General features: G+C 44.4%; 1 protein-coding gene across 1 annotated transcript; it reads left to right on the top strand.

Moving 5' to 3' along the window:
- The first annotated feature begins 33,959 nt into the window (after window positions 1-33,959).
- On the top strand, window positions 33,960-56,425 carry SAT2 (spermidine/spermine N1-acetyltransferase family member 2). The gene is made up of 6 exons (XM_063930677.1): window positions 33,960-34,290; window positions 40,040-40,091; window positions 41,935-42,021; window positions 43,116-43,217; window positions 51,296-51,336; window positions 55,971-56,425. The coding sequence occupies exons 1-6, from the start codon at window positions 34,225-34,227 to the stop codon at window positions 56,151-56,153; spliced, it is 531 nt and encodes a 176-aa protein (XP_063786747.1). The 5' UTR covers window positions 33,960-34,224; the 3' UTR covers window positions 56,154-56,425.
- The last annotated feature ends 15,664 nt before the right edge of the window (window positions 56,426-72,089 follow it).

Below are 72,089 nucleotides of genomic sequence, written 5' to 3'. Positions count from 1 at the left end.
ATGTTATTACTGTTACAGTGTTATTTATTGTTGCACTTCTTCCAGTACATTTCCTGTATAAAGCATTAATGTTATTACTGTTACAGTGTTATTTATTGTTGCACTTCTACCAGTACATTTCCTGTACAAAGCATTAATGTTATTACTGTTACAGTGTTATTAATTGTTGCACTTCCAGTACATTTCCTGTATAAAGCGTTAATGTTATTACTGTTACAGTGTTATTTATTGTTGCACTTCTTCCAGTACATTTCCTGTATAAAGCGTTAATGTTATTACTGTTACAGTGTTATTTATTGTTGCACTTCTTCCAGTACATGCCCTGTACAAAATGTTAATGTTATTACTGTTACAGTGTTATTTATTGTTGCACTTCTTCCAGTACATTTCCTGCATAAAATGTTAATGTTATTACTGTTACAGTGTTATTTATTGTTGCACTTCTTCCAGTACATGCCCTGTACAAAATGTTAATGTTATTACTGTTACAGTGTTATTTATTTTTGCACTTATTCCAGTACATGCCCTGTACAAAATGTTAATGTTATTACTGTTACAGTGTTATTTATTGTTGCACTTCTTCCAGTACATTTCCTGCATAAAATGTTAATGTTATTACTGTTACAGTGTTATTTATTGTTGCACTTCTTCCAGTACATTTCCTGTACAAAGCATTAATGTTATTACTGTTACAGTGTTATTTATTGTTGCACTTCCTCCAGTACATTTCCTGTATAAAGCGTTAATGTTATTACTGTTACAGTGTTATTTATTGTTGCACTTCTTCCAGTACATTTCCTGTATAAAGTGTTAATGTTATTACTGTTACAGTGTTATTTATTGTTGCACTTCTTCCAGTACATTTCCTGTACAAAGCGTTAATGTTACTACTGTTACAGTGTTATTTATTGTTGCACTTCTTCCAGTACATTTCCTGTACAAAGCGTTAATGTTACTACTGTTACAGTGTTATTTATTGTTGCACTTCTTCCAGTACATTTCCTGTATAAAGCGTTAATGTTATTACTGTTACAGTGTTATTTATTGTTGCACTTCTTCCAGTACATTTCCTGTATAAAGCGTTAATGTTATTACTGTTACAGTGTTATTTATTGTTGCACTTCTTCCAGTACATTTCCTGTATAAAGCGTTAATGTTATTACTGTTACAGTGTTATTTATTGTTGCACTTCTTCCAGTACATTTCCTGCATAAAATGTTAATGTTATTACTGTTACTGTGTTATTTATTGTTGCACTTCTTCCAGTACATTTCCTGTACAAAATGTTAATGTTATTACTGTTACAGTGTTATTTATTGTTGCACTTCTTCCAGTACATTTCCTGTACAAAGCGTTAATGTTATTACTGTTACAGTGTTATTTATTGTTGCACTTCTTCCAGTACATTTCCTGTATAAAATGTTAATGTTATTACTGTTACAGTGTTATTTATTGTTGCACTTCTTCCAGTACATTTCCTGTATAAAATGTTAATGTTATTACTGTTACAGTGTTATTTATTGTTGCATTTCTTCCAGTACATTTCCTGTACAAAATGTTAATGTTATTACTGTTACAGTGTTATTTATTGTTGCACTTCTTCCAGTACATGCCCTGTAAAAAGTGCCAATGTTATTACTGTTACAGTGTTATTTATTGTTGCACTTCTTCCAGTACATTTCCTGTAAAAAGTGCCAATGTTATTACTGTTACAGTGTTATTTATTGTTGCACTTCTTCCAGTACATTTCCTGTACAAAATGTTAATGTTATTACTGTTACCGTGTTATTTATTGTTGCACTTCTTCCAGTACATTTCCTGTACAAAATGTTAATGTTATTACTGTTACAGTGTTATTTATTGTTGCACTTCTTCCAGTACATTTCCTGTACAAAGTGTTAATGTTATTACTGTTACAGTGTTATTTATTGTTGCACTTCTTCCAGTACATTTCCTGTATAAAGCGTTAATGTTATTACCGTTAGTGTTATTTATTGTTGCAATTCTTCCAGTACATTTCCTGTACAAAATGTTAATGTTATTACTCTTACAGTGTTATTTATTGTTGCACTTCTTCCAGTACATTTCCTGTACAAAGCGTTAATGTTATTACTGTTACAGTGTTATTTATTGTTGCACTTCTTCCAGTACATTTCCTGTACAAAGCATTAAAGTTATTACTGTTACAGTGTTATTTATTGTTGCACTTCTTCCAGTACATTTCCTGTATAAAGCGTTAATGTTATTACTGTTACAGTGTTATTTATTGTTGCACTTCTTCCAGTACATTTCCTGTACAAAATGTTAATGTTATTACTCTTACAGTGTTATTTATTGTTGCACTTCTTCCAGTACATTTCCTGTACAAAGCGTTAATGTTACTACTGTTACAGTGTTATTTATTGTTGCACTTCTTCCAGTACATGCCCTGTAAAAAGTGCCAATGTTATTACTGTTACAGTGTTATTTATTGTTGCACTTCTTCCAGTACATTTCCTGTACAAAATGTTAATGTTATTACTGTTACAGTGTTATTTATTGTTGCACTTCTTCCAGTACATTTCCTGTACAAAGTGTTAATGTTATTACTGTTACAGTGTTATTTATTGTTGCACTTCTTCCAGTACATTTCCTGTATAAAGCGTTAATGTTATTACTGTTACAGTGTTATTTATTGTTGCACTTCTTCCAGTACATTTCCTGTATAAAATGTTAATGTTATTACTGTTTCAGTGTTATTTATTGTTGCACTTCTTCCAGTACATTTCCTGTACAAAATGTTAATGTTATTACTGTTACAGTGTTATTTATTGTTGCATTTCTTCCAGTACATTTCCTGTACAAAGTGTTAATGTTATTACTGTTACAGTGTTATTTATTGTTGCACTTCTTCCAGTACATTTCCTGTATAAAATGTTAATGTTATTACTGTTACAGTGTTATTTATTGTTGCATTTCTTCCAGTACATTTCCTGTACAAAATGTTAATGTTATTACTGTTACAGTGTTATTTATTGTTGCACTTCTTCCAGTACATTTCCTGTACAAAGCGTTAATGTTACTACTGTTACAGTGTTATTTATTGTTGTACTTCTTCCAGTACATTTCCTGTATAAAGCGTTAATGTTATTACTCTTACAGTGTTATTTATTGTTGCACTTCTTCCAGTACATGCCCTGTAAAAAGTGCCAATGTTATTACTGTTACAGTGTTATTTATTGTTGCACTTCTTCCAGTACATTTCCTGTACAAAATGTTAATGTTATTACTGTTACAGTGTTATTTATTGTTGCACTTCTTCCAGTACATTTCCTGTACAAAGTGTTAATGTTATTACTGTTACAGTGTTATTTATTGTTGCACTTCTTCCAGTACATTTCCTGTATAAAGCGTTAATGTTATTACTGTTACAGTGTTATTTATTGTTGCACTTCTTCAGGTACATTTCCTGTACAAAATGTTAATGTTATTACTCTTACAGTGTTATTTATTGTTGCACTTCTTCCAGTACATTTCCTGTATAAAGCGTTAATGTTATTACTGTTACAGTGTTATTTATTGTTGCACTTCTTCCAGTACATTTCCTGTACAAAGCATTAATGTTATTACTGTTACAGTGTTATTTATTGTTGCACTTCTTCCAGTACATTTCCTGTATAAAGCATTAATGTTATTACTGTTACAGTGTTATTTATTGTTGCACTTCTTCCAGTACATTTCCTGTATAAAGCATTAATGTTATTACTGTTACAGTGTTATTTATTGTTGCACTTCTTCCAGTACATGCCCTGTACAAAATGTTAATGTTATTACTGTTACAGTGTTATTTATTTTTGCACTTATTCCAGTACATGCCCTGTACAAAATGTTAATGTTATTACTGTTACAGTGTTATTTATTGTTGCACTTCTTCCAGTACATTTCCTGCATAAAATGTTAATGTTATTACTGTTACAGTGTTATTTATTGTTGCACTTCTTCCAGTACATTTCCTGTACAAAGCATTAATGTTATTACTGTTACAGTGTTATTTATTGTTGCACTTCTTCCAGTACATTACCTGTATAAAGCGTTAATGTTATTACTGTTACAGTGTTATTTATTGTTGCACTTCTTCCAGTACATTTCCTGTATAAAGTGTTAATGTTATTACTGTTACAGTGTTATTTATTGTTGCACTTCTTCCAGTACATTTCCTGTACAAAGCGTTAATGTTACTACTGTTACAGTGTTATTTATTGTTGCACTTCTTCCAGTACATTTCCTGTACAAAGCGTTAATGTTACTACTGTTACAGTGTTATTTATTGTTGCACTTCTTCCAGTACATTTCCTGTATAAAGCGTTAATGTTATTACTGTTACAGTGTTATTTATTGTTGCACTTCTTCCAGTACATTTCCTGTATAAAGCGTTAATGTTATTACTGTTACAGTGTTATTTATTGTTGCACTTCTTCCAGTACATTTCCTGTATAAAGCGTTAATGTTATTACTGTTACAGTGTTATTTATTGTTGCACTTCTTCCAGTACATTTCCTGCATAAAATGTTAATGTTATTACTGTTACTGTGTTATTTATTGTTGCACTTCTTCCAGTACATTTCCTGTACAAAATGTTAATGTTATTACTGTTTTAGTGTTATTTATTGTTGCACTTCTTCCAGTACATTTCCTGTACAAAGCGTTAATGTTATTACTGTTACAGTGTTATTTATTGTTGCACTTCTTCCAGTACATTTCCTGTATAAAATGTTAATGTTATTACTGTTACAGTGTTATTTATTGTTGCACTTCTTCCAGTACATTTCCTGTATAAAGTGTTAATGTTATTACTGTTACAGTGTTATTTATTGTTGCACTTCTTCCAGTACATTTCCTGTAAAAAGTGCCAATGTTATTACTGTTACAGTGTTATTTATTGTTGCACTTCTTCCAGTACATTTCCTGTACAAAATGTTAATGTTATTACTGTTACCGTGTTATTTATTGTTGCACTTCTTCCAGTACATTTCCTGTACAAAATGTTAATGTTATTACTGTTACAGTGTTATTTATTGTTGCACTTCTTCCAGTACATTTCCTGTACAAAGTGTTAATGTTATTACTGTTACAGTGTTATTTATTGTTGCACTTCTTCCAGTACATTTCCTGTATAAAGCGTTAATGTTATTACTGTTACAGTGTTATTTATTGTTGCACTTCTTCAGGTACATTTCCTGTACAAAATGTTAATGTTATTACTCTTACAGTGTTATTTATTGTTGCACTTCTTCCAGTACATTTCCTGTATAAAGCGTTAATGTTATTACTGTTACAGTGTTATTTATTGTTGCACTTCTTCCAGTACATTTCCTGTACAAAGCATTAATGTTATTACTGTTACAGTGTTATTTATTGTTGCACTTCTTCCAGTACATTTCCTGTATAAAGCATTAATGTTATTACTGTTACAGTGTTATTTATTGTTGCACTTCTTCCAGTACATTTCCTGTATAAAGCATTAATGTTATTACTGTTACAGTGTTATTTATTGTTGCACTTCTTCCAGTACATGCCCTGTACAAAATGTTAATGTTATTACTGTTACAGTGTTATTTATTTTTGCACTTATTCCAGTACATGCCCTGTACAAAATGTTAATGTTATTACTGTTACAGTGTTATTTATTGTTGCACTTCTTCCAGTACATTTCCTGCATAAAATGTTAATGTTATTACTGTTACAGTGTTATTTATTGTTGCACTTCTTCCAGTACATTTCCTGTACAAAGCATTAATGTTATTACTGTTACAGTGTTATTTATTGTTGCACTTCTTCCAGTACATTACCTGTATAAAGCGTTAATGTTATTACTGTTACAGTGTTATTTATTGTTGCACTTCTTCCAGTACATTTCCTGTATAAAGTGTTAATGTTATTACTGTTACAGTGTTATTTATTGTTGCACTTCTTCCAGTACATTTCCTGTACAAAGCGTTAATGTTACTACTGTTACAGTGTTATTTATTGTTGCACTTCTTCCAGTACATTTCCTGTACAAAGCGTTAATGTTACTACTGTTACAGTGTTATTTATTGTTGCACTTCTTCCAGTACATTTCCTGTATAAAGCGTTAATGTTATTACTGTTACAGTGTTATTTATTGTTGCACTTCTTCCAGTACATTTCCTGTATAAAGCGTTAATGTTATTACTGTTACAGTGTTATTTATTGTTGCACTTCTTCCAGTACATTTCCTGTATAAAGCGTTAATGTTATTACTGTTACAGTGTTATTTATTGTTGCACTTCTTCCAGTACATTTCCTGCATAAAATGTTAATGTTATTACTGTTACTGTGTTATTTATTGTTGCACTTCTTCCAGTACATTTCCTGTACAAAATGTTAATGTTATTACTGTTTTAGTGTTATTTATTGTTGCACTTCTTCCAGTACATTTCCTGTACAAAGCGTTAATGTTATTACTGTTACAGTGTTATTTATTGTTGCACTTCTTCCAGTACATTTCCTGTATAAAATGTTAATGTTATTACTGTTACAGTGTTATTTATTGTTGCACTTCTTCCAGTACATTTCCTGTATAAAATGTTAATGTTATTACTGTTACAGTGTTATTTATTGTTGCATTTCTTCCAGTACATTTCCTGTACAAAATGTTAATGTTATTACTGTTACAGTGTTATTTATTGTTGCACTTCTTCCAGTACATGCCCTGTAAAAAGTGCCAATGTTATTACTGTTACAGTGTTATTTATTGTTGCACTTCTTCCAGTACATTTCCTGTAAAAAGTGCCAATGTTATTACTGTTACAGTGTTATTTATTGTTGCACTTCTTCCAGTACATTTCCTGTACAAAATGTTAATGTTATTACTGTTACCGTGTTATTTATTGTTGCACTTCTTCCAGTACATTTCCTGTACAAAATGTTAATGTTATTACTGTTACAGTGTTATTTATTGTTGCACTTCTTCCAGTACATTTCCTGTACAAAGTGTTAATGTTATTACTGTTACAGTGTTATTTATTGTTGCACTTCTTCCAGTACATTTCCTGTATAAAGCGTTAATGTTATTACTGTTACAGTGTTATTTATTGTTGCACTTCTTCCAGTACATTTCCTGTATAAAATGTTAATGTTATTACTGTTACAGTGTTATTTATTGTTGCACTTCTTCCAGTACATTTCCTGTACAAAATGTTAATGTTATTACTGTTACAGTGTTATTTATTGTTGCATTTCTTCCAGTACATTTCCTGTACAAAGTGTTAATGTTATTACTGTTACAGTGTTATTTATTGTTGCACTTCTTCCAGTACATTTCCTGTATAAAATGTTAATGTTATTACTGTTACAGTGTTATTTATTGTTGCATTTCTTCCAGTACATTTCCTGTACAAAATGTTAATGTTATTACTGTTACAGTGTTATTTATTGTTGCACTTCTTCCAGTACATTTCCTGTACAAAGCGTTAATGTTACTACTGTTACAGTGTTATTTATTGTTGTACTTCTTCCAGTACATTTCCTGTATAAAGCGTTAATGTTATTACTCTTACAGTGTTATTTATTGTTGCACTTCTTCCAGTACATGCCCTGTAAAAAGTGCCAATGTTATTACTGTTACAGTGTTATTTATTGTTGCACTTCTTCCAGTACATTTCCTGTACAAAATGTTAATGTTATTACTGTTACAGTGTTATTTATTGTTGCACTTCTTCCAGTACATTTCCTGTACAAAGTGTTAATGTTATTACTGTTACAGTGTTATTTATTTTTGCACTTATTCCAGTACATTTCCTGTATAAAGCGTTAATGTTATTACTGTTACAGTGTTATTTATTGTTGCACTTCTTCAGGTACATTTCCTGTACAAAATGTTAATGTTATTACTCTTACAGTGTTATTTATTGTTGCACTTCTTCCAGTACATTTCCTGTATAAAGCGTTAATGTTATTACTGTTACAGTGTTATTTATTGTTGCACTTCTTCCAGTACATTTCCTGTACAAAGCATTAATGTTATTACTGTTACAGTGTTATTTATTGTTGCACTTCTTCCAGTACATTTCCTGTATAAAGCATTAATGTTATTACTGTTACAGTGTTATTTATTGTTGCACTTCTTCCAGTACATTTCCTGTATAAAGCATTAATGTTATTACTGTTACAGTGTTATTTATTGTTGCACTTCTACCAGTACATTTCCTGTACAAAGCATTAATGTTATTACTGTTACAGTGTTATTAATTGTTGCACTTCCAGTACATTTCCTGTATAAAGCGTTAATGTTATTACTGTTACAGTGTTATTTATTGTTGCACTTCTTCCAGTACATTTCCTGTATAAAGCGTTAATGTTATTACTGTTACAGTGTTATTTATTGTTGCACTTCTTCCAGTACATGCCCTGTACAAAATGTTAATGTTATTACTGTTACAGTGTTATTTATTGTTGCACTTCTTCCAGTACATTTCCTGCATAAAATGTTAATGTTATTACTGTTACAGTGTTATTTATTGTTGCACTTCTTCCAGTACATGCCCTGTACAAAATGTTAATGTTATTACTGTTACAGTGTTATTTATTTTTGCACTTATTCCAGTACATGCCCTGTACAAAATGTTAATGTTATTACTGTTACAGTGTTATTTATTGTTGCACTTCTTCCAGTACATTTCCTGCATAAAATGTTAATGTTATTACTGTTACAGTGTTATTTATTGTTGCACTTCTTCCAGTACATTTCCTGTACAAAGCATTAATGTTATTACTGTTACAGTGTTATTTATTGTTGCACTTCCTCCAGTACATTTCCTGTATAAAGCGTTAATGTTATTACTGTTACAGTGTTATTTATTGTTGCACTTCTTCCAGTACATTTCCTGTATAAAGTGTTAATGTTATTACTGTTACAGTGTTATTTATTGTTGCACTTCTTCCAGTACATTTCCTGTACAAAGCGTTAATGTTACTACTGTTACAGTGTTATTTATTGTTGCACTTCTTCCAGTACATTTCCTGTACAAAGCGTTAATGTTACTACTGTTACAGTGTTATTTATTGTTGCACTTCTTCCAGTACATTTCCTGTATAAAGCGTTAATGTTATTACTGTTACAGTGTTATTTATTGTTGCACTTCTTCCAGTACATTTCCTGTATAAAGCGTTAATGTTATTACTGTTACAGTGTTATTTATTGTTGCACTTCTTCCAGTACATTTCCTGTATAAAGCGTTAATGTTATTACTGTTACAGTGTTATTTATTGTTGCACTTCTTCCAGTACATTTCCTGCATAAAATGTTAATGTTATTACTGTTACTGTGTTATTTATTGTTGCACTTCTTCCAGTACATTTCCTGTACAAAATGTTAATGTTATTACTGTTACAGTGTTATTTATTGTTGCACTTCTTCCAGTACATTTCCTGTACAAAGCGTTAATGTTATTACTGTTACAGTGTTATTTATTGTTGCACTTCTTCCAGTACATTTCCTGTATAAAATGTTAATGTTATTACTGTTACAGTGTTATTTATTGTTGCACTTCTTCCAGTACATTTCCTGTATAAAATGTTAATGTTATTACTGTTACAGTGTTATTTATTGTTGCATTTCTTCCAGTACATTTCCTGTACAAAATGTTAATGTTATTACTGTTACAGTGTTATTTATTGTTGCACTTCTTCCAGTACATGCCCTGTAAAAAGTGCCAATGTTATTACTGTTACAGTGTTATTTATTGTTGCACTTCTTCCAGTACATTTCCTGTAAAAAGTGCCAATGTTATTACTGTTACAGTGTTATTTATTGTTGCACTTCTTCCAGTACATTTCCTGTACAAAATGTTAATGTTATTACTGTTACCGTGTTATTTATTGTTGCACTTCTTCCAGTACATTTCCTGTACAAAATGTTAATGTTATTACTGTTACAGTGTTATTTATTGTTGCACTTCTTCCAGTACATTTCCTGTACAAAGTGTTAATGTTATTACTGTTACAGTGTTATTTATTGTTGCACTTCTTCCAGTACATTTCCTGTATAAAGCGTTAATGTTATTACCGTTAGTGTTATTTATTGTTGCAATTCTTCCAGTACATTTCCTGTACAAAATGTTAATGTTATTACTCTTACAGTGTTATTTATTGTTGCACTTCTTCCAGTACATTTCCTGTACAAAGCGTTAATGTTATTACTGTTACAGTGTTATTTATTGTTGCACTTCTTCCAGTACATTTCCTGTACAAAGCATTAAAGTTATTACTGTTACAGTGTTATTTATTGTTGCACTTCTTCCAGTACATTTCCTGTATAAAGCGTTAATGTTATTACTGTTACAGTGTTATTTATTGTTGCACTTCTTCCAGTACATTTCCTGTACAAAATGTTAATGTTATTACTCTTACAGTGTTATTTATTGTTGCACTTCTTCCAGTACATTTCCTGTACAAAGCGTTAATGTTACTACTGTTACAGTGTTATTTATTGTTGCACTTCTTCCAGTACATGCCCTGTAAAAAGTGCCAATGTTATTACTGTTACAGTGTTATTTATTGTTGCACTTCTTCCAGTACATTTCCTGTACAAAATGTTAATGTTATTACTGTTACAGTGTTATTTATTGTTGCACTTCTTCCAGTACATTTCCTGTACAAAGTGTTAATGTTATTACTGTTACAGTGTTATTTATTGTTGCACTTCTTCCAGTACATTTCCTGTATAAAGCGTTAATGTTATTACTGTTACAGTGTTATTTATTGTTGCACTTCTTCCAGTACATTTCCTGTATAAAATGTTAATGTTATTACTGTTTCAGTGTTATTTATTGTTGCACTTCTTCCAGTACATTTCCTGTACAAAATGTTAATGTTATTACTGTTACAGTGTTATTTATTGTTGCATTTCTTCCAGTACATTTCCTGTACAAAGTGTTAATGTTATTACTGTTACAGTGTTATTTATTGTTGCACTTCTTCCAGTACATTTCCTGTATAAAATGTTAATGTTATTACTGTTACAGTGTTATTTATTGTTGCATTTCTTCCAGTACATTTCCTGTACAAAATGTTAATGTTATTACTGTTACAGTGTTATTTATTGTTGCACTTCTTCCAGTACATTTCCTGTACAAAGCGTTAATGTTACTACTGTTACAGTGTTATTTATTGTTGTACTTCTTCCAGTACATTTCCTGTATAAAGCGTTAATGTTATTACTCTTACAGTGTTATTTATTGTTGCACTTCTTCCAGTACATGCCCTGTAAAAAGTGCCAATGTTATTACTGTTACAGTGTTATTTATTGTTGCACTTCTTCCAGTACATTTCCTGTACAAAATGTTAATGTTATTACTGTTACAGTGTTATTTATTGTTGCACTTCTTCCAGTACATTTCCTGTACAAAGTGTTAATGTTATTACTGTTACAGTGTTATTTATTGTTGCACTTCTTCCAGTACATTTCCTGTATAAAGCGTTAATGTTATTACTGTTACAGTGTTATTTATTGTTGCACTTCTTCAGGTACATTTCCTGTACAAAATGTTAATGTTATTACTCTTACAGTGTTATTTATTGTTGCACTTCTTCCAGTACATTTCCTGTATAAAGCGTTAATGTTATTACTGTTACAGTGTTATTTATTGTTGCACTTCTTCCAGTACATTTCCTGTACAAAGCATTAATGTTATTACTGTTACAGTGTTATTTATTGTTGCACTTCTTCCAGTACATTTCCTGTATAAAGCATTAATGTTATTACTGTTACAGTGTTATTTATTGTTGCACTTCTTCCAGTACATTTCCTGTATAAAGCATTAATGTTATTACTGTTACAGTGTTATTTATTGTTGCACTTCTTCCAGTACATGCCCTGTACAAAATGTTAATGTTATTACTGTTACAGTGTTATTTATTTTTGCACTTATTCCAGTACATGCCCTGTACAAAATGTTAATGTTATTACTGTTACAGTGTTATTTATTGTTGCACTTCTTCCAGTACATTTCCTGCATAAAATGTTAATGTTATTACTGTTACAGTGTTATTTATTGTTGCACTTCTTCCAGTACATTTCCTGTACAAAGCATTAATGTTATTACTGTTACAGTGTTATTTATTGTTGCACTTCTTCCAGTACATTACCTGTATAAAGCGTTAATGTTATTACTGTTACAGTGTTATTTATTGTTGCACTTCTTCCAGTACATTTCCTGTATAAAGTGTTAATGTTATTACTGTTACAGTGTTATTTATTGTTGCACTTCTTCCAGTACATTTCCTGTACAAAGCGTTAATGTTACTACTGTTACAGTGTTATTTATTGTTGCACTTCTTCCAGTACATTTCCTGTACAAAGCGTTAATGTTACTACTGTTACAGTGTTATTTATTGTTGCACTTCTTCCAGTACATTTCCTGTATAAAGCGTTAATGTTATTACTGTTACAGTGTTATTTATTGTTGCACTTCTTCCAGTACATTTCCTGTATAAAGCGTTAATGTTATTACTGTTACAGTGTTATTTATTGTTGCACTTCTTCCAGTACATTTCCTGTATAAAGCGTTAATGTTATTACTGTTACAGTGTTATTTATTGTTGCACTTCTTCCAGTACATTTCCTGCATAAAATGTTAATGTTATTACTGTTACTGTGTTATTTATTGTTGCACTTCTTCCAGTACATTTCCTGTACAAAATGTTAATGTTATTACTGTTTTAGTGTTATTTATTGTTGCACTTCTTCCAGTACATTTCCTGTACAAAGCGTTAATGTTATTACTGTTACAGTGTTATTTATTGTTGCACTTCTTCCAGTACATTTCCTGTATAAAATGTTAATGTTATTACTGTTACAGTGTTATTTATTGTTGCACTTCTTCCAGTACATTTCCTGTATAAAGTGTTAATGTTATTACTGTTACAGTGTTATTTATTGTTGCACTTCTTCCAGTACATTTCCTGTAAAAAGTGCCAATGTTATTACTGTTACAGTGTTATTTATTGTTGCACTTCTTCCAGTACATTTCCTGTACAAAATGTTAATGTTATTACTGTTACCGTGTTATTTATTGTTGCACTTCTTCCAGTACATTTCCTGTACAAAATGTTAATGTTATTACTGTTACAGTGTTATTTATTGTTGCACTTCTTCCAGTACATTTCCTGTACAAAGTGTTAATGTTATTACTGTTACAGTGTTATTTATTGTTGCACTTCTTCCAGTACATTTCCTGTATAAAGCGTTAATGTTATTACCGTTAGTGTTATTTATTGTTGCAATTCTTCCAGTACATTTCCTGTACAAAATGTTAATGTTATTACTCTTACAGTGTTATTTATTGTTGCACTTCTTCCAGTACATTTCCTGTACAAAGCGTTAATGTTATTACTGTTACAGTGTTATTTATTGTTGCACTTCTTCCAGTACATTTCCTGTACAAAGCATTAAAGTTATTACTGTTACAGTGTTATTTATTGTTGCACTTCTTCCAGTACATTTCCTGTATAAAGCGTTAATGTTATTACTGTTACAGTGTTATTTATTGTTGCACTTCTTCCAGTACATTTCCTGTACAAAATGTTAATGTTATTACTCTTACAGTGTTATTTATTGTTGCACTTCTTCCAGTACATTTCCTGTACAAAGCGTTAATGTTACTACTGTTACAGTGTTATTTATTGTTGCACTTCTTCCAGTACATGCCCTGTAAAAAGTGCCAATGTTATTACTGTTACAGTGTTATTTATTGTTGCACTTCTTCCAGTACATTTCCTGTACAAGATGTTAATGTTATTACTGTTACAGTGTTATTTATTGTTGCACTTCTTCCAGTACATTTCCTGTACAAAGTGTTAATGTTATTACTGTTACAGTGTTATTTATTGTTGCACTTCTTCCAGTACATTTCCTGTATAAAGCGTTAATGTTATTACTGTTACAGTGTTATTTATTGTTGCACTTCTTCCAGTACATTTCCTGTATAAAATGTTAATGTTATTACTGTTACAGTGTTATTTATTGTTGCACTTCTTCCAGTACATTTCCTGTACAAAATGTTAATGTTATTACTGTTACAGTGTTATTTATTGTTGCATTTCTTCCAGTACATTTCCTGTACAAAGTGTTAATGTTATTACTGTTACAGTGTTATTTATTGTTGCACTTCTTCCAGTACATTTCCTGTATAAAATGTTAATGTTATTACTGTTACAGTGTTATTTATTGTTGCATTTCTTCCAGTACATTTCCTGTACAAAATGTTAATGTTATTACTGTTACAGTGTTATTTATTGTTGCACTTCTTCCAGTACATTTCCTGTGCAAAGCGTTAATGTTACTACTGTTACAGTGTTATTTATTGTTGTACTTCTTCCAGTACATTTCCTGTATAAAGCGTTAATGTTATTACTCTTACAGTGTTATTTATTGTTGCACTTCTTCCAGTACATGCCCTGTAAAAAGTGCCAATGTTATTACTGTTACAGTGTTATTTATTGTTGCACTTCTTCCAGTACATTTCCTGTACAAAATGTTAATGTTATTACTGTTACAGTGTTATTTATTGTTGCACTTCTTCCAGTACATTTCCTGTACAAAGTGTTAATGTTATTACTGTTACAGTGTTATTTATTGTTGCACTTCTTCCAGTACATTTCCTGTATAAAGCGTTAATGTTATTACTGTTACAGTGTTATTTATTGTTGCACTTCTTCCAGTACATTTCCTGTACAAAATGTTAATGTTATTACTCTTACAGTGTTATTTATTGTTGCACTTCTTCCAGTACATTTCCTGTATAAAGCGTTAATGTTATTACTGTTACAGTGTTATTTATTGTTGCACTTCTTCCAGTACATTTCCTGTACAAAGCATTAATGTTATTACTGTTACAGTGTTATTTATTGTTGCACTTCTTCCAGTACATTTCCTGTATAAAATGTTAATGTTATTACTGTTACAGTGTTATTTATTGTTGCACTTCTTCCAGTACATTTCCTGTACAAAGCGTTAATGTTATTACTGTTACAGTGTTATTTATTGTTGCACTTCTTCCATTACATTTCCTGTATAAAATGTTAATGTTATTACTGTTACAGTGTTTTTTATTGTTGCACTTCTTCCAGTACATTTCCTGTATAAAATGTTAATGTTATTACTGTTACAGTGTTATTTATTGTTGCACTTCTTCCAGTACATTTCCTGTATAAAATGTTAATGTTATTACTGTTACAGTGTTTTTTATTGTTGCTATAATTTATGTTGTTAATCTAAAAATAAATCTAATAATAATGTGAAAAGTAAAGTGTGTATGTGAGCAGCTGGGGGGAGGGTATCGGGGAAGGCAGGGGCGGTATTGTATAGCTTTGCCTAGGGCGCCTATAAACCTTGCACCGGCCCTGTTCATGGGAAATGGGTGTGGCCACAGAATAGTTTCAATTCAGATTGCACCTTACACTATTGTCCGTTATTCACATTACACTAAAATAGTGTCCGTTAGTCACTTTATGCCATACAGTAAAGCCCCTTATACACGTTACACATCGCAGTAGAGTCCCTTATACATGTTACTCGCTACACCCCTGATGGTATATAAAGCCTGGCGTCATCAAGTCGTCAGCGGCAGGGCTTAGCTGACTCCAGAAGCAGCCAATTAGAAGAGTCGGGGAAGTGGCTGGATGGCAGCGCAGGGAGATAGGGAGCTGAGAAACAGATGGTTGGTGGGTGAGCTTGTGAGCTGTGTCCAGGAGGGGTGAGCTTGATGCTAAGCAGCGCATTCCACTACAGCCAATCATGGGCAGGAAATTAGCATAGACACAGACGATTGGCCATTACTGAAGACAAGCTTTATGCTAATAGATTAGATACAGAGACTAGCAGTAGAGACTCAGTAATTGCGTATGAAAGTGCTGCTGTATTAAGAACCTCTGTATAGGAATACAGGAATACAGAAATAGACTCACATCTAGATCATACTTGCCTACTCTCCCGTATTCTGCGGGAGACAACCGGTTTCTCAAGTAGTCCCCCGCAGCCCCGGAAGAGTGGGCACCCCTCCCACATTCTGCCCACTTCTTATGTAAGTGGGCAGAATGGGGAGCTAAATAGTGACAAATCATGGACCCGGCGGAGGGGGTGGGGCTTGATGACGCGATTATATGCTAATCGCGTCATCGAAGCTCGGCTCATATGCAAATACCGTTCAATCGCGGTATTTGCGTGTGTAGTGGGCGGGGCCTAATGACGTCATTGACTCGGCCCCGCCTCCATCACCGCCCACCTGCTTCTCCTCTCCGAGTATCTCCCGGAGAGGAGAAAGTAAATGTAGGTAAGTGTGATCTTCTAGATGAAAGTTGGGGAAACAAGTGACCCATTAATCGGTATTACAGCAGATGGATATAAAAGGTGATGGTATATTATATAGACTGCAATATATATAAACATATATACCGTGTTGTCTAATTTAAAAATCCAAGGACACAGACGGGGCTGCACTTAACTAAACTGCTGTAGCATTGGCCTTTATTATATGATATCTACTTGAGGAAAGGAAAGGCCATTATAGAAAAACTACAGCAACTGTCGTATATAATGGAGATTATAATTTTATATATATATATATATATATATATATATATATATATATATATATATATACACTGCTCAAAAAAATAAAGGGAACACTAAAATAACACATCTTAGATCTGAATGAATGAAATATTCTTATTAAATACTTTGTTCTTTACATAGTTGAATGTCATACCCTCCAACTGTACCTTTTTAATAGGTACAGTACCTTTTTTTCATGGTCTGTACCGAATTTTGCCTCTCCAAACTTCCATTGAAAGTATAGGAAAAGGGGCGTGGCCACGCCCCCCTTTACACGCGACCACGCCCCTTTTCCGGATTTGTACCGATTTTTCTGTGTAAAATGTTGGAGGGTATGGAATGTGCTGACAACAAAATCACACAAAAATTATCAATGGGAATCACATTTATTAACCCATGGAGATCTGGATTTGGAGTCACACTCAAAATTAAAGTGGAAAAACACACTACAGGCTGATCCAACTTTGATGTAATGTCCTTAAAACAAGTAAATATTAGGCTCAGTAGTGTGTGTGGCCTCCTCGTGCCTGTATGACCTCCCTACAACCCACACAAGTGGCTCAGGTAGTGCAGCTCATCCAGGATGGCACATCAATGCGAGCTGTGGCAAGAAGGTTTGCTGTGTCTGTCAGCGTAGTGTCCAGTGCATGGAGGCGCTACCAGGAGACAGGCCAGTACATCAGGAGACGTGGAGGAGGCCGTAGGAGGACAACAACCCAGCAGCAGGACCGCTACCTCCGCCTTTGTGCAAGGAGGAACAGGAGGAGCACTGCCAGAGCCCTGCAAAATGACTTGAGGGTGAAACTCTGTGTGTGTGTGTGTGTGTGTGTGTGTGTGTGTGTGTGTGTGTGTGTGTGTGTGTGGGTGTGTGTGTGGGTGGAGTGTCTGAGGTCTCCATTAAGCTATGTCAAGGGACTCTGTGTCATATGCTGCAGAGGATTTATCTTCCCAGGATGATTCCATTCCATGTAATCAGGTTAGCACTGGTTTAGCACAGATTCCAGCAAGGGAGCCTGAGTGGTTATCCTCTATCAGATTTCTACTAGGGTTGCACAGAATGAATCTGCAACTCAGGCTTTACAGAGCTCTATGGCAGTCTGGCCCAGTTCTGGTACCTCAGGGCCCCCCTCTGTATATTCACATAAACGTGCTCTTGCGCAGATCATGCAGGATGACACGGATACCGATTCTGACACTGAGGACGGTGACGGGGATGTGTTGAGGGGGGCAGTATCTCTTGCTAAAGGGGTGCAGTTGATGATAGAGGCTATTAGGGATGTGTTGAATATTACTGATACCACACCTGAGCAGGTTGAGGAGGCTTACTTCACTGACAATAAGAAAGCCTCGCTAACCTTCCCTGCGTCCAAAGAATTAAATGTTATTTTGAAAAAGCGTGGGAAAACCCGGAGAAAAAAATCCAGATCCCTAAAAGGGTCCTGGTGGCGTTTCCTTTCCCTGTGGAGGATAGAAAAAAATGGGAAAACCCGCCCATAGTGGACGCGTCTGTATCCAGACTCTCAAAAAAGGTGGTGTGGCCGGAGAGACTAGCCAGCCACACGTGTAATGGCGTCTGCGGCACTGAAGGGGTTAACCCTCGTGCCCGGCACCATGTTACGGACTGTTTAAAAGTTTGTTTAATTATGTGTTTTACTTTTAACATGTCATATGTAGTGCTCTGTGCACCATTGCAGGAAGACATGTTTAACTGTATCTATTTTATATTCAAGACAGGCTTGGTGTATATTTAAAGGAAAAATGCAGTTACTATAGCTGTCTGAATACGCATCTCTTATCCTCTGGAAATAGGAAGGGGCATGCTAAGGGCCCTGTACTAGCAGTGAGGTGTGAAGGACAATACCTTTTGATGTGTAAGTTCCTTAGAGAGAGATGCTAATCATTGGGTTTATGGGCTTGGATTTGATGGCCCTCATTCCGAGTTGTTCGCTCGGTGTTTTTCATCGCATCGCAGTGAGATTCCGCTTAGTGCGCATGCGCAATGTTCGCACTGCGACTGCGCCAAGTAACTTTACAATGAAGAAAGTAAGTTTACTCACGTCTTTTTCATCGCTCCGACGTTCGCATTGTGATTGACAGGAAATGGGTGTTACTGGGCGGAAACACGGCGTTTTAGGGGCGTGTGACTGAAAACGCTACCGTTTCCGGAAAAAACGCAGGAGTGGCCGGAGAAACGGTGGGAGTGCCTGGGCGAACGCTGGGTGTGTTTGTGACGTCAGCCAGGTACGAAAAGCACTGAACTGATCGCACAGGCAGAGTAAGTCTGAAGCTACTCAGAAACTGCTAAGTCGTTTGTGATCGCAATATTGCGAAAACATCGGTCGCACATTTAAGAAGCTAAGATACACTCCCAGTAGGCGTAGGCTTAGCGTGTGTAACTCTGCTACATTCGCCTTGCGAGCGAACAACTCGGAATGAGGGCCGATATACGATCCCTGAATGGAAGTTAAAGGAAGGAAGACCGTTTGTTTGTATTGTAGCCATTCCTGTTGTAATCTTAAACACTGAGATTGCCTGCAGATGGGAATGACCAGACACATTTGTATTTTGAAGATATGTGATAAATTTATCAATAGTGAATGTTAATCTGATACCAAACGTTGTCTGGGTGACAGGAAGGAGGATATTGTTTTATTGCACTTATATCCTTGTAAAATGTAATTTATTGGTATTTTGTAAAATAACCTGATTGGTTGGAGAAGACAGGGAGGGCTTACCCCCCTGTGGTACTGTGTGGAAAACTGACATAAAATGGAGACCTGCGTGCCTCCAGAGGTGTAGTTGTACCATCTTTATTCTGCTGAAACATCTAATTGTATGCTGTTGCCCCTAGCAATAGGGAAGGGTTCTCTTTAGAACTATTGAGCAAATAAACATCTTTGCCTCAAGAAGACTGCTTCATCTTGTGACCAACAGGGTTAGGCCAAACCTAGCCCCGTCCTCCGGCTGTCCAGGGAAGTACCTAGCGTCTCCAAGCTCCGCCTTCCGCCAGCTACCGGTAGAGGCCTAGCAAGTGGCTAGTGGGGATTCGTCAGCACCACACAGCTGTGGTAAGGCAGTGCGTCGGCACATACAGAGCAGAACCGTGGTTCCAAACGCCACGGCAGGTTAGGAGTTTGGTGGTGGCAGCGAGAACCCGCCCACAGCGCAGTGGGTGGAGTCAGTAACAGGCGGTTACTGACGGTAAGCGGGAATCCCCTATGTGGTCAGGCCTCGTGCGGCTTGACCTTCCAATCTGTGCGCAGGCCACGGGACGCGGCAAGCGGTGAGTGCTTCCGTACGGTACCGTCCTGTCACAGAAATTGGTGGCATAGTGGTGGGATAATCCCAGGCGGCTTTTCATCACCTGATTGGAGAAGCCGAGTTACTCAGGAGAGGAGTAACTGCAGCGCAGGAGGACGCACAAGATGGCGGAATTCAGCGGAATGTCCAAGGAGGATCTGGAGATCGTATGCCAGGGGAAGGGTGTGGATATCCCTTCCAACGCGTCCAGAAGCGTCATGAAGGCGGCGCTCAGGAGCTGGGAGGAGTCTCATCGGGCGGAGGTGGAAAGCACTGACGGCGTCAGCATCGCAGAGGACGGCCCAACAGTGGACCTTCGTAAGGAACCGGTGAGAACCACAAGCCCCGCCCTCTCTCACAACAGCCATGTTTCCCAGCAATCCCTAGCAGGGCCAGGATCCCAACGTCCAAGGGGGGGCGATCCGGATACCCTAGCAGATCGGCTAGCGGAATTGGGGGAAAGGGCAACGGAGCAAGAACGCATGCTTGTCATTCGGATGTGGCATGCGGAGCGGACATCACAAGCCGTGGTACCCCGGGAGCCGTTGTCAGCTGTTGTACACAGATCAGGACGAGTTCAGTTTGCCAAGTTTGCAGACAGTGATGGGGACATTGATGGACATTTGCAAGTCTTTGAGAGGACTTGTAAACTACATGATCTACCCAAGTCAGAGTGGGTGAGACACCTTGTGCCCACTCTGCATGGAGAGGCCTTGGAGGCCTATCGAGGAGTGGCGACGGAGGACTGTGGGAACTACGACGAAGTCAAGAAGGCCCTCCTCCAGCGATTCTTCATCACTCCCGAGTCTTACAGGAAGAAATTCAGAGACTTGCCCAAGAATCCTAGCAGCACCCATGAGCATTTCGCCACCCAGCTGCGGCAGTACGTGGTGAAGTGGGTGAATGATTCGGAAGCCACTACATGGGACGCACTGATCGACCTGATCTGCAGGGAGCAGTTCTACCGTAGGTGCGCCCAAGAAGTGAAGGAGTGGGTGCTAGATCGGGAGCCACCCAGCTTAAAGATGGCTGCCCAGTTAGCAGACAAGTATGTGGCAATTCGGCCACGGGGGCAGAAGCGCCCCGCCAGCAGCCAGCTCCAAAAGACAGCACCACCAAGGGGACCCCCCTCTTCAGCTCATCACCCCCAAAGACAAGCATCTTCCAACCTGGGTGCTCTTAGCCAGCAACCGCACCGCAGAGTCCCTGCAACTGATCAGAGATCATCGGTGCCACGACTGGAGAAGAAGTGCTACGGCTGTGGGAAAATCGGACATCTGAGGATGAACTGTCCTGCATCCCAAGCACCCCAGACTCGTGCCCCAAATCCGAGTGCTGGAGCCCGGATCGCTTGTTTGACGAGAGGAGATGAGCCTACAGAGACTTTTCCCCCTCCAGTCAGTCTGATGGAGTGTGGCGAGAGACAGGTGCACTCTGCGGAGAGAGTCACCTGCATGGCCAAACAGCCCCTACACAACATGTGGAGGCACCTGCAGCCAGTCCACGTGGGACCCCTGCAGGTAGAAGGCCTAAGAGACTCTGGGGCCTCAATCACTGTGGTGAGCCCCCACCTTATAGATCCTGCTGCAGTATTGCAGGGTCGCACTGCCACGGTCACCCTGGCAGATGGAACAGAGAAAGAGGTTCCCATGGCAAGAGTCTACCTGACCTGGGGAGCTGGACCAGAGTTGCGAGAAGTTGCCATCATGGATGGTCTCCCAACTGATGTGGTCCTAGGAAATGATCTGGGTGGTGGGATCGTCACTACGTTTGTTGGCGCCATTCCCCGGAGTCAAGTTCCACAACCACTGTTGACATCAGCTACTCCAGCACAGCCCAGCCCAGAGGAAAAGACTACAGCTGCTAGACAACTGCCAGCACAGCCAACCACAGCATCAACCAGCCCAGAGGATAAGATCACAGCGGCTAGATCAGTACATCGACCCCGCATGCTTTTTGCATCTGGTATGCCCACGTCCACTAGCAACGCAGAGGATGTCGGTTCCAGCTCGTGTGATCCTGTGGGGGTGCCTAATGATGCTCCTGACCCAAGTGGTTTGCCAACTCCGGCGGTGAGTATGAGAAACCACACTGATTTTTCCATGACTGACCCCTACCAGACTGACCCTAATAGTCCCCACCTAGATCCCCCTGTAGAGTGTCCCAATTTAGGAGAGATTGAGGGCCACAGGCAGGAGTTTAGGGAGGCTCAACCCTCTAACCTATCCCTGAAAGGCATGAGGCGCCACTCTGGCAGCGGCCTTGACAGGGTTGGGTCAGGAAGTTTGACCTGGCGGGAAGGGTTAAGGTACAGAGTAGCCAGGAAAGTGGGAGGGGATAGACCAGATAGGGAATGTGTCCAACTGGTCCCCCCAGGGAACGTTCCTGCGCAACCGGTGTCGTTTGCCAGCGTAACCCCTTTGGACAGTAACCCGGAGACAGACCGTACCCTGAAGTGCCTGACACAGAGCTTACCCTGGTCTGGAATGTCGGATGACGCCCAGACCAACTGTAAGGCTGGTGCCATGCGTTGGCAGCCGGGGCACTCCAGCGGTTGTGTTGTCTCTGGGCCTCTGCCCATAGGAGAAACCTTGCAGCTAGTTGCTGTGGACATAGCAGGTCCCTTGCCTGTGCACAGTAGATCGGGGAAGACACGCAGCCTCCCTGTAGTGGATGCCACACAGGATCCAGAGGCTGGTGGTCTGGCCGCCATCACTGTGGCACAGGTAGCGGACGAGGAGGAAGGAGTAGGCCTAGGTGACAGGGTAGGTTTCCCGAGTCATAGGTCGACGGAGGAGGATTGGAGGGCAGGTCTGACAGTTAGGGCAGACAGTTGCCAGATAGGTATGACGGAGGTGCAGTGCCTGGGGCACCATGTGGGAGGAGACAGGGGTAGGCCTGACCCGAGGGGGTGGAGGCAACCAGAGGCTGTCCCCGACCCACATCACCCAGACCGGTACTGACCTTAGAATCTGTAAGGCCCTACGGACATGTTGTCATTGACTTTAGTCCTGTAGTGAACCCCTTGACAGAGGTGGCAAGGAAGGGCATTCCCAAGTCAGTGGACTTTGCACCCGCTTGCGAGTTGGCATTCCAGTCATTGAAGGAGGCTCGGGTACCCGCTCCAGTGCTGATGGCGCACATTCTTGACCAGGACTGTGTGTTACGAACTATTGCGCCACTGCATGGACTGGGAGCTGTACCGAGCCAGAAAGAGCCATATGGGCAGGAGCACCGTGTGGTCTGTTTGAGCAGGAAACTGCTATTGTGGGAGGTGGGGTATGCCACAGTTGGGACACCGTGGGTGGCACTTGTTTGTAACCGGCCCCCCACCGTGGTGACTTACCACCCACCTGTTAGGTGGCGGCAACCTACCTTGGGGGAATTGGACAGACTTTTGTGGTGGAGCCTTGAACTTGGACTTCAGGTGGACTATTTGAACATTGTGCACCCACGAAGAGCGGCCCACTGCACTATGGATGAACTGTCTAGGCCAGAGCCTACACCCCCCAGGTAGCGTCCCCTTCACCCCAACGGACTGCGGGACCAGGACCCAAATCGTTGGGACATGGGTCCCTGGTTGACCCGCTTGAATGGGGGGGGGGAGGAATGTGGCCGGAGAGACTAGCCAGCCACACGTGTAATGGCGTCTGCGGCACTGAAGGGGTTAACCCTCGTGCCCGGCGCCATGTTACGGACTGTTTAAAAGTTTGTTTAATTATGTGTTTTACTTTTAACATGTCATATGTAGTGCTCTGTGCACCATTGCAGGAAGACATGTTTAACTGTATCTATTTTATATTCAAGACAGGCTTGGTGTATATTTAAAGGAAAAATGCAGTTACTATAGCTGTCTGAATACGCATCTCTTATCCTCTGGAAATAGGAAGGGGCATGCTAAGGGCCCTGTACTAGCAGTGAGGTGTGAAGGACAATACCTTTTGATGTGTAAGTTCCTTAGAGAGAGATGCTAATCATTGGGTTTATGGGCTTGGATTTGATATACGATCCCTGAATGGAAGTTAAAGGAAGGAAGACCGTTTGTTTGTATTGTAGCCATTCCTGTTGTAATCTTAAACACTGGGATTGCCTGGAGATGGGAATGACCAGACACATTTGTATTTTGAAGATATGTGATAAATTTATCAATAGTGAATGTTAATCTGATACCAAACGTTGTCTGGGTGACAGGAAGGAGGATATTGTTTTATTGCACTTATATCCTTGTAAAATGTAATTTATTGGTATTTTGTAAAATAACCTGATTGGTTGGAGAAGACAGGGAGGGCTTACCCCCCTGTGGTACTGTGTGGAAAACTGACATAAAAAGGAGACCTGCGTGCCTCCAGAGGTGTAGTTGTACCATCTTTATTCTGCTGAAACATCTAATTGTATGCTGTTGCCCCTAGCAATAGGGAAGGGTTCTCTTTAGAACTATTGAGCAAATAAACATCTTTGCCTCAAGAAGACTGCTTCATCTTGTGACCAACAGGGTTAGGCCAAACCTAGCCCCGTCCTCCGGCTGTCCAGGGAAGTACCTAGCGTCTCCAAGCTCCGCCTTCCGCCAGCTACCGGTAGAGGCCTAGCAAGTGGCTAGTGGGGATTCGTCAGCACCACACAGCTGTGGTAAGGCAGTGCGTCGGCACATACAGAGCAGAACCGTGGTTCCAAACACCACGGCAGGTTAGGAGTTTGGTGGTGGCAGCGAGAACCCGCCCTCAGCGCAGTGGGTGGAGTCAGTAACAGGCGGTTACTGACGGTAAGCGGGAATCCCCTATGTGGTCAGGCCTCGTGCGGCTTGACCTTCCATTCTGTGCGCAGTCGACGGGACGCGGCAAGCGGCGAGTGCTTCCGTACGGTATCGTCCTGTCACAGGTGGTTTTACCTGTTCCAGGATATACTGCATTAAAAGAGCCGGCTGATCGTAAAATTGATAATACGCTCAAATCCATGTACACGGCTTCAGGGGAGATACTACGTCCTACTATTACCAGTGCTTGGATTGCCAAAGCTACATTAAAGTGGTCAGGCACGTTACTTGAGGATTTGGATACTATGGATGAATCTGATGTTGAATTGTTTTTGCGTAACATTCAGGATTCGGCAGGATTTCTGGTAGAGAAAGACCTGGGTTCCATGGCTGCAGGAATTTCTTCCATGTCTGTCTCGGCTCGTCAGGGACTGTGGCTGCGCCAGTGGTCTGCCGACGCAGAATCCAGGAAACGTGTGGAGACCCTACCCTGCACAGGTCATGTTCTCTTTGGGGAAGCGTTAGTTGAGTGGATCTCCACGGCTACGGCGGGTAAGTCTCCTTTTCTTCCCTCAGCTGCACCTGCTATGAAGAAACACTTTTCTTCAACTGCATCACAGCCCTTTCGGGCTGCCAAGCCACGAAAGGCCAGACCGTCCAAAACCTTCTTTAGGGGAGGCCAGCCCAAATCCAAGAAACCGGCTGCGTCCAGTTCCCAGGAACAGAAACCTACTTCCGGTACACCGAAGTCCTCCGCATGACGGTGGACTGCACGCCCCGGAGGTGGGGCCGTTGGGAGCGAGACTCAGGCTTTTCTGTCATGTCTGGGTGTCATCCGGCCTGGATCCCTGGGTGCAAGATATCGTATAGCAGGGCTACAGTCTGGAATTTCAAGATCTCCCTCCTCACCGATTCGTCAAATTAGGGCTGTCCTGCAGGTAGCCGTCCAGAAGTTGGTGGAGGCACAGGTTATCGTACTGGTCCCTCCTCATCTGCAAAACAAAGGTTACTATTCAAACCTTTTCGTGGTACCAAAACCGGATGGTTCGGTCAGACCCATTCTGAGCCTAAAATCGCTAAACCCCTTTCTGAAGGACTTCAAGTTCAAAATGGAATCTCTAAGGGCGGTAATATCAAGTCTGGAAGAGGGGGAATTCCTGGTATCCCTGGATATCAAGGATGCGTACCTCCACATTCCGACTTGGCCGCTACATCAGGCTTATCTCCGATTCGCACTGTTGGACTGTCACTATCAGTTTCAGGCTCTGCCATTTTGCCTCTCCACAGCACCGAGGGTTTTCACCAAGGTGATGGTGGAAATTATGGATCTCCGCAGACAGGGGGTGAACATAATTCCATATCTGGACGATCTGCTGATAAAGGCACCGTCCAAGGAGAAGCTGTTACAGTCCATCCTTCTCACGACCCACCTGCTCAGGGAACACAGTTGGATCCTGAATCTTACAAAATCAAATTTGGAACCAACCAGGAGGTTGTCCTTTCTGGGAATGATCCTCGACGCGGGAGTGCAGAGAGTGTTTCTTCCAGAGGAAAAAGCGTTGGTGATACAAACAATGGTCCGGGATGTCCTGAAGCCAGCGCGTGTGTTGGTTTATTAGTGCATTCACCTTCTGTGGAAGATGGTGACCTCTTACGAGGCTCTACAGTATGGGAGGTTTCATGAGAATTTAATTTTTATAGGTTGCTGCGCTTGTGAAAAGCTGCTCGGATTGTGAGATTAAGAATAGGTTATTATGTACCAAGCGCTGTGTGGAAAACAGTGTAAAAAATTAATAAAATTATAAATAAAAATTAAATAATAAATAAATAAAAAATAAAAAATAAAAAATGAAATATAAATGAAAAATAAAAAATAAACATTCAATAAAATTAATAAAATTAAATAAAATAAAAGGGAAAGAGGATAGGGGGGTTAGGATTAATGCAATGTTTACAGCTCCTTTGTGGATATGTGGAGCCGAGCGAAACGTAACAAAAGAAGAATTTACAATCAGAGATCAAGTAACCTGCCATACAGAAGGGGCTATTTACATTTTGGAATGTTCCTGTGGCAAACAATACGTTGGACAAACCAAACGTAAACTAAGAATAAGGATAGCAGAACACATTTACAACATAAAAAGAGGTTTAAAAACACACAGTGTTTCAGCCCACTTTCTCACCAAACACAATCAAAATCCGGCTGGATTAAAATTTATTGGGATCAGAAATGTCGAACCCCATTGGAGAGGGGAGGATATAGTAAAAACATTAAAGAAAAGAGAAACAGAGTGGATATACAAAATGAAGACTTTAGAACCACATGGCCTAAATATCGACATAGAGCTGAATGTCTTCCTATAATGTATGTTCCAAAAAACATTTTATACGTACACTTCATTTATTTTTATTTTATTGTTATTTTTTATTATTTATTTTTCTATTTTTTATATTTTATTTATTATTTTTATTTTCAAAAACCTTTTCCCCAATCCCCTGTTTCCCTATCCACAAATGCAATTTTAAAAATCTTGGGAATACTATTGAATACATTCCCCATTTTTTACCATGCGGTTGCCGCCGGAAACGTCACTTCCGGTTCCGGCCACTTCCTGTTTTTTTAATAAAGTTTTCCTATAAAAAGCAAACCAACAACAGTAATCCCATCACTTCCTTGAAAAAGAATCCGAATAGAATTCGAAACGCGTTAGAACAGAAGGAGCTGACATAAAGGACACAAGAACCGCTACTACCAGCCGCTTTACGAACAACCGGAAGCGGGGACCCGAACTTCCGGTCGCGGCAATCGAGGCAGAACAACCACGGCCAGCGGGAGAACGCACAGTGAAAACTGTCACGGCTACACCTTCCCTGGAAATTAATCATTGGAAGCAACTCCCAGGGTAAGATAGGGACAGTTTTAAATTCAAAAGACTGAATCCTTTTCCTGCAGAGACAGTGTCGCTCGGCTCCACATATCCACAAAGGAGCTGTAAACATTGCATTAATCCTAACCCCCCAATCCTCTTTCCCTTTTATTTTATTTTATTTAATTTTATTTATTTTATTGAATGTTTATTTTTTATTTTTCATTTATTTTTTATTTTTTATTTATTATTTATTTATTATTTAATTTTTATTTATAATTTTATTAATTTTTTACACTCATTTCCACACAGCGCTTGGTACATAATAACCTATGGGAGGTTTCATGCTCAGTCCTTCCAACTGGATCTCCTGGACAAGTGGTCGGGATTTCACTCCTCTGGCAGTTGCAACTACCTCACCTTCTGGAGGGCCTGCACGTTCGGGATTCAGGACTGGATCCTTCTTACCACGGATGCAAGTCTCCGAGGCTGGGGCACAGGCACTCAAGGGGAGAACTTCCAAGGAAGGTGGTCAATTCTGGAAGTCAGCCTGCCGATAAACATTCTAAAACTAAGAGCCGTCTACAACGGTCTTCTCCAAGCGGCCCATCTTCTGAGAAATCGGGCCATTTAAGTGCAGTCGGACAATGTAACGACAGTGGCTTACATCAACCGACAGGGCGTAACAAAGAGCAGAGCTGCAATGTCAGAGGTAACAAGAATCATCCTCTGGGCAGAAAAACACGCGTTGGCACTGTCAGCAATCTTCATTCCGGGAGTAGACAACTGGGAAGCGGACTTCCTCAGCAGAAACGATCTCCATCCAGGAGAGTGGGGACTCCATCCGGAGGTGTTCACGGAGGTGACAAATCTTTGGGGTATACCTCAAATAGACATGATGGCCTCTCGTCTCAACAAGAAGCTTCGGCGGTATTGTTCCAGGTCGAGGAATCCGCAAGCCGTGGCGGTGGATGCCCTAGTGACTCCATGGGTGTTCCAGTCGGTGTACGTGTTTCCTCCACTTCCACTCATTCCAAGAGTGCTAAAGCTCATAAGGAGAACAAGGGTTCAAGCGATCCTCATTGCTCCAGATTGGCCAAGAAGGTCTTGGTACATTGGTATGCGGATCTTTCCGGATCTATTGCTAGAAGAGACGAGGCCTCTTCCTCTTCGGGAGGACCTGCTGCAGCAGGGGCCGTTCGCCTATCAAGACTTACCGCGGCTGCGTTTGACGGCATGGAAGTTGAACGCCAGATACTAGCTCAGAAGGGCATTCCGAACAAGGTTATTCCTACCATGATACAGGCTAGGGAAGGAGTAACGTCTAAACATTACCATCGTATTTGGAAAAAATATGTATTTTGGTGTGAGTCCAAGAGGTTTCCTACGTTGGAGTTTCAACTGGGACGTTTTCTCCTCTTCCTGCGAGCAGGTGTGGATATGGGCCTGAGGTTGGGATCCATAAAGATACAAATTTCGTCCCTATCCATTTTCTTCCAGAAACCGTTTGCTGCCCTCCCTGAGGTTCAGACCTTTTTGAAGGGAATTCTGCACATCCAGCCTCCCTTTGTGCCGCCTACGGCGCCTTGAGATCTTAACGTGGTGTTGCAGTTCCTCCAGTCGGACTGTTTTGAGCCTCTACAGGATGTTGAGGTCAAGTTTCTCACGTGGAAGGCTGTCACTTTGTTGGCATTAGCTTCTGCTAGACGTGTGTCGGAGTTGGGGACTTTGTCCTGTAGAAGCCCATACTTGATCTTCCATGAAGATAGGGCTGAGCTTCGGACACATCAGTTTCTTCCGAAGGTTGTGTCAGCATTTCATATCAACCAACCTATTGTGGTGCCAGTTGCTACTGACTCCTCAATTTCATCAAAGTCCTTGGATGTTGTAAGGGCTCTGAAGATTTATGTGAAATCAGACTCTCTGTTTGTCCTGTATGATCCCAAGAATCTTGGGTGTCCTGCTTCTATGCAGGCGATATCTTGCTGGATCAGGTTCACTATCCAGCATGCGTATTCTACGGCAGGATTGCCGTGTCCTATGTCTGTTAAGGCCCACTCTACTCGTAAGGTGGGTTCTTCCTGGACGGCTGCCCGGGGTGTCTCGGCTTTACAGCTTTGCCAAGCTGCTACTTGGTCTGGGTCGAACACGTTTGCTAAGTTCTACAAGTTCGATACTTTGGCCTCTGAGGATCTGAAGTTCAGTCAATCAGTTCTGCAGGAGCCTCCGCACTCTCCCTCCCGTTCTGGGAGCTTTGGTACATCCCCATGGTACTAATGTGGACCCCAGCATCCTCTAGGACGTAAGAGAAAATAGGATTTTGGTTACCTACCGGTAAATCCTTTCCTTGTAGTCCGTAGAGGATGCTGGGTGCCCGCCCAGCGCTTCGCTTTCCTGCAACTGTTATTTGGTTCAGTACAACTTCATTTTAGTAACCTTCCCGGCCCTGCACCCTAACCCCCCTTCTCCTACCTAAACCTAACCTTCTTCCCCTCGCAGAAGGATGTCAGCGCGTCCTGCTCTTAGGTAGGTTGGGATGCCGGCTGTTGGTATTGTGACGCCGGCATCCTGTGTGGCGTTGGTATGTAGATGCCAGGATTGCGTCCTCTTTCGGGATCCGGGTGTCGTTATATCGACCACCGGGATCCAGTCTGTTGGGAAACTAACTGCTTCCTACCCCATCCACCCTGCTGAGATTATGTTGTGCAATGTACTATATTTTCCAATGTAACTGCGCGGCACTTGCTCCTCACAGCTCAAGTACCTCAGGAGACTCCCCTGCACTGGCCTACTCCCTCAGGAGTTCTTCTGACTAGGGTTGGCCATTGAGAGTTGCTTAACATCGAAGGCTAACTACCAATGGCTGATGGTTTTGCCATAGATGACAGAGAGCCAATGGTTCTCTGTCACCGATGTCTGAGTGGACCCAAATAGTTTTGGGTTTCTTTTCCCCCCACCTCACGAAGCTTAGCCCCACCTCTGGCTGCCCAGTAAGCTCCCTCCCCATTTTTGTGGTGGGCCTGGCCAGCGATTGCCATTGAGAGATGCGAACCATCGATGGTTCACCATAGATGGTTTATGTGCCAACGATGGTTTTCACCAATTGCACCACACACACACACACACACACACACACACACACACACACACACACACACACGCGCACACACACACACACACACACACACACACACACTGACACTGTATATACAGCACACACACACACACACACACACACACACACACACACTGACACTGTATATACAGCACACACACACACACACACACACACACACACACACACACACACACACACACACACACACACACTAGTAGCATTCACCGATATACACACACATACAATACACACACACAATGATACACTCACATACTGACACTGTATATACAGCACACACACGCACACACACACACACACACACACACACACACACACACACACACACACACACACACACACACACACACACTAGTAACATACACCCATATACACACATGTACACATACACCCATATACACACATGTACACTGGTCACACTCAATGATACACTCACATACTGACACTGTACATACAGTACACACACACACTAGTAACATACACCCATGTACACACATATACACTGGTCACACACAATGATACACTCACATACTGACACTACATACAGTACACACACACTAGTAACATATACACACACACACACACACACACACACAATGATACACTCACATACTGACACTGTACATACAGTACACACACACACACACACACACACACACACACACACACACACACACTAGTAACATACACCCATATACACACACATACACTGGTCACACACAATGATACACTCACATACTGACACTGTTCATACAGTACACACACACACACACACACACACACTAGTAACATACACCGATATACACACACACACACACACACTGGTCACACACAATGATACACACACACACATAATGACACTGTATATACAGTACACACACACACTAGTAACATACACCGATCTACACACACATACACACTGGTCACACACAATGATACACTCACATACTGACACTACATACAGTACACACACACACACACACACACACACACACACACACACACACACACACACACACACACACGTAACATACACCCATATACACACACATACACACACTGGTCACACACAATGATACACTCACATACTGACACTACATACAGTACACACACACACACACTAGTAACATACACACACACACACACACACACACACACACACACACACACAATGATACACTCACATACTGACACTACATACAGTACACACACACACACACACACACACACACACACTAGTAACATACACCCATATACACACACATACACTGGTCACACACAATGATACACTCACATACTGACACTACATACAGTGCACACACACACACACACACACACACACACACACACACACACACACACACACACACACACACACACACACACGTAACATACACCCATATACACACACACACACACACACACACACACACACACACACACACACACACAACACACAATGATACACTCACATACTGACACTACATACAGTACACACACACACACACACACTAGTAACATACACCCATATACACACACATACACTGGTCACACACAATTATACACTCACATACTGACACTGTATATACAGTACACACACACACACACACACACACACACACACACACACACACACACACACACACACACACACACAATGATACACTCACATACTGACACTGTACATACAGTACACACACACTAGTAACATACACCCATATACACACACACATACACTGGTCACACACAATGATACACTCACATACTGACACTGTACATACAGTACACACACACTAGTAACATACACCCATATACACACACACAGTACACACACACACACACACACACACACACACACACACACACACACACACACACACGTAACATGCACCCATATACACATATACACTGGTCACACACAATGATACACTCAAATACTGACACTGTACATACAGTACACACACACACCAGTAACATACACCCATATACACACATATACACTGGTCATACACAATGATACACTCACATACTGACACTGCACATACAGTACACACACACACACACACACACACACACACACACACACACACACACACACACACACTAGTAACATACACCCATACACACACACACACACACACACACAGTACACACACACACACACACACACACACACACACTGGTCACGCACAATGATACACTCACATACTGACACTGTATATACAGTACACACACACTAGTATCATACACCCATATACACACACACACATACACTAGTAACATACACCCATATACACACACACACACACACACACACACACACACACACACACTAGTAACATACACCGATCTACACACACACACACACACACACACACACACACACACACACACACACACACACACACACGCACTGGTCACACACACACGCACTGGTCACACACAATGATACACTCACATACTGACACTACATACAGTACACACACACACACACACACACACACACACACACACACACACACACACACACACACTAGTAACATACACCCATACGCGCACACACACACACACACACACACACTAGTAACATACACCCATACGCGCACACACACACACACACACACACACACACACACACACACACACACACACACACACACACACACACACACACACTGGTCACACACAATGATACACTCACATACTGACACTGCATACAGTACACACACACACACACACACACACACACACACACACACACACTAGTAACATACACCCATATACACACACACACACACACACACACACACACACACACACACACACACTAGTAACATACACCCATACGCACACACACACACACACACACACACACACACACACACACACACACACACACACACACACACACACACACACTGGTCACACACAATGATACACTCACATACTGACACTGCATACAGTACACACACACACACACACACACACACACACACACACACACACACACACACGTAACATACACCCATATACACACACACACACACACACACACACACACACACACACACACACACACACACACACAATGATACACTCACATACTGACACTGTATATACAGTACACACACACTAGTATCATACACCAATATACACACACACATACACTAGTAACATACACCCATATACACACACACACACACACACACACACACACACACACACACATACACACACACACACACACTAGTAACATGCACCGATCTACACACACACACACACACTGGTCACACACAATGATACACTCACATACTGACACTGTACATACAGTACACACACACACACACACACACACACACACACACACACACACACACACACACACACACACACACTAGTAACATACACCCATATACACACACATACACTGGTGAAACACAATGATATAAGTACACAGTGACACACACATGCATTGAAGCAGCAATACACTCTCCCCCCCTGTGTGCACCTTGTCCCTGCGGCAGCGGCTGGGGGAGGGGTGTCTGCAGAGTGTCACACAATGGCCGGGTACAGGGTGAGAGCTGCGGAGTTGGGGGACTGCCAGGAGATTATGCGGATGATACAGGTGAGAGGCAGCTGTGGGGGTGACACCTGTCCCTGGTGTCCCGTCCAGTCCCAGGGTCTGCACGTGGGGGAGGGGGCGGGGGGGGGGGGGGGGGGAATGGAGGGGGGACACATGTCACATGACCAGCCATGATCCGGAATTGTAACCCAGCGGTGCAGATAGTACAGGGCCTTATCCAGGTTTCTTACCAAAGCAAACAAGCGCACAACTGGGCATCACCATGTGCACTGCAGGTGGGGCAGATGTAACGTGCACAGAGACCTGGGTGACACCATGCTGCACTGCGGGTGGGGCAGATGTAACATATGCAGAGAGACCTGGGTGACACCATGCTGAACTGCAGGTGGGGCAGATGCAACATGTGCAGAGAGACCTCGGTAACACCATGCTGCACTGCAGGTGGGGCAGATGCAACATGTGCAGAGAGACCTCGGTAACACCATGCTGCACTGCAGGTGAGGCAGATGCAACATGTGCAGAGAGACCTCGGTAACACCATGGTGCACTGCAGCTGGGGCAGATGCAACATGTGCAGAGAGACCTGGGTAACACCATGTGCACTGCAGGTGGGGCAGATGTAACATGTGCACAGAGACCTGGGTGACACCATGCTGCACTGCGGGTGGGGCAGATGTAACATGTACAGAGAGACCTGGGTGACACCATGCTGCACTGCAGGTGGGGCAGATGTAACATGTGCACAGAGACCTGGGTGACACCATGCTGCACTGCGGGTGGGGCAGATGTAACATGTGCAGAGAGACCTCGGTAACACCATGCTGCACTGCAGCTGGGGCAGATGCAACATGTGCAGAGAGACCTGGGTAACACCATGTGCACTGCAGGTGGGGCAGATGTAACATGTGCACAGAGACCTGGGTGACACCATGCTGCACTGCGGGTGGGGCAGATGTAACATGTACAGAGAGACCTGGGTGACACCATGCTGCACTGCAGGTGGGGCAGATGTAACATGTGCACAGAGACCTGGGTGACACCATGCTGCACTGCGGGTGGGGCAGATGTAACATGTGCAGAGAGACCTGGGTGACACCATGCTGAACTGCAGGTGGGGCAGATGCAACATGTGCAGAGAGACCTCGGTAACACCATGCTGCACTGCAGGTGGGGCAGATACAACATGTGCAGAGAGACCTCGGTAACACCATGCTGCACTGCAGGTGAGGCAGATGCAACATGTGCAGAGAGACCTCGGTAACACCATGCTGCACTGCAGCTGGGGCAGATGCAACATGTGCAGAGAGACCTGGGTAACACCATGTGCACTGCAGGTGGGGCAGATGTAACATGTGCACAGAGACCTGGGTGACACCATGCTGCACTGCGGGTGGGGCAGATGTAACATGTACAGAGAGACCTGGGTGACACCATGCTGCACTGCAGGTGGGGCAGATGTAACATGTGCACAGAGACCTGGGTGACACCATGCTGCACTGCGGGTGGGGCAGATGTAACATGTACAGAGAGACCAGGGTGACACCATGCTGCACTGCAGGTGGGGCAGATGTAACATGTGCAGAGAGACCTGGGTGACACCATGCTGCACTGCCGGTGGGGCAGATGCAACATGTGCAGAGAGACCTCGGTAACACCATGCTGCACTGCTGGTGGGGCAGATGCAACATGTGCAGAGAGACCTCGGTAACACCATGCTGCACTGCAGGTGGGGCAGATGCAACACATGCAGAGAGACCTGGGTAACACCATGCTGCACTGCAGGTGGGGCAGATATAACATGTGCACAGAGACCTGGGTGACACCATGCTGCACTGCGCGGTGGGACAGATGTAACATGTGCAGAGAGACCTGGGTAACACCATGTGCACTGCAGGTGGGGCAGATGCAACATGTGCAGAGAGACCTGGGTAACACCATGCTGCACTGCAGGTGGGGCAGATGTAACGTGCATAGAGACCTGGGTAACACCATGTGCACTGCAGGTGGGGCAGATGCAACATGTGCAGAGAGACCTCGGTAACACCATGCTGCACTGCAGGTGGGGCAGGTGCAATATGTGCAGAGAGACCTGGGTAACACCATGCTGCACTGCAGGTGGGGCAGATATAACATGTGCACAGAGACCTGGGTGACACCATGCTGCACTACAGGTGGGGCAGATGTGACATGCAGAGAGACCTGGGTGACACCATGCTGCACTACAGGTGGGGCAGATGTAACATGTGCAGAGAGACCTGGGTGACACCATGCTGCACTGCAGGTGGGGCAGATGCAACATGTGCAGAGAGACCTCGGTAACACCATGCTGCACTGCAGGTGGGGCAGATGCAACATGTGCAGAGAGACCTCCGTAACACCATGCTGCACTGCAGGTGGGGCAGATGCAACATGTGCAGAGAGACCTCGGTAACACCATGCTGCACTGCAGGTGGGGCAGATATAACATGTGCACAGAGACCTGGGTGACACCATGCTGCACTACAGGTGGGGCAGATGTGACGTGCAGAGAGACCTGGGTGACACCATGCTGCACTACAGGTGGGGCAGATGTAACATGTGCAGAGAGACCTGGGTGACACCATGCTGCACTGCGGATGGGGCAGATGTAACATGTGCAGAGAGACCTGGGTGACACCATGCTGCACTGCAGGTGGGGCAGATGCAACATGTGCAGAGAGACCTCGGTAACACCATGCTGCACTGCAGGTGGGGCAGATGCAACATGTGCAGAGAGACCTCGGTAACACCATGCTGCACTGCAGGTGGGGCAGATGCAACATGTGCAGAGAGACCTCGGTAACACCATGCTGCACTGCAGGTGGGGCAGATGCAACATGTGCAGAGAGACCTGGGTAACACCATGTGCACTGCAGGTGGGGCAGATGTAACATGTGCACAGAGACCTGGGTGACACCATGCTGCACTGCGGGTGGGGCAGATGTAACATGTACAGAGAGACCTGGGTGACACCATGCTGCACTGCAGGTGGGGCAGATGTAACATGTGCACAGAGACCTGGGTGACACCATGCTGCACTGCGGGTGGTGCAGATGTAACATGTACAGAGAGACCTGGGTGACACCATGCTGCACTGCAGGTGGGGCAGATGTAACATGTGCAGAGAGACCTGGGTGACACCATGCTGCACTGCCGGTGGGGCAGATGCAACACATGCAGAGAGACCTGGGTAACACCATGCTGCACTGCAGGTGGGGCAGATGCAACACATGCAGAGAGACCTGGGTAACACCATGCTGCACTGCAGGTGGGGCAGATATAACATGTGCACAGAGACCTGGGTGACACCATGCTGCACTGCGGGTGGGGCAGATGTAACATGTGCAGAGAGACCTGGGTGATACTATGCTGCACTGCAGGTGGGGCAGATGCAACATGTGCAGAGAGACCTCGGTAACACCATACTGCACTGCAGGTGGGGCAGATGCAACATGTGCAGAGAGACCTCGGTAACACCATGCTGCACTGCAGGTGGGGCAGGTGCAATATGTGCAGAGAGACCTCGGTAACACCATGCTGCACTGCAGGTGGGGCAGATATAACATGTGCACAGAGACCTGGGTGACACCATGCTGCACTACAGGTGGGGCAGATGTGACGTGCAGAGAGACCTGGGTGACACCATGCTGCACTACAGGTGGGGCAGATGTAACATGTGCAGAGAGACCTGGGTGACACCATGCTGCACTACAGGTGGGGCAGATGTAACATGTCATAAAGACCTGGGTAACACCATGCTGCACTGCAGTTAGGCATATGTAACATGTATAGAGATAACTGAGTAACCCCATGCTACACTGCAGGTGGGGCAGATGTAACAGTAACCCCATGCTACACTGCAGGTGGGGCAGATGTAACATGTATAGAGATAACTGAGTAACCCCATGCTACACTGCAGGTGGGGCAGATGTAACATGTGCATAGAGAGCTGGGTAACACCACGCTGCACTGCAGTTGAGGCAGATGTAACATGTGAAGAGAGACCCTTGTAACACCATGCTACACTGCAGGGGGTGGGGAAAATGTAACATATACAGAGAACTGGGTAACACCATGCTGCACTGCATGTGGGGCAGATGTAACATGTGTAGAGAGACCTGGGCAACACCATGCTACACTGCAGGTGGGGCAGATGTAACCTGTGCAGAGAGACCTCGGTAACACCACGCTGCATTGCAGGTGGGGCAGATGTAATATGTGCAGAGAGACCTGGGTAACACCATGCTACACTGCAGGTGGGCCAGATGTAACATGTACATAGAGACCTGGGTAACACCACGCTGCACTGCAGGTGGGGCATATAGAGACCTGGGTAACACCATGCTACACTGCAGGTGGGGCAGATATAACATGTGCAGAGAGACCTGGGTAACACCATGTTGCACTGCAGGTGGGGCTGATGTAACGTGCAGAGAGACCTGGGTAACACCATGTTGTACTGCGGTGGGGCTGATGTAAAATGTACAGAGAGACCTGGGTAACACCATATAGCACTGCAGGTAGGGCAGATGTAACCTGTGCAGAGAGACCTGGGTAACACCACGCTGCATTGCAGGTGGGGCAGATGTAATATGTGCAGAGAGACCTGGGTAACACCATGCTACACTGCAGGTGGGCCAGATGTAACATGTACATAGAGACCTGGGTAACACCACGCTGCACTGCAGGTGGGGCAGATAGAGACCTGGGTAACACCATGCTACACTGCAGGTGGGGCAGATATAACATGTGCAGAGAGACCTGGGTAACACCATGTTGCACTGCAGGTGGGGCTGATGTAACGTGCAGAGAGACCTGGGTAACACCATGCTGCACTACGGGTTGGACAGATGTAACGTGCAGAGAGACCTGGGTAACACCATGCTGCACTGCAGGTAGGGCAGATATAACATGTGCAGAGAGAGTTAGATTTGGGTGGGGTGTGATCAAACTGAAATCTAAATTGCAGTGTAAAAATAAAGCAGACAGTATTTACCCTGCACAGAATTAATATAATCCACCCAGATCTAACTCTCTCTGCACATGTTACATCTGCCACACCTGCAGTGCCGCATGCCCTTGCCCATTAGTGTGCTTTATTGGTTTGTTAACATACCTGAATAACCCCCATAATGCAATGCCTGCCCCCTGACCCTGATGAGCCTTACTTGCAGACAGTGGTGCTTGCTGACACATTGCTACGTCCTGTGGCCATTCCCCACTAGTGATGATAGTGTGTGTAAGACTGGGGGGGGTTTCCAGCTGTCTTGCAGTCACAGTGCAATAGTATAATGGGCCTGATGCAGGAATAGACGCAGCATCTAGGTTCCCGCAGTCCAGCATACGTCTTTGCTAGTATTCATACACACCCTTACTGCGCACGCACAAACCCAAGCATCCGATGGCGTTCGCAATTGCGCATGACATCGCTAGCACTTGAGAAAGGGTCAACGGCTGAGCTGAGAAAGAGGCAGAGGATGGTGTGAGATTTGTGGTTCAACGAGTGCCATCCTGCTTTGGCAGGCTTGCTGGGACCAGTAGTTCACCTGTAAAAAAAAGAATATATTACTTTAAAAATAACATTACCTCCGGGGGGGAGGGTTACAAGATTTTGTATTTGGTTCATTTATTGTGTGTTTTGCTCTGTAATAACCCATAATGTTTATCGTGCACCTATAGCTACACATTTATACTTAGCGGGTGTACGCCAGCTCGTAGCTTTCTTTATTTCGGCTTCACATGTCCGTACCAAGCTGTGTGTCCTCTGTTCCAGGAGCTGGCTGACTACGAGAAGTTACCGGATCAGGTGAAGATTACAGCACAAGGTGTGGAATGGTGCGAGGAGCAACCGGTGACCGCCGCAGCCTGGGTGGGAGAGAAATAGGGAGGGATAATGTTAGTGACGATTACTTGTTCATGTGACCTGGGGGCCCCACTATGTATCCCAAACCAATCTGCCATCAGAAATATATGGTATATGGGAGCGTATATATCCGGTGTATCCATCCATCAATGTTCTGCAGATCACTAGAGAGGTCAGTAATGTAATAGTCTGCAGGATATATCACTATGTATCTGTCAGGGGGTAGATGGGACAGAGCAATGTGCTGCAGATCACTAGAGAGGTCAGTAATGTAATAGTCTGCAGGATATATCACTATGTATGTATCTGTCAGGGGGTAGATGGGACAGAGCAATGTTCTGCAGATCACTAGAGAGGTCAGTAGTGTAATAATCTGCAGGATATAACACTATGTACCTGTCAGGGGGTAGATGGGACAGAGCAATGCTCTGCAGATCACTAGAGAGGTCAGTAATGTAATAGTCTGCAGGATATATCACTATGTACCTGTCAGGGGGTACATGGGACAGAGCAATGTTCTGCAGATCACTAGAGAGGTCAGTAATGTAATAATCTGCAGGATATATCACTATGTACCTGTCAGGGGGTACATGGGACAGAGCAATGTTCTGCAGGTCACTAGAGAGGTCAGTAATGTAATAATCTGCAGGATATATCACTATGTACCTGTCAGGGGGTACATGGGACAGAGCAATGTTCTGCAGATCACTAGAGAGGTCAGTAATGTAATAGTCTGCAGGATATATCACTATGTACCTGTCAGGGGGTACATGGGACAGAGCAATGTTCTGCAGATCACTAGAGAGGTCAGTAGTGTAATAATCTGCAGGATATATCACTATGTAACTGTCAGGGGGTAGATGGGACAGAGCAATGTTCTGCAGGTCACTAGAGAGGTCAGCAATGTAATAATCTGCAGGATATATCACTATGTACCTGTCAGGGGGTACATGGGACAGAGCAATGTTCTGCAGATCACTAGAGAGGTCAGTAATGTAATAGTCTGCAGGATATATCACTATGTACCTGTCAGGGGGTACATGGGACAGAGCAATGTTCTGCAGATCACTAGAGAGGTCAGTAGTGTAATAATCTGCAGGATATAACACTATGTACCTGTCAGGGGGTAGATGGGACAGAGCAATGTTCTGCAGATCACTAGCTAGGTCAGTAATGTAATAATCTGCAGGATATATCACTATGTATCTGTCAGGGGGTAGATGGGACAGAGCAATGTTCTGCAGATCACTAGAGAGGTCAGTAATGTAATAATCTGCAGGATATATCACTGTGTACCTGTCAGGGGGTAGATGGGACAGAGCAATGTTCTGCAGATCACTAGAGAGGTCAGTAATGTAATAATCTGCAGGATATATCACTGTGTACCTGTCAGGGGGTAGATGGGACAGAGCAATGTTCTGCAGATCACTAGAGAGGTCAGTAATGTAATAATCTGCAGGATATATCACTATGTACCTGTCAGGGGGTAGATGGGACAGAGCAATGTTCTGCAGATCACTAGAGAGGTCAGTAATGTAATAATCTGCAGGATATATCACTGTGTACCTAATGTAAACTAATGCAATAATGGGTATTTGGATAGTGATGGGACAGTGGGGTAATTTTTTCAGTGGGGTAATTTTTTCAGTGGGGTAATTGTTACAGTGGGGTATTTGGATAGTGGTGGGGTACTTGTATATGATATTACGGGTGTCGGCCAGTGAGAGCTGGTTAGTGACGGGATAGAGGGGTAATTAGGATAGAGGGGTATTAGGATAGAGGGGTAATTGTTGGTTCATCCTCAGATCTCCTACGTGACGGCTTCGGGGAGACAGCACCCCTCTTTCGTTGTCTGGTGGCAGAATGTGAAGATGAGGACAGGATGGCGGCCGGTAAGAGAACCTTCCAGAAAGCAGAAAAGGGTGGGGTAGTGCACTAGAGGGGCGCGCCTCCGCCCCAGGATCTACCCCATCTGGTGACCAGGGGGTTATAGAGATGGGGCACAGAGCAGCGGCGATAATAGTGCAGGATGATGGGGTCTATCGGGGACCCAGTAATAATCTGCACATTTCTGGTAAACACCGATACGCAGGTATATACCTACACCCCAGTGCGTCGCCGGTATGCCTACACCCCAGTGCGTCGCCGGTATGCCTACACCCCAGTGCGTCGCCGGTATGCCTGGCAGCAGGGACATCTGATTTTCCCCTCCCGCTGGTGACATCACACTCAGGGGTGACTGCTGATATACTGTATCTGGATGATATATCAGCATTGGCTGTGCTGCAGGGCTCCCCGGATAGGTGTGTGAATGGCGCCATAGACAGACATTCCCGGTGCACACTCCCGCTGATCCGCTAGCGACATATCCTGCATGGCTTGCATGAAGGATATATTGGAAGGTTGTTCCCGGCATTCCTCTGGGATTTTGCTCTTTTGCAAGCGACCATTTGTATCTATTTATTTCCACTGAAGCCAAAGTCACCTCGGAGGCGGCTGTGAGGTCAGATCTTTGGTGTCTCTGTGTATTGTACACATTACAATACACATCTCCACCACTAGGTGTCAGGCTTCTGGCATTCGCTGTATGGGCGCAGTTTTACGTGCTGTGCGTGTTTTGCGATTGTTTCCGCATAGAGATGCAGAAGGAATTTGGCTGCAGGGAGTGTGGATTTTAGTGAGTGTTCACTGGGGGTGGCTAGGCAGATGTAGACAGTGCAAGTGGGATTCTCAGCTGCGGCATAGCATAAAGGCGCAGACGCGGCGCTGACAAAAGACGCGCGTGCACCTGACTCGGACTGATTCCCAGCCGCACACAAATAAACGCACTTTCAGCTCCATTAAATATGTGAATAAGGAATTTATTTTTCATGAGTTTTAGTAAAGCCATTAATACGTAGATAATAAAGTGTTGCAGAATACGTTGCGTCCTGTATATACAGCGAGTTGTGACCTCGCTGCACTAAGTGTATACTGTATGTTCCAGGTCCTCAGCTAGCGGGATACGCTCTGACGTACTTTATCTATAGCACCTGGGAGGGGCGGTCGCTATATCTGGAGGATCTATACGTCACGCCACAGTATAGAGGTAGGTAACATGTAGTGTCTGTAATATACAGTGTTTCCCAAACTCAGTCCTCAGGGAACCTAATAGCTAGGTACACACTATACCACAATAATCCGGCGCTCTGACACTTTTATTGTATAGTGCGTATGATCGAGCATGTCGCCGGTAAACCGGAATAATCTGGCACAGAAACACACACCCAAGATTATACGATCGGTCAGACAAATAAATACAAAATCATAAACCACCCAACAAGCTGGTGGAACATGATGTCTATGTCCTGTTGGGTGGTTTATGATCTTGTATTTATTTCCACCTGGAAACCTAATGGGTCCAGACACTGACATTAATGGGATCCATTCAATGCTGCTACTTTCTGCCTTGAATCTAATATTGGATATGTTTAGGAGCTGTTGACACCCTACCACTATTCTCCGTTGTTACTTGGATTCATTATGGTTGAATATCAATGAGACTTGTCTTGATTAAAATTCGTGTTCTTGAATAAAGTCATGAATAGCTGAAAGTTGAACTATTACATCCTTTGGACTATTTGAGGAGAGTGCCCCCTAGACTACTGGACTTTGGTGTATTTATGTGGACTCACCAATTATAGTGGCAGCACCCCGAAAATTGACTCTAATTTGGATGTGAGTGCAGGACACACACGGATATATATATATATATATATATATATATATATATATATATACACTGCTCAAAGGGAACACTAAAATAACACATCCTAGATCTGAATGAATGAAATATTCTTATTAAATACTTTGGCCCTCATTCCGAGTTGTTCGCTCAGAGTTTTTCATCGCATCGCAGTGAGAATTCTCTTAGCGCGCATGCGCAATGTTCGCACTGCGACTGCGCCAAGTAACTGTACTATGAAGAAAGTAAGTTTACTCACGGCTTTTTCATCGCTCCGACGTTCGCATTGTGATTGACAGGAAATGGGTGTTACTGGGCGGAAACACGGCGTTTTAGGGGCGTGTGGCTGAAAACGCTACCGTTTCCGGAAAAAACGCAGGAGTGGCCGGAGAAACGGTGGGAGTGTCTGGGCGAACGCTGGGTGTGTTTGTGACGTCAGCCAGGAACGACAAGCACTGAACTGATCGCACAGGCAGAGTAAGTCTGAAGCTACTCTAAAACTGCTAAGTCGTTTGTGATCGCAATATTGCGCATACATCGGTCGCACATTTAAGAAGCTAAGATTCACTCCCAGTAGGCGGCGGCTTAGCGTGTGTAACTCTGCTACATTCGCCTTGCGAGCGATCAACTCGGAATGAGGGCCCTTGTTCTTTACATAGTTGAATGTGCTGACAACAAAATCACACAAATATTATCAATGGAAATCAAATTTATTAACCCATGGAGGTCTGGATTTGGAGTCACCCTCAAAATTAAAGTGGAAAAACACACTACAGGCTGATCCAACTTTGATGTAATGTCCTTAAAACAAGTCAGAATGAGGCTCAGTAGTGTGTGTGGCCTCCACGTGCCTGTATGACCTCCCTACAACACCTGGGCATGCTCCTGATGAGGTGGCGGATGGTCTCCTGAGGGATCTCCTCCCAGACCTGGACTAAAGCATCCGCCAACTCCTGGACAGTCTGTGGTGCAACGTGGCGTTGGTGGATGGAGCGAGACATGATGTCCCAGATGTGCTCAATTGGATTCAGGTCTGGAGAACGGGCGGGCCAGTCCATAGCATCAATGCCTTCGTCTTGCAGGAACTGCTGACACACTCCAGCCACATGAGGTCTAGCATTGTCTTGCATTAGGAGGAACCCAGGGCCAACCGCACCAGCATATGGTCTCACAAGGGGTCTGAGGATCTCATCTCGGTACCTAATGGCAGTCAGGCTACCTCTGGCGAGCACATGGAGGGCTGTGCGGCCCCCCAAAGAAATGCCACCCCACACCATTACTGACCCACTGCCAAACCGGTCATGCTGGATGATGTGGCAGGCAGCAGAACGTTCTCCTTGGCGTCTCCAGACTCTGTCACGTCTGTCACATGTGCTCAGTGAGAACCTGCTTTCATCTGTGAAGAGCACAGGGCGCCAGTGGCGAATTTGCCAATCTTGGTGTTCTCTGGCAAATGCCAAACAACCTGCACGGTGTTGGGCTGTAAGCACAACCCCCACCTGTGGACATCGGGCTCTCATACCACCCTCATGGAGTCTGTTTTTGATCATTTGAGTAGACACATGCACATTTGTGGCTTGCTGGAGGTCATTTTGCAGGGCTCTGGCAGTGCTCCTCCTGTTCCTCCTTGCACAAAGGCGGACGAAGCGGTCCTGCTGCTGGGTTGTTGCCCTCCTACGGCCTCCTCCACGTCTCCTGATGTACTGGCCTGTCTCCTGGTAGCGTCTCCATGCTCTGGACACTACGCTGACAGACACAGCAAACCTTCTTGCCACAGCTCGCATTGATGTGCCATCCTGGATGAGCTGCACTACCTGAGCCACTTGTGTGGGTTGCAGACTCCGTCTCATGCTACCACTAGAGTGAAAGCACCGCCAGCTTTCAAAAGTGACCAAAACATCAGCCAGAAAGCATAGGAGCTGAGAAGTGGTCTGTGGTCACCACCTGCAGAACAACTCCTTTATTGGGGGTGTCTTGCTAATTGCCTATAATTTCCACCTGTTGTCTATGCCATTTGCACAACAGCATGTGAAATTGATTGTCAATCAGTGTTGCTTCCTAAGTGGACAGTTTGATTTCACAGAAGTGTGATTGACTCGGAGTTGCATTGTGTTGTTTAAGTGTTCCCTTTATTTTTTTGAGCAGTGTATATATATATATATATATATATATATACACACACACAAACGTTACTTAGAACACATACACACAAACGCACACATAAACAGATGCATATATATATATATAGTTATACACACACACATAGAACACATACATAAAACTCATACATATACACACACATAGGAAACACACACACATATATACACACACACACACACACACACACACACACATAGAACACCTACACACATACAAACAGTATACCCACAAATACACACTTACAATTATTATTTATTTATTTAACAGTTTCTTATATAGCGCAGCATATTCCGTTGCACTTTACAATTAGAATAACAGTAATAGAACAAAACTGGGTAAAAACAGACAGACATAGAGTTAGGAAGGCCCTGCTCGCAAGCTTACACTCTACAATGTCACTGACACCTGGAGCCTGCCCTGAGGACAGGTGCTGCAGGAGGAGATCACTGGCTGCTGGCATTGCTGGGGGTTGGGCAGAGCCCGGAAAATGTTCATCATTAGGCTCCGCCAATATGACACCATTCTGTGAGTAATATGTCATATTGTACCGCCCCTCACCAATGAACTGCGAATCACGGCATATATAGCCGTGAGGGGGTGGGGCTCCAATCGCTGACTGCTGGATAAAATAAAATTGGTCCATTTAGGGGTGGTAGTGTGGTTATGTTTGCAGGGTACTCAGAACCCCCCCTTCCCCCCGTGTTCTAGTGAATAGACTTAAAATGGAGTGCCTGGGATATAGTATGGTTTTCAAGAACAAAGCAGGAGCCAGCACATCCAATATGATGCAAAAAGTTACTAATGAAGCATCAAAAATAACCTGAAGGAGCAATAGTAGGATGCTTGACCATGTCATCACAAATAAGCAGCATTCATGCGAAGTAGAGTACTTATCAATGTGGTGTCAAGGTAAAATAAAGCTAGTCAGCCCAACGCGCGTTTCACTGCTCACAAAAGGTGCATGGTCTGCCTTTATATCCTATATAACATGGTGTCAGGATAAAATAAAGCCATTCATCCTCCTATAGTCACAGTCCTACGTCCGTTTCGCTGCTCACAAAAGATGCATGGTCTGCCTTTATATCCTATATAACATAGTGTCAGGATAAAATAAAGCCATTCATCCTCCTATAGTGACAGTCCTACATCCGTTTCGCTACTCACAAGAGATGCATGGTCTGCCTTTATATCCTACATGGTGTCAGGATAAAATAAAGCCATTCATCCTCCTATAGTCACAGTCCTACGTCCGTTTCGCTGCTCACAAAAGATGCATGGTCTGCCTTTGTATCCTCTATACCTGCACCAATTAGTACTTATAGTAATCCAATCCACCAGCTAGTGTGAAGAAAATGTAAGTGACGCGGTGTCGCCATGGTGATGTTGGAAAAACCCTTACTAGTCAGCTGTAACTACAGCAACAGTTTTAAACAGAGCAAACTAGGGATGGCTATAGTCCAATCTCTGAGTCAGAATCATTGATGTTCTATACTGATGATGAATACTTTTACCATCAATTGTGGAGAACCAGATGGTTTTCCACCATCCACAGTACAGAACCACCTGATGGTTTGGTGTGTTTTTTCTACAAGGTCCCGGGACACGGTGCATAGCCTTCCCTAGAGCAAACTAGTTTGGGGGCATGTACCAGGTAATGATGTCATGTGAGGGCATGACATTAGCACATTCTCAATCACAAAAAGCTGGAAGTGCCTCACGGTCGGCATAGAAACCTGGTTCAAGTTTATAAACTATAATTTGGTGCCCTTTACACTCTCTTTGTATTTGCTAGTTCTTTACGTAGTGATCTCCTTGCTGTACCAAATTGTTTCCTCACTGTAACTACATATGTGTACTTATCTTTGTTTCTATGTCCTATATGCCTGCTTTTGTTTAGATGCTGCTGGTTACACTGCTGTGTTATTGTGTATACACTAGAACCAGGTTTCTATGTCAACTATGCAACACGTTCGACTTCTTGTGAATAAGAATGTGAAGATGTCATGCCATCACATGGTGTTTTATATATATATATATATATATATATATATACATACATACACAGGCCATACCCCACTGCATTTTTTCACATAAATAAGGGCTGAGTCTGCAGTGAGTTGTCAGTCATTTGCCAAAAAAAGTTTGACAAAATTGCACAACTTGTGTGTGCTGTACTGTATCACTACGTTTGTTCACAACTTCACATAAATATAAGTGGTGTGTCCCCCCTGCTGTGTGAGTTGTCATTTGCAGAAAAAGTAAAAAATAATTGTTATTATTTCTTATACAACCAGTGCGCGCTGCACCCCACTGTGACTTTGTTCACATAAATATAAGCAGTGTGATTCCCCACTTTGAGTTGTCATTTGTAAAATATAATTCTTCTGGTTTTTTGTACAACATGTGCTCTGACCCCACTGTGACTTTGTTCACATACATTTAAGCGGTGTGACTCCCTGCAGCAGGAGTTGTCATTTGCAAAAAAATAGTTTAAAGAGTTTTTACATTTTTTGTCTTTTCTTTGTACAACTGGTGTGTCATGTACTGTACCCCACTACGTTTGTTCACAACTTCACATAAACATAACTCCACAGTGAGTTGTCATTTGCAAAATAAAGAAAAAATGAACTGTTCTTTGTATAACTGGTGTGTGTTCATCGATATGGATAATGGCCCTCATCCCGAGTTGTTCGCTCGTTATTTTTCTTTCACAACGGAGCGATTAGTCGCTAATGCGCAATGTCCGCAGTGCGACTGCGCCAAGTAAATTTGCTATGCAGTTAGGTAATTTACTCACGGCAATACAAGGTTTTTTCTTCGTTCTGATGATCGTAATGTGATTGACAGGAAGTGGGTGCTTCTGGGCGGAAACTGGTCGTTTTATGGGTGTGTGCGAAAAAACGCTACCGTTTCCGGGAAAAACGCGGGAGTGGCCGGAGAAACGGAGGAGTGTCTGGGCGAACGCTGGGTGTGTTTGTGATGTCAAACCAGGAACGACAAGCACTGAACTGATCGCAGATTCCGAGTAAGTGTGGAACTACTCAGAAACTGCTAAGAAGTGTCTATTCGCAATTTTGCTAATCTTTCGTTCGCAATTTTGATAAGCTAAGATTCACTCCCAGTAGGCGGCGGCTTAGCGTTTGCAAAGCTGCTAAAAGCAGCTTGCGAGCGAACAACTCGGAATGACCCCCAATGATCAGTGGAGAGAAGAGCAGGATCAGCAACCAACTACTAGCGCTGCAGCTGCTGCCAGTCATAATAGAACAACATCTACTAAATGCAGTCTAAGGGGCAGAAAGTTTAGGAAAGGGCTCCCACAATCAAAATCTTTTACAATGTTAAAAAAGGTATAGAGGTGTCACCTTAACAAAATATGACAAATTAGTGCCCCCCCCCCCCCCCCAAAAAAAAAAAAAAGAACACTAAGGCTCAAACTGTGTGTTCCCAAATTACTAAGGAGAGTCTAGGAGTGTCCACATTAGCTATGCGTGAGTCTGACATTTCTCACACTGTCCTTTCTTTTCTGCCACTGCTGTGTGACAATGGAGGTCATTCCGAGTTGTTCGCTCGGTAAATTTCATCGCATCGCAGCGATTTTCCGCTTAGTGCGCATGCGCAATGTCGGCACTGCGACTGCGCCAAGTAAATTTGCTATGAAGTTAGGATTTTTACTCACGGCTTTTTCATCGCTCAGGCGATCGTAGAGTGATTGACAGGAAATGGGTGTTAGTGGGCGCAAACACAGCGTTTTATGGGCGTGTGGGGAAAAACGCTACCGTTTCTGGAAAAAACGCAGGAGTGGCTGGAGAAACGGGGGAGTGTCTGGGCGAACGCTGGGTGTGTTTGTGACGTCAAACCAGGAACGACAAGCACTGAACTGATCGCAGATGCCGAGTAAGTGTGGAGCTACTCTGAAACTGCTAAGAAGTTTGTAATCGCAATATTGCGAATACGTCGTTCGCAATTTTATGATGCTAAATTCACTCCCAGTAGGCGGCGGCTTAGCGTGAGCAACTCTGCTAAAATCGCCTTGCGAGCGAACAACTCGGAATGACCTCCAATGTTTCATAGATGTGGTATAAACTGCAGTGTGTTTGTGCCGCTGCTCTGTCACTTAGTAACCAACCAGCTTGCTGCAACCTTTGGCCTTAACTGGATGAAAAAAAATATTATGCACTATGAGTTGATCAAAATTTGGTCAAAATTGGTTGGAAATGAATATTACTGAGGTTAATAATACTATAGGAACAAAAAAAGGCCCAAATTATGTGGTTTGGGCAGTTTTTATAAATTTTTGAAAAACAAAAATAGATCCAAAACACATGAGGGCGGTTTTAGCAAAACCAAAACACAATGGCCCTCATTCCGAGTTGTTCTCTCGCTAGCTGATTTTAGCAGCAGTGTAAACGCTATGCCGCCGCCCTCTGGGAGTGTATCTTAGCTTAGCAGAAGTGCGAACGAAAGGATCGCAGAGTGGCTACAAAAACAGATTGTGCAGTTTCTGAGCAGCTCGACACTTACTCCTAGCTTGCGATCACTTCAGACTGTTTAGTTCCTGTTTTGACGTCACGAACACGCCCTGCGTTCGGCCAGCCATGCCTGCGTTTCCCCAGGCACGCCTGCGTTTATATCTGACACGCCTGCGTTTTTACACACATTCCCCAAAAATGGTCAGTTACCTCCCAGATACGCCCCATTCCTGTCAATCACTCTGCGGCCAGCAGTGCGACTGAAAAGCGTCGCTAGACCTTGTGTGAAACTGCATCGGCTTTTGTGAAAGTACGTTGCGCATGCGCATTGCGCCGCATACGCATGTGCTGAAGTGCCGCTTTTTTACCTAATCGCTGCGCTGCGAACAAAAACAGCTAGCGAACAACTCGGAATGACCCCCAATGTTAATACAGATCCAAAACCAAAACACAGTGTAGGTGCAAACTCTACATCAAACCCTATTTAATACTTATTTCTGCGTAAGAAGATCCTTATTCCTATACAGAGGAAGTTTAAATTGCTCTACCATCTTAGCCTCTACCACCTCTGACGGGAGGCTTTTACACTTGCCCACTACCCTTTCTGTGAAGTCATTTCACTTACATTTCCCCTGAGCCTTCCTCTGCCCACTTTCAGCAGATGTCCTCTTGTTATAATCTCTTCCAAAAGCCACATAATAATTTGTATGTGTAGACAGGGCTTTTGTGCTGTAAGCAATGTATACGCTAAACACGTCATTTTCATCCCATGTCTTCGGACCTACCTTCACCTCTGTCTGTTGTCTCTGGCAGGTAAAGGGATCGGGTCCAAGCTGATGTCTGCTGTCGCTGAGGTGAGTGTCAGGCAGAAGTGGCCGCCCACATGTTACAGGTTGTACTCATATTTGGCGATTGGGGTTATATTTATCATACGTACTATAGCTCACATATAACGCTATAGAAGCATTAACACAGCTTACACTCTATACTTCCTGTGCCCTATGAGCCTCTCTTATACTATATGAGTCTCCTGGCGGCTAATAATTGGTCTGCGGGACAATGGTTTGGCTCCATAATGTCACCTGGTGGCAACTGCTCTTTTCATGGTTTTCTTTTTTTAATCCGTGACCTCACCCATTGTACAACGCTCCTTACAATACAGTATGTATAGCAAATTATAGCTCATTCAAATATCACAATATATAACGGGAAAGGTTACTACGCTGAGAGTGTACAATCTCATTAGGCAGATGTGGTGACAAACACTTATAGACAGCGGACAGTGCTATAAATTATTATTGTCATTTATTTGTTAGATTCCATATGTGTAATATTGGTGCACGTAGGGTGGGTATGAGGGTGTACCAGTGCGATTATTACATGTGGCAATAGGGTAGGTGTGAGGGTATACCAGTATGAGTAGTATAGGTGGGAGAAAGGTAGGTGTGAGGGAGCATTACTGGGAGTAGGGTAGCGGCGATGGTATACCAGTGAGAGTAGGGTAAGTGTGAGGGTGTATCATTGTGGGGTAGTATAGGTGGGAGTAGGGTAGGTGTGAGGGTGTACCAGTGTGAGTAGTATAGGTGGGAGTAAGGTAGGTGTCAGGGAGCAATACTGGGAGTAAGGTAGGTTTGAGGGAGCATTGCTGGGAGTAGGGTAGGTGTGAGGGTATACCAGTGGGAGTAGGGTACGCGTGAGAGTGTATCAGTGTGAGTAGTACAGGTGGGAGTAGGGTAGGTGTGAGGGTGTATCAGTGTGGGGTAGTATAGGTGGGAGTAGGGTAGGTGTGAGGGTGTACCAGTGTGAGTAGTATAGGTGGGAGTAAGGTAGGTGTGAGGAAGCATTGCTGGGAGTAGGGTAGGTGTGAGGGTATACCAGTGGGAGTAGGGTAAGTGTGAGGGTGTATCAGTGTGGGGTAGTATAGTTGGGAGTAGGGTAGGTGTGAGGGTGTACCAGTGTGAGTAGTATAGGTGGGAGTAAGGTAGGTGTGAGGAAGCAATACTGGGAGTAGGGTAGGTTTGAGGGAGCATTGCTGGGAGTAGGGTAGGTGTGAGGGTATACCAGTGGGAGTAGGGTAAGTGTGAGGGTGTATCAGTGTGGGGTAGTATAGGTGGGAGTAGGGTAGGTGTGAGGGTGTACCAGTGTGAGTAGTATAGGTGGGAGTAAGGTAGGTGTGAGGGAGTAGGGTTGGTTTGAGGCTATACCAGTGGGAGTAGGGTACGTGTGAGAGTGTACCAGTGTGAGTAGTATCTGTGGGAGTAAGGTAGGACATGAGGGAGCATTACTGGGAGTAGGGTAAGTGTGAGGGTATATCAGTGTGGGGTAGCATAGGTGATAGTTGGGTAGATGTGAGGGTGTAGCAGTGTGAGTAGGGTAGGTGTGAGTAGAAAAGATGTGAGCAGTATAGATGGGATCAGGGTAGGTATGAGGGTACATTAGTGTATGGTAGTATGGGTGTACCAGTGTGAATAGTATATGTGGGTGTAGGATAAGTGTGAGAGTGAACCAGTGTAAGTAGTATAGCTGGGAGTAAGGTAGATGTGAAGGAGCATTACTGGGAGTAGGTAGGTGTGAGGGTATGCCATTGGGAGTAGGGTAAGTGTGAGGGTGTATCAGTGTGGGGTAGTATAGGTGGAATTTGGGTAGGTGTGAGGGTGTACCAGTGTGAGTAGTATAAGTGGGAGTAAGGTAGGTGTGAAGGAACATTACTGGGAGCAGGGTAGGTGTGAGGGTATACCAGTGTGAGTAGTAGAGGTAGGAGTAGGGGAGGTGTGAGGGTGTATCAGTGTGAGTAGTACAGGTGGGAGTAGGGGAGGTGTGAGGGTGTATCAGTGTGGGGTAGTATAGGTGGGAGTAGGGGAGGTGTGAGGGTGTACAGTGTGAGTAGTACAGGTGGGAGTAGGGGAGGTGTGAGGGTGTACCAGTGTGAGTAGTATAGGTGGGAGTAAGGTAGGTGTGAGGGAGCAATACTGGGAGTAGGGTAGGTTTGAGGGAGCATTGCTGGGAGTAGGGTAAGTGTGAGGGTATACCAGTGGGAGTAGGGTACGTGTGAGAGTGTACCAGTGTGAGTAGTATATGCGGGAGTAAGGTAGGACATGAGGGAGCATTACTGGGAGTAGGGTAAGTGTGAGGGTATATCAGTGTGGGGTAGTATAGGTGATAGTTGGGTAGATGTGAGGGTGTAGCAGTGTGAGTAGGGTAGGTGTGAGTAGAAAAGATGTGAGCAGTATAGATGGGATCAGGGTAGGTATGAGGGTACATTAGTGTATGGTATTTTGGGTGTACCAGTGTGAATAGTATATGTGGGTGTAGGATAAGTGTGAGGGTGAACCAGTGTAAGTAGTATAGCTGGGAGGTGTGAAGGAGCATTACTGGGAGTAGGGTAGGTGTGAGGGTATGCCATTGGGAGTAGGGTAAGTGTGAGGGTGTATCAGTGTGTGGTAGTATAGGTGGGATTTGGGTAGGTGTGAGGGTGTACCAGTGTGAGTGGTACAGGTGGGAGTAGGGGAGGTGTGAGGGTGTACCAGTGTGAGTAGTATAAGTGGGAGTAAGGTAGGTGTGAAGGAGCATTACTGGGAGTAGGGTAAGTGTGAGGGTATATCAGTGTGGGGTAGTATAGGTGATAGTTGGGTAGATGTGAGGGTGTAGCAGTGTGAGTAGGGTAGGTGTGAGTAGAAAAGATGTGAGCAGTATAGATGGGATCAGGGTAGGTATGAGGGTACATTAGTGTATGGTAGTATGGGTGTACCAGTGTGAATAGTATATGTGGGTGTAGGATAAGTGTGAGGGTGAACCAGTGTAAGTAGTATAGCTGGGAGGTGTGAAGGAGCATTACTGGGAGTAGGGTAGGTGTGAGGGTATGCCATTGGGAGTAGGGTAAGTGTGAGGGTGTATCAGTGTGTGGTAGTATAGGTGGGATTTGGGTAGGTGTGAGGGTGTACCAGTGTGAGTGGTACAGGTGGGAGTAGGGGAGGTGTGAGGGTGTACCAGTGTGAGTAGTATAAGTGGGAGTAAGGTAGGTGTGAAGGAGCATTACTGGGAGTAGGGTAGGTGTGAGGGTATGCCATTGGGAGTAGAGTAAGTGTGAGGGTGTATCAGTGTGGGGTAGTATAGGTGGGATTTGGGTAGGTGTGAGGGTGTACCAGTGTGAGTAGTATAAGTGGGAGTAAGGTAGGTGCGAGGGAACATTACTGGTAGCAGGGTAGGTGTGAGGGTGTACCAGTGTGAGTAGTATAAGTGGGAGTAAGGTAGGTGTGAGGGAACATTACTGGTAGCAGGGTAGGTGTGAGGGTATACCAGTGGGAGTAGGATAAGTGTAAGAGTTTATCAGTGAGGGGTAGTATAGGTGGGAGTTGGAAAGGTGTGAGGGTGTACCAGTGTGAGTGAGTAGTATAAGTGGGAGTAAGGTAGGTGTGAAGGAACATTACTGGGAGTAGGGTAGGTGTGAGGGTATACCAGTGGGAGTAGAATAAGTGTAAGAGTTTATCAGTGTGGGGTAGTATAGGTGGGAGTTGGGTAGGTGTGAGGGTGTAGCAGTGTGAGTAGGGTAGGTGTGAGTAGAGGAGGTGTGAGCAGTATAGATGGTAGTAGGGTAGGTATGAGAGTACGTTACTAAATGGTAGTATAGGTGGGAGTAGGGTAGTTGTGAGGGTGTACCAGTGTGAGTAGGGTGAATAGTGTTAGCATTGTAGTTGGGAGTAGGTTAAGAGCCAGTAACAAAATGGATTTTCTGAGAGAATTTCATGTCTTTCAAGCTCGGTTGAGTTCGATTGGGCATGGTAAGGAATTCTATAAGTGGGTATTGCTCTTATACTCATCAGTCTAACCACCAGATGTGACTGCACATAAAGCTGAAACCAAAGCTTCCCCATATTTTATCTAGTTTTGACATAAAATTAATATTTCTACAACAGCTAGGGGTTTCCCAAAATCCATAAAATATATATGAAGTCAATATGCAGGGTACGTGCGATTTGGGTATCACTGGGACTTATGGTTTCAGATAAATGAGGTATATAACCAAGCCCACGTCTAACGTTGCAGTCATGTTTGCACTCATTGCTTAATTATCGGGATCAATGTGAATATACCGTATTTTATGCAGTTATTACACAGGGGATATTAAGTGTACTTAAACTAAAAATTAATCTGCATGTTTTATATTCTGTACTGTACAATAAATATAATAATAGGTGAAAGGACTGACAGACCCCAGCTCCACCATGACATAACGAGATATTAAGGTCAGATAACGTGAGGGAAACCAGAAATGGCGCCATGAGCGGCAGTAGAAATCTGATGTGCAAATCGTGTAGCCTGATTGTATAACAAAATATGAAGGAGCTATATAAATAAATTAATAAGAATGAATGTATGTATAATGAGCTGACTGGGTGGAGTTGGCTCCTTTAGCGTCGTGTGTTATGGTAGTTTTTCACCATGTTGGTCTATTCTTTCTCTTTCCATTACTGCCTCATTGCTCGCACAGTCCTGTCTGTCTCTGGGGTGTGCCCGTCTGCAGTTGTCCGTCCTGGATTGGAACCAAACAGCCATCTCCTTCTATAAATCCAGGGGTGCCCGCGACCTGTCGCAGGAGGAAGGCTGGCACGTGTTCAGGTTTCTCCCCGATGACCTTCGACGGATGACTTCCAAAAGCTCAGTTCCCAACTGACTCCAGCTGGCCACCCAGTCCATGCACCTCTGTCAGGTCCTTCTCCGATTGTCAACCGCTGGTGTAGATCATGACCTCCGATCCTCTTTGAGTTCCCGAAAACTGTACATACCGTATATAGGGCTACATATCTATTGAGTAATGTAGATTGCAATAAATTATTAGATTTCAACTTTTTAGTTAGACTGTTTTGGTGTAATTTCCATGAAAAGTCTGACAAAATGCAGAAAGTGTCCAAACCAACACAATAAAATCTTCTGCGTTATTGCAAATTGCTCTGTGTTTTTTATTTTATTTTTGTATTCCCCTCATGACCCTTTCTGGTTAGTATAAAATGTGAAAGAAGGCTTGTTGCATACAGTAAGGCTTTGTCTATCGCTGTGACTGGTCCATACCAGGGAAGGGTCTTCAAGGAAACATCTGCTATCTTGTCACAGGAGCTTTTCCAGCTTCCTGTAGTTCTAAGCATTTACAGAATTGCCAAGGACCCCCCCCCCAGTTGCCCAGTGTAATTCCCTTTTCACTAATCTCAAACGTGCTCAGTTAGAGGTGGACACACATGGAGGCTGACCCTCTTTGCAAGCAGACCACCCCGATCTGGGTGTTTGGTTTGATGCCCATCATGGTCAACATCAATGCACATTTTGCACCTTAAGGTAAAACGGGCAAATCCTGCATAGCTGGTAGTTCTGTTGATTTCCCATCAATGGATACTGATTATGTGACCACGCCCCATTACAACCCCGTTATGCCCCTTCGTTTGCAGGCACGGCTACTCCTTTTCTCACCCAACAAACCACCTGTATCCCCTCCATTACACTTGTGCGTCGGTGATGGTGGTAGAGGCTGAAGCCTCAGGCAGTGGTTTCCCGGTACTCCAGGCGGACTATCCATCACTGCACAGTTACATTACACATTAAGGCTTTGTGCTGCAGTGTAACGTTCTTTGAAGGAGAGAAAAAAGTTACTGTAAGGGGCGAGTGCCGAGTGACACCCACTGTGGTAAGTATCACAAAAACCTAAGAGACGAAACGTGCGTATACACTGGCCAATATATTTTCCATTCTATTGATATATCGCAGGTCCGTCAGCCAGTGTGTATGAGTGATATATATGTGGACGATGTTGTACACAGACATAGCGCATCGGTCCTGCAGCACAGCCGAAGCCCAATATGTCAGAGACGATATATTGGCACATCGTTCTGCGTGTACGGGCGGTCAGCTGACCGCATGTACACTTGCTGCAGACACCGGCGGGGATTGACTGCCCAGCTGGGCAGGCGCATGTTCACGATGTCATTCCCGACGGATCAGGCTGTGAGTATGCACAACGCACCAGCCGGTCCGTCTGTAGATATATTTACAAGTGTTTACCCAGCATTACATTCAACAGCAACTCACAATGAGATGCCGTCAATTTACCTACAATCAAAATCCCGACAACCATTGACTGACGGTCAAAATACCGACATTTCAAATGTCTACAGGTCAAAAAGTTGACATGAGTTTTTCATGATTTTTCATGAATTTTTCATTGAAACCGACTTGTTCATACGTTACCATCCCAGTGGACCTGGAGGTGGAATATAAAAGTGTGCCCGAAGCACGCGAGGGGACGCAGTACACTTATACGGTGTCCATGTCGACCTGTGTTGACAGGTCTGGACTCAGGGTCGACAACAAAAAGGTCGACACACCTTAGGTCGACACCAATTGGTCGACACACCTTAGGTCGACATGGGCAAAATGTTGCCATGGACAAAAGGTCGACAGGAACAAGGTCGATGCGGAAAAAGGTCGACATGAGTTTTTTATGTTTTTTTTGGTGTCGTTTTCTTCGTAGAGTGACCGGTAACCCCAATTAGTGCACCGCGTCCCCTCGCATGGCTCGCTTCGCTTGCCATGCTTCGGGCATGGTGCCTTCGCTCCGCTACCGCTTCGCTCGGCACAGATTACCGTTCCAATCGTAGTCCACGTGGATCGTTAAATATGAAAAGGTTCAAAAAAGAGAAAAATCGTAAAAAACTTATGTCGACCTTTTCCATGTCGAACTTGTTCCTGTCGACCTTTTTCCATGTGGACCTATTGTGATGTCGACCTAAGGTGCGTCGACCAATTGGCGTCGACCTAAGGTGTGTCAACCTTTTTGCTGTCGACCTGGAGTCCGGATACCGTGTTGACATACATACCAAAAACAATGAAAACTCGTGTCGACTTTTTGACTATTTGACATTTTAAATGTCGATTTTTTTGACCTTGTTGGATTTTGACGGTCAGGTATTTCATACTAAACTCCTCACAATGGAGGTCATTCCGAGTTGATCGCTCGCAAGGCGAATTTAGCAGAGTTGCTCACGCTAAGCCGCCGCCTACTGGGAGTGAATCTTAGCTTCTTAAAATTGCGAACGAAGTATTCGCAATATTGCGATTACAAACTACTTAGCAGTTTCAGAGTAGCTTCAGACTTACTCGGCATCTGCGATCAGTTCAGTGCTTGTCGTTCCTGGTTTGACGTCACAAACACTCCCAGCGTTCGCTCAGACACTCCCCCGTTTCTCCGGCCACTCCTGCGTTTTTTCCGGAAACGGTAGCGTTTTTATCCACACGCCCATAAAACGCTGTGTTTCCGCCCAGTAACACCCATTTCCTGTCAATCACACTACGATCGCCGGAGCGAAGAAAAAGCCGTGAGTCAAAATACTATCTTCATAGCAAATTTACTTGGCGCAGTCGCAGTGCGAACATTGCGCATGCGCACTAAGCAGAAAAACGCTGCGATGCGAAGAAATTTAACGAGCGAACGACTCGGAATGACCTCACAATATCCTGCAATTTAGGTTACATGCAGACAATCATTTTACTATATCATTGCAGGAATTTATTTATCTGGAACGCTTGGATGAAACTGTCTCTCTCTCTCCCCCCCTCTCTATCTATCTCCCCCCCTCTCTCTATCCCCCTCTTCCCCCCTCTCTCTCCCCTCTCTCTCTACCCCTTCTCTCTCTCCCCCTCTCTATCTACCCCCCCCTCTCTCTCCCCCCCCTCTCTCCCGCTCTTATCTCTCCCCTCCTCTCCCTCTCTCTCTCCTCTCCCGCTCTTATCTCTCCCCCCTCCCTCTCTCCCCCTCTCTCTCCCCCTTCTCTCTTCCCCCCATCACTCACCCCCCTCTCTCCCGCTCTTATCTCTCTCTCTCTCCCGCTCTTATCTCTCTCCTCCCCCTCCCTCTATCCCCCTCTCTACCCCTTCTCTATTCCCCCCATCTCTCACCCCCCTCTCTCCCGCTCTTATCTCCCTCCCCTCTCTCTCTCCCCCTCTCCCTCCCCCTCTCTCTCACCCCCCTCTCTCCCGTTCTTACCCCCCCCCCTCTCCCCCCCTCTCTATACCCCTCTCCCCCCCTCACCCCCCTCTCTCTCTCCCTCCCCCTCCCCACTCTATCTCCCCCTCTCTATCTCTCTCCCACCCTCTCCCCCCTCTCTCTCCCCCCCTATCTCTCCCTCCCCCTCCCCAATCTCATTAGGCAGATGTGGTGACAAACAGTTATAGACAGCGGACAGTGCTATAAATTATTATTTTCATTTATTTGTTAGATTCCATATGTGTAATATTGGTGCTAGTAGGGTGGGTATGAGGGTGTACCAGTGCGATTATTACATGTGGCAATAGGGTAGGTGTGAGGGTGTACCAGTGTGAGTATAGTATAGGTGGGAGTAAGATAGGTGTGAGGGAGCATTACTGGGAGTAGGGTAGATGTGATGGTATACCAGTGGGAGTAGGGTAAGTGTGAGGGTGTATCAGTGTGGGTTAGTATAGGTGGGAGTTTGGTGGGTATTAGAGTGTACCAGTGTGAGCAGTATAGGTGGGAGTAAGGTAGGTGTGAGGGAGCATTGCTGGGAGTAGGGTAGGTGTGAGGGTATACCAGTGGGAGTAGGGTAAGTGTGAGGGTGTATCAGTGTGGGTTAGTATAGGTGGGAGTTTGGTGGGTATGAGGGTGTACCAGTGTGAGCAGTATAGGTGGGAGTAAGGTAGGTCTGAGGGAGCATTGCAGGGAGTAGGGTACGTGTGAGGGTGCACCAGTGTGAGTAGTATCTGTGGGAGTAAGGTAGGACATGAGGGAGCATTACTGGGAGTAGGGTAAGTGTGAGGGTATATCAGTGTGGAGTAGTAGAAGTGGGACTAGGGTAGCTGTGAGAGTGTAGCAGTGTGAGTAGGGTAGGTGTGAGTAGAGAAGATGTGAGCAGTATAGATGGGAGTAGGGTACATTAGTGTATGGTAGTATGGCTGGGTCTAGGTGAGGTGTGAGGGTGTACCGGTGTGAGTAGTATAGCTGGGAATAAGGTAGGTGTGAGGGAGCATTACTGGGAGTAGGGTAGGTGTGAGGGTATGCCATTGGGAGTAGGGTAGGTGTGAGGGTGTACCAGTGTGAGTAATACAGGTGGGAGTAGGGTAGATGTGAGGGTGTACCAGTGTGAATAGTATATGTGGGAGTAGGGTAAGTGTGAGTATGTACCGGTGTGAGTAGTATAGCTGGGAATAAGGTAGGTGTGAGGGAGCATTACTGGGAGTAGGGTAGGTGTGAGGGTATGCCATTGGGAGTAGGGTAAGTGTGAGGGTGTAACAGTGTGGGGTAGTATAGGTGGGAGTTGGGTAGGTGTGAGGGTGTACCAGTGTGAGTGAGTAGTATAAGTGGGAGTAAGGTAGGTGTGAGGAAACATTACTGGGAGTAGGGTAGGTGTGAGGGTATACCAGTGGGAGTAGAATAAGTGTAAGAGTTTATCAGTGTGGGGTAGTATAGGTGGGAGTTGGGTAGGTGTGAGGGTGTAGAAGTGTGAGTAGGATAGGTGTGAGTAGAGGAGGTGTGAGCAGTATAGATGGTAGTAGGGTAGGTATGAGAGTACATTACTATATGGTAGTATAGGCGGGAGTAGGGTAGTTGTGAGGGTGTACCAGTGTGAGTAGGGTGAATAGTTTTAGCATTGTAGTTGGGAGTAGGTTAACAACCAGTAACAAAATGGATTTTCTGAGAGAATTTCATGTCTTGCAAGCTCGATTGAGTCCGATTGGGCATGGTAAGGAATTCTATAAGTGGGTATTGCTCTTATACTCATCAGTCTAACCACCAGATGTGACTGCACATAAAGCCGAAACCAAAGCTTCCCCATATTTTATCTACTTTTGACATAAAATTAATATTTCTACAACAGCTAGGGGTTTCCCAAAATCCATAAAATATATATGAAGTCAATATGCAGGGTAGGTGCGATTTGGGTATCACTGGGACTTATGGTTTCAGATAAATGAGGTATATAACCAAGCCCACGTCTAACGTTGCAGTCATGTTTGCACTCATTGCTTAATTATTGGGATCAATGTGAATATACCGTATTTTCTGCAGTTATTACACAGGGGATATTAGGTGTACTTAAACTAAAAATGAATCTGCATGTTTTATATTCTGTACTATACAATAAATATAATAATAGGTGAAAGGACTGACAGACCCCAGCTCCACCATGACATAACGAGATGTTAAGGTCAGATAACGTGAGGGAAACAAGAAAGGGCACCATGTGCAGCTGTAGAAATCTGATGTGCAAATCGTGTAGCCTGATTGTATAACAAAATATGAAGGAGCTATATAAATAAATTAATAAGAATGAATGTATGTATAATGAGCTGACTGGGTGGAGTTGGCTCCTTTAGCGTCGTGTGTTATGGTAGTTTTTCACCATGTTGGTCTATTCTTTCTCTTTCCATTACTGCCTCATTGCTCGCACAGTCCTGTCTGTCTCTGGGGTGTGCCCGTCTGCAGTTGTCCGTCCTGGATTGGAACCAAACAGCCATCTCCTTCTATAAATCCCGTGGTGCCCGCGACCTGTCGCAGGAGGAAGGCTGGCACGTGTTCAGGTTTCTCCCCGATGACCTTCGACGGATGACTTCCAAAAGCTCAGTTCCCAACTGACTCCAGCTGGCCACCCAGTCCATGCACCTCTGTCAGGTCCTTCTCAGATTGTCAACCGCTGGTGTAGATCATGACCTCCGATACTCTTCGAGTTCCCGAAAACTGTACATACCGTATATAGGGCTACATATCTACTGAGTAATGTAGATTGCAATAAATTATTAGATTTCAACTTTTTAGTTAGACTGTTTTGGTGTAATTTCCATGAAAAGTCTGACAAAATGCAGAAAGTGTCCAAACCAACACAATAAAATCTTCTGCGTTATTGCAAATTGCTCTGTGTTTTTTATTTTATTTTTGTATTCCCCTCATGACCCTTTCTGGTTAGTATAAAATGTGAAAGAAGGCTTGTTGCATACAGTAAGGCTTTGTCTATCGCTGTGACTGGTCCATACCAGGGAAGGGTCTTCACGGAAACATCTGCTATCTTGTCACAGGAGCTTTTCCAGCTTCCTGTAGTTCTAAGCATTTACAGAATTGCCAAGGACCCCCCCCCCCCCCCCCAGTTGCCCAGTGTAATTCCCTTTTCACTAATCTCAAACGTGCTCAGTTAGAGGTGGACACACATGGAGGCTGACCCTCTTTGCAAGCAGACCACCCCGGTCTGGGTGTTTGGTTTGATGCCCATCATGGTCAACATCAATGCACATTTTGAACCTTAAGGTAAAACGGGCAAATCCTGCATAGCTGGTAGTTCTGTTGATTTCCCATCAATGGATACTGATTATGTGACCACGCCCCATTACAACCCCGTTATGCCCCTTCGTTTGCAGGCACGGCTACTCCTTTTCTCACCCAACAAACCACCTGTATCCCCTCCATTACACTTGTGCGTCGGTGATGGTGGTAGAGGCTGAAGCCTCAGGCAGTGGTTTCCCGGTACTCCAGGCGGACTATCCATCACTGCACAGTTACATTACACATTAAGGCTTTGTGCTGCAGTGTAACGTTCTTTGAAGGAGAGAAAAAAGTTACTGTAAGGGGCGTGTGCTGAGAACAGGTGACACCCACCGTGGTAAGTATCACAAAAACCTAAGAGACGAAACGTGCATATACACTGGCCGATATATTGTCCATTCTATTGATATATCGCAGGTCCGTCAGCCAGTGTGTATGAGTGATATATATGTGGACGATGTTGTACACAGACATAGCGCATCGGTCCTGCAGCACAGCCGAAGCCCAATATGTCAGAGACGATATATTGGCACATCGTTCTGCGTGTACGGGCGGTCAGCTGACCGCATGTACACTTGCTGCAGACACCGGCGGGGATTGACTGCCCAGCTGGGCAGGCGCATGTTCACGATGTCATTCCCGACGGATCAGGCTGTGAGTATGCACAACGCACCAGCCGGTCCGTCTGTAGATATATTTACAAGTTTTTACCCAGCATTAGATTCAACAGCAACTCACAATGAGATGCCGTCAATTTACCTACAATCAAAATCCCGACAACCATTGACTGACGGTCAAAATACCGACATTTCAAATGTCTACAGGTCAAAAAGTTGACATGAGTTTTTCATGATTTTTCATGAATTTTTCATTGAAACCGACTTGTTCATACGTTACCATCCCAGTGGACCTGGAGGTGGAATATAAAAGTGTGCCCGAAGCACGCGAGGGGACGCAGTACACTTATACGGTGTCCATGTCGACCTGTGTTGACAGGTCTGGACTCAGGGTCGACAACAAAAAGGTCGACACACCTTAGGTCGACACCAATTGGTCGACACACCTTAGGTCGACATGGGCAAAATGTTGCCATGGACAAAAGGTCGACAGGAACAAGGTCGATGCGGAAAAAGGTCGACATGAGTTTTTTATGTTTTTTTTGGTGTCGTTTTCTTCGTAGAGTGACCGGTAACCCCAATTAGTGCACCGCGTCCCCTCGCATGGCTCGCTTCGCTTGCCATGCTTCGGGCATGGTGCCTTCGCTCCGCTACCGCTTCGCTCGGCACAGATTACCGTTCCAATCGTAGTCCACGTGGATCGTTAAATATGAAAAGGTTCAAAAAAGAGAAAAATCGTAAAAAACTTATGTCGACCTTTTCCATGTCGAACTTGTTCCTGTCGACCTTTTTCCATGTGGACCTATTGTGATGTCGACCTAAGGTGCGTCGACCAATTGGCGTCGACCTAAGGTGTGTCAACCTTTTTGCTGTCGACCTGGAGTCCGGATACCGTGTTGACATACATACCAAAAACAATGAAAACTCGTGTCGACTTTTTGACTATTTGACATTTTAAATGTCGATTTTTTTGACCTTGTTGGATTTTGACGGTCAGGTATTTCATACTAAACTCCTCACAATGGAGGTCATTCCGAGTTGATCGCTCGCAAGGCGAATTTAGCAGAGTTGCTCACGCTAAGCCGCCGCCTACTGGGAGTGAATCTTAGCTTCTTAAAATTGCGAACGAAGTATTCGCAATATTGCGATTACAAACTACTTAGCAGTTTCAGAGTAGCTTCAGACTTACTCGGCATCTGCGATCAGTTCAGTGCTTGTCGTTCCTGGTTTGACGTCACAAACACTCCCAGCGTTCGCTCAGACACTCCCCCGTTTCTCCGGCCACTCCTGCGTTTTTTCCGGAAACGGTAGCGTTTTTATCCACACGCCCATAAAACGCTGTGTTTCCGCCCAGTAACACCCATTTCCTGTCAATCACACTACGATCGCCGGAGCGAAGAAAAAGCCGTGAGTCAAAATACTATCTTCATAGCAAATTTACTTGGCGCAGTCGCAGTGCGAACATTGCGCATGCGCACTAAGCAGAAAAACGCTGCGATGCGAAGAAATTTAACGAGCGAACGACTCGGAATGACCTCACAATATCCTGCAATTTAGGTTACATGCAGACAATCATTTTACTATATCATTGCAGGAATTTATTTATCTGGAACGCTTGGATGAAACTGTCTCTCTCTCTCCCCCCCTCTCTATCTATCTCCCCCCCTCTCTCTATCCCCCTCTTCCCCCCTCTCTCTCCCCTCTCTCTCTACCCCTTCTCTCTCTCCCCCTCTCTATCTACCCCCCCTCTCTCTCCCCCCCCTCTCTCCCGCTCTTATCTCTCCCCTCCTCTCCCTCTCTCTCTCCTCTCCCGCTCTTATCTCTCCCCCCTCCCTCTCTCCCCCTCTCTCTCCCCCTTCTCTCTTCCCCCCATCACTCACCCCCCTCTCTCCCGCTCTTATCTCTCTCTCTCTCTCCCGCTCTTATCTCTCTCCTCCCCCTCCCTCTATCCCCCTCTCTACCCCTTCTCTATTCCCCCCATCTCTCACCCCCCTCTCTCCCGCTCTTATCTCCCTCCCCTCTCTCTCTCCCCCTCTCCCTCCCCCTCTCTCTCACCCCCCTCTCTCCCGTTCTTACCCCCCCCCCTCTCTCCCCCCCTCTCTATACCCCTCTCCCCCCCTCACCCCCCTCTCTCTCTCCCTCCCCCTCCCCACTCTATCTCCCCCTCTCTATCTCTCTCCCACCCTCTCCCCCCTCTCTCTCCCCCCCTATCTCTCCCTCCCCCTCCCCAATCTCATTAGGCAGATGTGGTGACAAACAGTTATAGACAGCGGACAGTGCTATAAATTATTATTTTCATTTATTTGTTAGATTCCATATGTGTAATATTGGTGCTAGTAGGGTGGGTATGAGGGTGTACCAGTGCGATTATTACATGTGGCAATAGGGTAGGTGTGAGGGTGTACCAGTGTGAGTATAGTATAGGTGGGAGTAAGATAGGTGTGAGGGAGCATTACTGGGAGTAGGGTAGATGTGATGGTATACCAGTGGGAGTAGGGTAAGTGTGAGGGTGTATCAGTGTGGGTTAGTATAGGTGGGAGTTTGGTGGGTATTAGAGTGTACCAGTGTGAGCAGTATAGGTGGGAGTAAGGTAGGTGTGAGGGAGCATTGCTGGGAGTAGGGTAGGTGTGAGGGTATACCAGTGGGAGTAGGGTAAGTGTGAGGGTGTATCAGTGTGGGTTAGTATAGGTGGGAGTTTGGTGGGTATGAGGGTGTACCAGTGTGAGCAGTATAGGTGGGAGTAAGGTAGGTCTGAGGGAGCATTGCAGGGAGTAGGGTACGTGTGAGGGTGCACCAGTGTGAGTAGTATCTGTGGGAGTAAGGTAGGACATGAGGGAGCATTACTGGGAGTAGGGTAAGTGTGAGGGTATATCAGTGTGGAGTAGTAGAAGTGGGACTAGGGTAGCTGTGAGAGTGTAGCAGTGTGAGTAGGGTAGGTGTGAGTAGAGAAGATGTGAGCAGTATAGATGGGAGTAGGGTACATTAGTGTATGGTAGTATGGCTGGGTCTAGGTGAGGTGTGAGGGTGTACCGGTGTGAGTAGTATAGCTGGGAATAAGGTAGGTGTGAGGGAGCATTACTGGGAGTAGGGTAGGTGTGAGGGTATGCCATTGGGAGTAGGGTAGGTGTGAGGGTGTACCAGTGTGAGTAATACAGGTGGGAGTAGGGTAGATGTGAGGGTGTACCAGTGTGAATAGTATATGTGGGAGTAGGGTAAGTGTGAGTATGTACCGGTGTGAGTAGTATAGCTGGGAATAAGGTAGGTGTGAGGGAGCATTACTGGGAGTAGGGTAGGTGTGAGGGTATGCCATTGGGAGTAGGGTAAGTGTGAGGGTGTAACAGTGTGGGGTAGTATAGGTGGGAGTTGGGTAGGTGTGAGGGTGTACCAGTGTGAGTGAGTAGTATAAGTGGGAGTAAGGTAGGTGTGAGGAAACATTACTGGGAGTAGGGTAGGTGTGAGGGTATACCAGTGGGAGTAGAATAAGTGTAAGAGTTTATCAGTGTGGGGTAGTATAGGTGGGAGTTGGGTAGGTGTGAGGGTGTAGAAGTGTGAGTAGGATAGGTGTGAGTAGAGGAGGTGTGAGCAGTATAGATGGTAGTAGGGTAGGTATGAGAGTACATTACTATATGGTAGTATAGGCGGGAGTAGGGTAGTTGTGAGGGTGTACCAGTGTGAGTAGGGTGAATAGTTTTAGCATTGTAGTTGGGAGTAGGTTAACAACCAGTAACAAAATGGATTTTCTGAGAGAATTTCATGTCTTGCAAGCTCGATTGAGTCCGATTGGGCATGGTAAGGAATTCTATAAGTGGGTATTGCTCTTATACTCATCAGTCTAACCACCAGATGTGACTGCACATAAAGCCGAAACCAAAGCTTCCCCATATTTTATCTACTTTTGACATAAAATTAATATTTCTACAACAGCTAGGGGTTTCCCAAAATCCATAAAATATATATGAAGTCAATATGCAGGGTAGGTGCGATTTGGGTATCACTGGGACTTATGGTTTCAGATAAATGAGGTATATAACCAAGCCCACGTCTAACGTTGCAGTCATGTTTGCACTCATTGCTTAATTATTGGGATCAATGTGAATATACCGTATTTTCTGCAGTTATTACACAGGGGATATTAGGTGTACTTAAACTAAAAATGAATCTGCATGTTTTATATTCTGTACTATACAATAAATATAATAATAGGTGAAAGGACTGACAGACCCCAGCTCCACCATGACATAACGAGATGTTAAGGTCAGATAACGTGAGGGAAACAAGAAAGGGCACCATGTGCAGCTGTAGAAATCTGATGTGCAAATCGTGTAGCCTGATTGTATAACAAAATATGAAGGAGCTATATAAATAAATTAATAAGAATGAATGTATGTATAATGAGCTGACTGGGTGGAGTTGGCTCCTTTAGCGTCGTGTGTTATGGTAGTTTTTCACCATGTTGGTCTATTCTTTCTCTTTCCATTACTGCCTCATTGCTCGCACAGTCCTGTCTGTCTCTGGGGTGTGCCCGTCTGCAGTTGTCCGTCCTGGATTGGAACCAAACAGCCATCTCCTTCTATAAATCCCGTGGTGCCCGCGACCTGTCGCAGGAGGAAGGCTGGCACGTGTTCAGGTTTCTCCCCGATGACCTTCGACGGATGACTTCCAAAAGCTCAGTTCCCAACTGACTCCAGCTGGCCACCCAGTCCATGCACCTCTGTCAGGTCCTTCTCAGATTGTCAACCGCTGGTGTAGATCATAACCTCCGATACTCTTCGAGTTCCCGAAAACTGTACATACCGTATATAGGGCTACATATCTACTGAGTAATGTAGATTGCAATAAATTATTAGATTTCAACTTTTTAGTTAGACTGTTTTGGTGTAATTTCCATGAAAAGTCTGACAAAATGCAGAAAGTGTCCAAACCAACACAATAAAATCTTCTGCGTTATTGCAAATTGCTCTGTGTTTTTTATTTTATTTTTGTATTCCCCTCATGACCCTTTCTGGTTAGTATAAAATGTGAAAGAAGGCTTGTTGCATACAGTAAGGCTTTGTCTATCGCTGTGACTGGTCCATACCAGGGAAGGGTCTTCACGGAAACATCTGCTATCTTGTCACAGGAGCTTTTCCAGCTTCCTGTAGTTCTAAGCATTTACAGAATTGCCAAGGACCCCCCCCCCCCCCCCAGTTGCCCAGTGTAATTCCCTTTTCACTAATCTCAAACGTGCTCAGTTAGAGGTGGACACACATGGAGGCTGACCCTCTTTGCAAGCAGACCACCCCGGTCTGGGTGTTTGGTTTGATGCCCATCATGGTCAACATCAATGCACATTTTGAACCTTAAGGTAAAACGGGCAAATCCTGCATAGCTGGTAGTTCTGTTGATTTCCCATCAATGGATACTGATTATGTGACCACGCCCCATTACAACCCCGTTATGCCCCTTCGTTTGCAGGCACGGCTACTCCTTTTCTCACCCAACAAACCACCTGTATCCCCTCCATTACACTTGTGCGTCGGTGATGGTGGTAGAGGCTGAAGCCTCAGGCAGTGGTTTCCCGGTACTCCAGGCGGACTATCCATCACTGCACAGTTACATTACACATTAAGGCTTTGTGCTGCAGTGTAACGTTCTTTGAAGGAGAGAAAAAAGTTACTGTAAGGGGCGTGTGCTGAGAACAGGTGACACCCACCGTGGTAAGTATCACAAAAACCTAAGAGACGAAACGTGCATATACACTGGCCGATATATTGTCCATTCTATTGATATATCGCAGGTCCGTCAGCCAGTGTGTATGAGTGATATATATGTGAACGATGTTGTACACAGACATAGCGCATCGGTCCTGCAGCACAGCCGAAGCCCAATATGTCAGAGACGATATATTGGCACATCGTTCTGCGTGTACGGGCGGTCAGCTGACCGCATGTACACTTGCTGCAGACACCGGCGGGGATTGACTGCCCAGCTGGGCAGGCGCATGTTCACGATGTCATTCCCGACGGATCAGGCTGTGAGTATGCACAACGCACCAGCCGGTCCGTCTGTAGATATATTTACAAGTTTTTACCCAGCATTAGATTCAACAGCAACTCACAATGAGATGCCGTCAATTTACCTACAATCAAAATCCCGACAACCATTGACTGACGGTCAAAATACCGACATTTCAAATGTCTACAGGTCAAAAAGTTGACATGAGTTTTTCATGATTTTTCATGAATTTTTCATTGAAACCGACTTGTTCATACGTTACCATCCCAGTGGACCTGGAGGTGGAATATAAAAGTGTGCCCGAAGCACGCGAGGGGACGCAGTACACTTATACGGTGTCCATGTCGACCTGTGTTGACGGTCTGGGACTCAGGGTCGACAACAAAAAGGTCGACACACCTTAGGTCGACACCAATTGGTCGACACACCTTGGGTCGACATGGGCAAAAGGTCGACATGGACAAAAAGTCGACAGGAACAAGGTCGACATGGAAAAAGGTCGACATGAGTTTTTAATGTTTTTTTGTTGTCGTTTTCTTCGTAAAGTGACCTGGAACCCCAATTAGTGCACCGCGTCCCCTCGCATGGCTTGCTTCGCTTGCCATGCTTCGGGCATGGTGCCTTCGCTCCGCTACCGCTCGGCACACTTTACCGTTCCAATCGCAGTCCACGTGGATCGTTAAGTATGAAAAGGTTCCAAAAAAGAAAAAAATCGTGAAAAACTCATGTCGACTTTTTTCCATGTCGAACTTGTTCCTGTCGACCTTTTGTCCATGTCGACCTTTTGTCCATGTTGACCTAAGGTGTGTCGACCAATTGCCGTCGACCTAAGGTGTGTCGACCTTTTTGCTGTCGACCTGGAGTCCGGATACCGTGTTGACATACATACCAAAAACAATGAAAACTCGTGTGGACTTTTTGACTATTTGACATTTTAAATGTCGGTTTTTTGACCTTGTTGGATTTTGACGGTCAGGTATTTCATACTAAACTCCTCACAATGGCCCTCATTCTGAGTTGATCGCTCGCAAGGCGAATGTAGCAGAGTTACACACGCTAAGCCTACGCCTACTGGGAGTGTATCTTAGCTTCTTAAATGTGCGACCGATGTATACGCAATATTGCGATCACAAACCTCGTAGCAGTTTTAGAGTAGCTTCAGACTTACTCTGCCTGTGCGATCAGTTCAGTGCTTGTCGTTCCTGGCTGACGTCATAAACACACCCAGCGTTCGCCCAGGCACTCCCACCGTTTCCCCAGCCACTCCTGCGTTTTTCCCGGAAACGGTAGCGTTTTCAGCCACACGCCCCTAAAACGCTGTGTTTCCGCCCAGTAACACCCATTTCCTGTCAATCACAATGCGATCGCCGGAGCGAAGAAAAAGCCGTGAGTAAAAATACTATCTTCATAGTAAAGTTACTTGGCGCAGCCGCAGTGCGAACATTGCGCATGCGCACTAAGCGGAATTTCACTGCGATGCGATGATAAACTCCGAGCGAACAACTCGGAATGAGGGCCAATATCCTGCAATTTATGTTACATGCACACAATCATTTTACTATATCAGTGCAGGAATTTATTTATCTGGAACGCTTGGATGAAACTGTCTCTCTCTCTCTCCCCCTCTCTATCAATCTCCCCCCCCCTCTCTATCCTACTCTCCCCCCCTCTCTCTCTCTCTCTCCCCCTCTCTATCCCCCTCTCCCCCCTCTCTCTCCCTCCCCCTCCCCTCTTTCTCTCCCCCTCTCTATCTCTCCCCCCCTCTCTCTCGCCCTCTCCCCCCCTCTCTCTCTCTCACTCCCCTCCCCACTCTCTCTCCCCCTCTGTCTCTCTCTCCCCCCCTCTCTCTCTCTCCCTCCCCTCCCACTCTATATCTCTCTCTCCCCCTCTCTTTCTCTCTCCATCTCCCCCCTCTCTCTTCCCCCCCTATCTCTCCCCCCCCTTCCGCTCTTATCTCTCCCCCCTCTCCCCTCTCTCTGTCTACCCCATCTCTCTTCCCCCCATCTCTCACCCCCTCTCTCCCGCTCTTATCTCTCTCTCTCCCCCCTCTCTCTCACCCCCCTCTCTCCTGCTCTTATCTCTCTCCCCCCTCTCTCTCTACCCCTTCTCTCTTCCCCCATCTCTCACCCCCCTCTTCCGCTCTTATCTCCCTCCCCTCTCTCTCTCCCCCTCTCTCTCACCCCCCTCTCTCCCGCTCTTATCTCCCCCCCTCTCTCTCACCCCCCTCTCTCCCGCTCTTATCTCCCCCCTCCCTCTCTCCCCCCTCTCTATCCCCCTCTCCCCCCTCTCTCTCTCTCCCTCCCCCTCCCCTCTCTATCTCTCTCCCCCCCCCCCTCTCCCCCCTCTCTCTCCCTCCCCCCCCTCTCTCTCCCCCTGTCTCTCCCTCCCCCCTCTCTCTCTCCCTCCCCTCCCACTCTATATCTCTCTCTCCCCCTCTCTTTCTCTCTCCATCTCCCCCCTCTCTCTTTTCCCCCCTATCTCTCACCCCCCCTCCCGCTCTTATCTCTCTCCCCCCTCTCTCTACCCCTTCTCTCTTCCCCCCATCTCTCACCCCCCTCTCTCCCGCTCTTATCTTTCTCTCCCCCCTCTCTCTCTACCCCTTCTCTATGTCCCCCTATCTCTCATCCCCCCTCTCTCCCGCTCTTATCTCCCCCCCTCCCTCTCTCCCCCCTCTCTCTCTACCCCT

Source organism: Pseudophryne corroboree, chromosome 6, assembly GCF_028390025.1.
Source record: "Pseudophryne corroboree isolate aPseCor3 chromosome 6, aPseCor3.hap2, whole genome shotgun sequence".
Lineage (NCBI taxonomy): Eukaryota > Metazoa > Chordata > Amphibia > Anura > Myobatrachidae > Pseudophryne > Pseudophryne corroboree.
Note: the sequence above shows the minus strand (reverse complement) of the source record. Positions and strands in the feature narration are given on the sequence as shown.

What these genes read in the sequence shown, in the direction of transcription:
- SAT2 (XM_063930677.1), top strand. Translation starts at nt 34,225, where the DNA reads ATGGCCGGGTACAGGGTGAGAGCTGCGGAGTTGGGGGACTGCCAGGAG. An exon ending in TGAGGACAGGATGGCGGCCG is followed by an intron (nt 42,022 to 43,115) that starts GTAAGAGAACCT and finishes TGTATGTTCCAG; the next exon opens with GTCCTCAGCTAGCGGGATAC. An exon ending in TGATGTCTGCTGTCGCTGAG is followed by an intron (nt 51,337 to 55,970) that starts GTGAGTGTCAGG and finishes TTGCTCGCACAG; the next exon opens with TCCTGTCTGTCTCTGGGGTG.